Genomic DNA, 72,089 nt, shown 5'->3' on the forward strand with positions numbered 1-72,089 from the left:
AAACTTATTTCATATTTTATTTAGAAACAGGGTCTCACTAAGTTGCTGAGAACCTAACTAAGTGGCTGAGGCTGGCTTTGAACCTGTGTGATCCTCCTGTCTCAGCCTCCCAAGTACTGGGATTACAAGCATGCACCACCACTCCCAGCTCCAGTCATCCTTTTAAACCAGAGAAATCTGAAGAATGCAGTAGGTAGATTAGTAGTGGGAATATGAGAAAATTCTTACTTTATACTCAAATTCCTCCTTTAATAAGAGAGAGAACCAATAGTTGAGGAAGTTAGTGATTTGAGAGGGAAAACAATGAAATATTTCATTTAGAAATAACTAGAGAAAAGGAGTAGTAGGACTAATTAATGTGAAGAGCCCATTAAGGTGTCTATTCAATTTTTAAGTTGCTGCGGACAAAAGCAAAAATTAAAATGTATGAGCTCATCCATGGTCTGTGTTTTCCCAGGCAACTGCTAGAAGTCAGATTTGAGGATATTTGTATAGAAGTAATAGAAATGTCACTATTTATGAATATACAGAAACCTATCGGAGCATAATGGTGACAAAATGAAGTAATCCCTTGATTTAGGAATGGGAATGTATAGAGAAGTAAACTATTACATAGGTACTAGCCAAAGCTGAAGTATCTAATGATGAAATAAACTTATTCCTTCATTCCCAAAAAGAATTCTTGTCTTCCAAATCAACCTCTTTACAGATCTATTACAGCTTTAGCACCGACCTTCTCTTTCAAAACATGTGTCCTAATATCTTCCATTAGACCCCCTCCTCCCATCTCAAGTCTCACTGGTCCTGAATGATATTGTCCACATTTCCTGCTTGGCTTAAACATGGGCCATGGCACACCGCAGGCATCAGTAGCTTATTTTACAACACCTACAATCAGTACCATGAAAAATTGTAGAATAAAACAAAAAATAGCAAGACGTCATTATTTTGGTTACTTGAGGCCAGATAACTCTTATTCCTAGGTCCACTGCTCTATTTTCTTCCAGTTGGTATTTAAATCTCTTCTTTTGGTCTTTTACAAGCTTTGTTTTGGTAACCTTTTGCTCTGACTTTCACAAGTACTGTTTTGATAACCTTTTGCTCTTTTACAAGTATTGTTTTTAGATAGTATACAGACGTCAAGGAGCTTTGAAATCCCTCAGACTGTCTACCATGGTTGAAAAGACTTTTCTGGAAGAACTGAACATTTTGAGCAGCTGAGTTTAAAATTAAAACAGTAAGTAGACATTCACAAATTTTACTTTACCTGATATACTTTGTTGCTTTTATGCTGCATCTAAAGTAAAAATGCCAATATACTCTAATGCACCATTTCTAGCAAAAGTCCACAAGATAGAAATGTTTGTCCCATAAGCGCAGGAAAGGGGCAGATTTTCGCCTGGAACAATTTGCACTGGTGAATTTCTTCTAGTTAACAAAATCTGATAACGTCTAAGGTCACGCCATAAATGCAGAATGCAAAATTGTTCATTCTTTTTTTTTTTTTTTTTGATGGTACTGGGGTTCCTGGAAGCCCTTCTACCTCAAGGCTACACTTCCAGACCTATTTTTACATTTTTATTTAGAAACAGGGTCTCCTAAGCCAGTGCGCACGGCTGGCTTCGAACCTGCACGATCCTCCTGTCTCTGCCTCCCAAGGGCGGGGATTACAAGCGTGCGCCACCACGCCCGGCCTCAAAATTGTTCATTCTGATTTAAAAAAAAAAAAAGAGTCTAATTTAATCACTGCTTCAAACGCTGGTATTAAGTCATTTTAGAATGTCCTCGGTTCCACACGACAGTCTATTCTGCGGGATACCTATTTTCCTTGATACCCCAATCTCCTCTGAATAATGTTCAAAGAAATGGGTCTAGCGGGTTCGAGAAGGTTCAGCGGGAAAGGACGGCCCACCCGGCGCTCTCGTATTTGGACTGCTTAGGATTACGAGGGAAATAGTTTGAGTTTTTACCTCATATGCCACTAACTTTCCACAAAGATTTCCAGAAACCTGACTCACAGTCAGAAAACCATATCCCGTGGGCGGGTAGATTAAAAAGAAGAAAACACACAAACACACACACACACACACACAAAACCCATTACACCATCATTTCCGCCTTGCCCGGCCAGCAAACGTGCAAAGATGGAGAAACACACACACGCGGGTGGCGCCGACGTCCACAAAGTGCGCGTGCGCACGACGAAGCCCCGCCTCCTCACGCTTCCGCCAGTACGAGGCGCAAGCACCGGAAATGCGAGTCTGCAGCACCGCCCGGGCTTCCGCCCCGAGGAGCGACCGTCGCCGTTCGGTTCCGGCGCTAGTCCCGCCCCTACACCGGAACCGTCCTGAAGCCTTAATATCCGGGACCAGAGGCTGGCGCCGGCGCGCGTTTCCGGCTGCGGCCGCGAAGGGAAAGATCCGGTGACGCCTCTTCCCGTCTCTCCCGCGAACCAGGCTCTGGCTCTCGGTGCTGCAGCGCCATCTGGTGCCGAGTTTCCTGCCGCCGCGGAGGGGGCGCGCGCCCTTCTCTCCGAACCTTCCAGAGAAACCCGGACTCAGTTTTCTTTTCTCCCGCCCGAGCGAGAAGGGAGGGACCGAAGTCCCCGCCCCGCCGGGTTCCCGCGCGGAAGGGATTTCGCGGGGATCCTGAAACGGAAATTGCTGGTTCTAAAAGCGGTACACACCCTTAAACGGGAGGACCTCTGGCCTTTCTCTAGTTTCGAATGCAGGATAACCGTTTTCTCCTCTTGTTTTTTCTTTTCTCGTGTCTTGTCCCTGGGCCGGTCCTAGCCGTGCCCACGTCAGTCTGCAATCTGTCGGGACTGGGGTCCTCCATTTCTCGCATTGTGGGGAGGTGGCCCAGAATAAGGTGAATCGGCCTCTGCAGTCGCAGCTTCAATCCCTCCGCCGCCATCGCGGAGGCCGCGGAGCGGGCGAGGGGCCCCTTGAAAAGCCAAACGTTAGGGAATAATTTGCTTTAAAACATCAAGGAGATTGCAGCTGGTAGCCTCAGAAATGTTGTATGTAGATTTGTTTACCTGGTGTATTTTAGGTAAACAGGGGAAATAATTTTCTTGATGTTAGCAAAATCCCTTAATAATGAACTCTTGGGCTGGGCGAGTGATGCGCCCCGTGCTCGGGCACCTGGAGGCCCAGACGGGAGGACGCGGGTCACAGGGGCAGAGGGCGGCCTCGTACCCAGAGATGCCCAGCTTGGAAGTCACAAGGCTGGGAAGGAGTCAGGTAGAATGGCCATGGGTGCCAGATCCGGCACGCACGCGCACACACGCGCGCACACACACACACACACACACACACACACACACACACACACACACGCCGTGGGTGCCAGCCCCAGCTTGGCCTCACGCACACACAAACACACACACACTGGCCATAGGGTGTCAGCCCCAGCACTCAGGCATACATACATGCGCACACACGCACACCTTAGCCTGACAATGTTAGCTCTTGTTTTGAGTGTTTTGGAATGATGCTTTGAATATCGAAGTTTATAGTGGAAGTTAGTGAACTGTCCCTTAGAATCCAGGTATTATTCCATAATAACTTGTCATTGGACGTTACTTCTATAGCAGTGATTCTTAAAGTTGAGCATGAGTCAGAATTCTCCGAAAGGCTTCTTAAAAGACATATTGTTGGGCCTCAACTACAGTTTATAGCTGGGAGGGAAGATCTGGGGGGAGAGCTGGATAATTAAGTTCTTAGGTGATACTGATGTTGGTCCTAGGGCCACATGTGAAATAACAATGTTCAATATTGCTTTGTCAATAATGCCTTTTGCTATTGCAGGAGAGAGTACTGAGTTAAATTGCTGATACTAAAACTGGTCAAATAGTAGACCTTTTGACTCCATGGATGATAATAAACAGCCCTAGAAGCAGGAAAGTTCTTTATAAACAAATTTTCACACATTTAGGCAACCAGTTTATTCAGACACATACATATATATGTGCGTATGTGTATATTATACATATACATTTATAAATAGTCATGTGATAGAGGGTGCTGTAACACCAAGTATACTAAATATTTTAAGTATTGTTATGTAATTTTAATCCTTCAAATTAGTTATCAGTAAATAAATGAATAGAACTAAGGACAAAATAGTTTCAACAAGCATTTTACTTTTTGGAAGATGATAACTTTTTTTTCGATCTCTTTTTGCATGTGATGATATTATCTTGTTCACTGACTGATCTACTATACCCCAGCTATGTCATTCAAATATTTATATAGTGCTTTTATTTGTAAAAATGGTTCTGTCAAAATGTCCTTTCAGCAAGACATGTAAGTTAATTCTGCCACAGTCATACTAGCCTGCTGCATTTATTGACCCTGCACTCTGTACACTATCACTTTTATCCTTGCTTGTAAGAGGAATAAAAATACTATTAGAAGATTTGTTATGTTTATAGCTGCTGCTATTTTTTATTTTTTATTTTTGGTGGTACTGGGGTTCCTGGAAGCCCTTCTACCTCCGGGCTACACTCCCAGACCCGTTTTTACATTTTTTTTTTACATTTTTTTTTACATTTTTTACATTATTTGGAAACAGAGTCTCCTAAACCAGCGTGCATGGCTGGCTTCAAACCTGCGCGATCCTCCTGTCTCTGCCTCCCAAGCGCGGTGATTACAAGCGTGTGCCACCACGCCCAGCTAGCTGCTGATATTCTTAAAAGTGGTAAAAAGTTGGGAAGATTTGCTCTAGTGTAAGTGACTTTACAATTAAAATAACTGATATTTCCTTGGTTTACAAATTGAAATATTTAAAAGTCAATGAAGGAAACGGAAATAGTGCTGTTGCAGTGATTCAGTAAGGTTTTCGTTAATCAAAGACAATTTTAATAACTTCACTGAAGCGATTAAAGGTATGGATTCAGCTGAAGAAATAGAATATAAAAAGAGGCATGCTGCCAGGCGTGGTGGCATATGCTTGCAATCCCAGCATTTGGGAGGCTGAGACAGGAGGATCGGAGTTTGAAGATAGCCTCCGCTACTTAGTAAAGCCCTTTACAACTCAGTGAGACCCTGTTTCAAAATAAGGAATAAAAAGGCTAGGGGTAGGGTAGTTCGTAGCTCAGAGGTAGAATGCCCCTGGGTTCCATCCCCATTACTGAAAATAAAAATAAAAAAAGAGGTATGCTGCATTTTAATAGAAACTAAGTTTTTTTTTTTTTTTCATGGTATGAACTTCAGTTCCCAATAATGTAACATATTTTGGCATTTTACTTTTTTGTGTGGTATTGGGGATTGAACCTAGGGGCATTCTGCCTCTGAGCTATACCCACAGTTCTATTTTATTTTTTATTTTGAAACAGTCTTGCTAGGTTGATGAGTCTCATTAACTTGCTGAGGGTGTTCTCAAACCTGTGATCTTCCTGTCTCAGCCTCCCAAATTCTAGAATTACAGGTGTGTGCCATCTTGCCTGGTTAAGCATTTTATTTTATAAAATGAAATTTAAAATAGATGAATATAGATACATATACATATGTGTGTGTATATATATATATATAAACATAATTTGGACATAATGGTGAACAGAGAAAATTAGAAACATAGAATTTTTAAAAAGCGTATAATATAGCCAGGCATGGTGGCGTATGCTTGTAATCTCCATGCTTGGGAGACTGAGACAGGAGGATCGCACAGGTTCGAAGCCAGCCTCGCTGACTTAAGAGACCTTGTTTCCAAATAAAATATATAAAATAGGTCTGGGAGTGTAGCTCAGAGGTAGAAGGCCCCTGGGTTCCATCCCTAGTACTACAAAAACAAAAACAAAATGTATAATATATTTGATTATTTTGTTAAGTATAAAATAATTATGTTATTCATTAATTATAAAGCAATAAGTACATTACCATTGCCATACAAAGTCCAATCAGAAAAAGGCACTATCAAAATAGGTAAGATCCTAGACTCTGGATTCAGACCACTTGTGATTTAAAAAAGTATGGATTCACTTTGAGCTTTAAGGAATGAATCCATACTATTTAAAAATCTGAAAGTTTATTGCAAAATTGTCTTGGATTAATGGCAAGTGTAGATGTTTTTATAAAATTAGGTATTAATCACATTTGTTTTCTTTCTGTATATTTTAAACTAATCCACTAGATTAATTTTATCTCTGTGTCAGATGCTGAATTCCCACAATTGGTCTTGATTTAAATCAAGTTCAGGGACTTTGAGAGTCCTTCGGGAAAAGTGCAAGGCTCATTTTCTATATTTTGATATGAATGAACTCAATTTTATAAACTCCTTTCTACTCATAACAAAAGGCTTCGTAGTTGTAACCTGCTGAATGAATAATTCAGGCTTACTTAATTTAGTATTCATAGACTAAAATTATTGCATTACCACAAATAACAGAAGATTCTAACTTAGTACTTCATTAAGTTGCCTGGTGCAACTTACTTTTGGCAATTTTGCAAACTTTACATGCACACATGCAGCAATTGGGATTCCCATAATATCTAAGCAGTCTTTATTTGTGCCAGTTAAGCATGTTAACTTCTTAATTATTGCTACTTTTCCACTTACTATATTTTTAGGATTACATAAGCATTATCCATTGAATTCTATCTGTATAATTGCTGTGTATAATAATGTCACTGTTGTTTTTTGCTTTTCAATTTTTAACTTGCCAAGCATTAAAACTTGTACCTCAGGTTTTTGTCTTTTCTTTTTTCCTCCTACCTGAATGAGCCTGTCTTGAAGGAAAGACGAGGTGAGGGGGAGAGAGATGGGAGAAATAGGGAGAGGGAAGATCCTAAAACCATAGTATTTCCCTATCTAAGAGGCTGAGTGCCTTATTTTTGAGCAATTTTTGATTAGTCATTTAAATCGAGAAAAAAGTACATAATTCTATACTTCATTTTAAATGCACTGTAATAAATTCACTGATGGAGAGATTTGATATTAAGCATGTCCACTAATTAGTAATGCTAATTGCTATATTTTATGAGCATTATTAAATAACTTGTTGACTAAAAGTGATAAGTAATTTACAATATTTTTTACTATAGTTATTAACATTACTTATTCTGGTTAATTTTGTCAGTAAGCATCATATAAAGTTTATGTTATGCTGGTGTGGTGGTATACGCTTTTAATCCCAGTACTTAGAAGGCTGAGACAGGAGGATTGCAGATTTAAGTACAGCATCAGCAAGCAGTGAGACTCATCAACCTAGAGAGACTCTTTTTCAAAATAAAAATTAAAATAGGGCTGGGGATGTAGCTCAGAGGTCGAATGTCCCTGGGATCAACTACCAGTACTGGAAAAAAAAAAAAAAAGTTATGTTGTAATTTACTTTCAACCTAATTTTGGTGGCATATGATACAGTTAGAATAAATCTCCAATGTCAGGATAGCTTTCAGAAGTCATTTGTATTATTAATTACTGTTGGGTCCCATTTTTAGACTTTTTTTTTTTTTTACAGGTCTGGGGATGGAACCCAGGGGCATTCAACCTCTGAGCTACAGCCCCTGCCCTATTTTTATTCTTTATGTTTTGAAACAGGGTCTCATTAAGTTACGGAGGGCCACACTAAGTAGCTTGAGGCTGTCCGCGAACCATGATCCTCCAGTCTCAGCCTCCCATATGCTGGGATTACAAGCATGCACCACAACGCCTGGCTTAGATTTTTGTTTATCTTCCCTCTTATTTTCTAAAAACACAATACATAAATGGATATGTAATGAACAACTCTGGTAAGAGGTATTTTTCCAAAGAGAAATGAGAAATAAGTTGATTTAGCTATCACAGATGACTTAACTATTATAGATATCTTATTAGTATTCTTTTTGCTATAAATAATGGGCTTATTAATTTTTTTATATTAGTATAAGAACACTAGTATTTACATTTTGACTCTATTGGACCAATTTTTTAAATTCTTTTATTGGCAATATATCATCTTTTTGCCAGCTGCTGCAATTGAATGTAGCCTTTTTATTGCCTTTTTTTTGTACTTTAGATTGAACCCAGCAGCATTTTTGAGTCACAACCCAGCCCCCCCCCCCCCCTTTTTGAAACAGGGTCTCATTAAGTTTCTGAGGCTGGCCTCAAACCTGCAATCCTTTTGTCTCAGGCTCTCAAGTACTGGTATTACAGGCATGCACTATCATACCTGGCCTTCTTTTTCCCTTATGATGAAAAACTAATAATCTCAGAGACTTTAGGTGAATGAGTTTACATATTTACATAATAACCTTAGAGAAGAGAGGAAAGGGCCAAAAAATATGTGAAGATAGGATAACCAAAACTTTCCAGATTTTATGTAAAACTAATTTACATATCCAAGAAGCTCAATGAACTAAGAGTATTAGCTTAAAGAAATACATAATAAGACACATCATAGTCAAACTGTTAAAAATAAGACAAAGAGAACATCTTGAATGCAATAAGGAAAAATGACATATGCATTAGAACCACAAGAAGAGCTGACTTCTCATCAGAATTAGGAGCCATAAGGCAACAGGAACACATAAAAAAGAAAGATAAACTCTGCCAAACCAAAATTCTATACCTACTTAAACTTACCCCTCAGAAAATGAAAAGAGGTTTTTAGGTAAGCAAATACTAAAAAGTAAATAAATGTTACTAGCAAACCTACTTTATAAGAAATACTAAAAATCCTTTGGGATGTATTAAAATGACAATAGACAGTGACTTGAATCAACATGAAAGAAAAAACACTGGAAATGGTAATTACATAGGTAAATATAAAAAACTATAATTTGTTTTCTTAACTGATTATAATAATAGCATGAGATGGTAATTATGAAATGATATTGAACTCAACATATAAAGTTATAACAGGTTATATAACAAGAATGGAAGAGAAAACAAAACTAGATTGTAGCAAAGTTTTTATATTTTATTGTTATTAAGTTAGTATTATTGGAAGTAGATTGTAATAAAACCATTATTTTAATACTGAGAGCAACAGTAAGAAAAGAACATTTAAGAATTTTTAAAAAATGAACTCAAGGAACACTAGAAAATACCTATGTAACAGAAGGCTGTAAAAGAATAGTAGATAAAAAGGCGATATATTGGGAAAAAGTTCAAAAAAGCAGAAGTCTGATTATATGAATAACTATTGCATGTAAATAGATTAAATGCTCCACATAAAAGGCAGAGGTTATCAGATTAGAATTATAAAATTATGAAATCAACTATCTGCTGTCTGCAAATGATACATTTTAGATATGAAGACAGTCTGAAAGTTAAAAGGGTGACAATACATCATACAAACATCATTAGAGAACTGGAATGTATATACCAGTATCACACCCAATAAACAAGACAAAAATGTACTTTAGACAAATGAGTGGAATGTCATGATAAAAAAGTTACTCAGCAGGAAAATAGAACATTTACAAATATATGCATAACTAAATACAGTTTATCTCAAGTATATGGTACCATAAAATGACAATTGAAAAAAGAACTAGACAAATAACAATTGCTGGGGATTCAGTCATAATAAAACAACTAGATAGAAGATTGGCAAGGATTATCTTTTATATTACTCAACATTAGCTTTGTGCCTGTTATATGGAAGGTGCTCCATAAATGTTTTATGAACTACTTTTATTCTTACTGAAAATCAAACTGAGAAACTGAGCTACATCCCCAGCCCTTTTTATTTTTTATTTTGAAACAGGGTGTTGATAAGTTACTGCACACTGGCCTCAAACCTGGGATCTTTCTGTCTCAGTCTCCAAAAAGTACTGACACTACAAATGTGCACCACTGTACCCAGTTTGTAAAAATTATTTAACAACCGCCCCCACCAACTCCAGTTTTTTGGAGAAATTAAATTAAGCCAAAGTATAAAGTCCTTGCTAAGGACTTACCTCTAAGAGGCATAGAGGTATATTGATAGTTTCTTCAGAGGCTATAGAGAGTTTGGTAAGAATGAGATGGTGAAATGACCATGGCCTTTAAAAGAAATTTTAGGGTTGCAAGAGCTTCATTCCTTGAGTCAGGACATTCCTAAATGTGGATGACAGGAGCACAAGGCAATGACCCACCGAGTGATTTAAAATAATAAACATACACCTTTATAAGAATAAGGTAAAGCCAAATTAGCAAAAAAAAAAAAAAAGATTTTTGTAGTAAGGGTTGAAATAAATATTTATATAGAAAATTTAATTTTAAGACATAAAAAAGATTTTCCCAATTCTGCTAACATTTTTTTTACTCATAATCTTTCCATTATTTGCAGGTTCTGCAACTTTGTGTAAACTACATAACTTTCTCAGTTTCCTTATCTCTAAATTGGAGATGATGATAATGGTGCCTGCCTCACAAAGTTGTTAAAGGATCAAATCAGTCAATGTTTTAAAAACACCTAGAAAAGTGCCAGGAAAGTACTAGAAACAATAAATGTTTGATAAATAAAACAAAAACAAGTATCTTTACTGAAGCAAATGAAATTTTTCTTTTAAAATGTGGCCCCATGTGGTAAGATATTTTTCCCAGTTTGCTTTTAACTCTTTGTCCTTTTTTTTTTTTTTTTTTTTTTTTGTGGTACTGAGGTTCCTGGAAACCCTTCTACCTCTGGGCTATACTCCCAGACCTACTTTAAAAAAATTTTTTTTTTTTTAAATTTGGAAACAGGGTCTTCTAAGCCAGCAAGGCTGGCTTCGAACCTGCATGATCCTCCTGTCTCTGCCTCCCAAGTGCAAGGATTACAAGCGTGCGCCACCATGCCTGGTAACTATTTGTCCTTTTTTCTGAGATTTTTTTTTAAAAATTGTATGGTAGAGAAAAGGAAGGGGAAAAAGATGGGTATAAAGGAAGTGAAGGAAAGAAGAGAAATAAAAAAAAATTGCTAACTTTTCCTTAAGGAAAAAAAAAAATAGACTATTCTTGTTAAGATAATCTTAATATTGATTCTTTTCATTTTCTGGTTTCTACTATACTGCCTGTCCTCCCAGGCCATGGAAATCATGATAAATGCAATAAACAAGTGACTCATCTAATATTTAGCCTGACATAGGAATAAAGCAATTATAATAATACTCTGTCTACTAAAGTAAAGCTACTAATGATACCAAGCACAGACTTCATTCAATATTAGTTTCATTTTTAGCTGTCAGGAATCTTCAGGTTCGGTGTCATCCCTTTTTAACCAAGTCACTCATCTGGAAATTAGTACATATACTAATAATTGAAGAAAATACAATGTTGAATGTAACAATAGTTGACTTTTTAATTTAATGTTTCTAGGCATATGATAGACATGTTTATAGTATAATTTTTAACAGATCTGTCATTTAAATTCTCTTTCTCAGAAAAATACTCTTTTTAAGTGATTAGTGAAGTCTGTTGAGTTCTTGATTTGTTCCCTCTGTGTCTATGAACCAGAGAAGAGGTTTGGAAAATATTTTTGAAGACTACAAAATATTTTTGAAGACTTCAGTAAAGATTAATAGATTTTTAATAATTATTTACTAAGAATTTATTAAATATTTTCTAAATGACATTTACCACATTTATTTAGTGTTTCTTTGTAACATTATGTCTTGTTCTAATCCCAATACTTAGAAGGCTGAGGCAGGAGGATCATAGGTTCATGCCCAGCCTCTGCAACTTGTGAGGTCTTCAACAATTTAATGAGATTCTCTTTCAAAATAAAAATAAAATAGGGCTTGAGATGTAACTTGGAGGTAGAATGTCCCTGGGTTCAATCCCATAAATAAATAAATAAATAAATAAATAAATAAATAACATGAAATTAAGATATTTGGTGTTATAGACTAAGTGTTTATGTACTCTCAAAATTCATATGTTGAAGCCCCACAATGTGATGATGGTATGAGAAGTTGGAGTCTTTTATAAGTAGTTAGATTTAGATGTAATCATGAGGGTGGATCCTCCATAAGGAATAGTACCTTATAAGCCGTGAAGAGACACCAGAGCTCCCTCTCTGCCATGTGAGAACACAGCAAGAAGGCCTCAGACTGTAAGCAAGGGAGAAAGCCCTTATGGAGAGCTGAACCTGCCATAACTCGACCCAGGACTTCCTCAGCCTCCACAGAAGACAGGTAAAGGTCTGTGGTTTAAGCCCCCTAGTCTCTGGTACTTCGTTACAGCAGCCCAACACTAAAACATATGGATATCATTGTCGGTTTCTAAGAACTTAATTTGAAATAGGAAAGTGTAACTGATAATGTACATAATTCCTTACAGATAGCTTGTATTTTCTTCCTACCTGTCCACACAACTAACTACACCACACTATTGTTTTATAGCACTCATGAGCAGAATGTTAAATATTAGTGCAACATTCATTCTTAACTTTAAACATCTTTTCCCCTCTAATAGAACTTAGACTTGATTAAAGCATTTAAATTGTGAGGTTTTAGTATAAAATTTTTTAAAAGTCAACAGTCCTTACATAGACTGCTGTGAAGCATAATGTTTCAGGCAAATTTTATTTTAAAGGGAAGATATTTTAGCTGGGCATGGTGGTGCATGCCTGTAGTCCTAGTACTCAGGAGGCTGAGACAAGGGGATCACAGGTTTGAGACCAGCCTTAGCAACCTAGTGAGGCTCTCAGCAACCTAGTGAGACCCTATTTACAAATAAAAAAAATAAAATAGAGCTGGAGGTGTAGCTTGAAGATAAGACTCCTGGGTTCTACCCCCAGGACACCCCCCCACACACACACACACACAGGGAAAGGAACCTTTAAAAGAAAAAGGCCTGGTTGTATTTAGTTTTTCCTCCTTTTCACAGAATTAGGGTAGCAAACCACATAGTGCTACCTCAAATTTTCAAAGGTTATGTTTACATAATCCATTTTGCAAATCATGGGCACAGTTAAAGATCTTTTTCATGCATCATAGAAATTGTTGCCAAATGAATTTGAATACATCACTTGCAACAGCAGCCACAAGGAGGTCACCCCCTTTTGAGACTGTAACTGAAGAATTCATTTGTAAGCACACATGCTATTCACCATTTTAAAATTCTTAATCATTTCATTGCCCATTTTAATTTTAAAATATTTCAGAGTTGGTAACATTAGGTAAGTTCCAGTTTTTTGTAGTTTACTTTCACTAGACTGAATGGATTGGCCTTTCAGAGCCCTTTAAAGAAAGCCCCACATAATTAATATTAGGTTTGATTTGAGTTCTTTCTCTTTTTATTCTTCAATTTGTTGACAATAGCTCTGCAGACTTACAATTTGGGGATTGAAAGCATATTTTTCATGCCTTTGTTGTAGACATTAATAAGCTTTATGAAAGTATCTCAGAAGCCATTGTTGCCATCACTGCACTAAATATATATGTGTTTATGCCCATACATATGTATTTGAATCTTACCAGTACAACTACCCATGCCTGTCATCTCCATTACTTGGGAGGATGAGGCAGTAGAGTTGCAAGTTTAAGGCCTGGGCAAAATAAAATTTAAAAAGGGCTGGCAATGTAGCTCATCAGTAGAGTACCCCTGGGTTCAATTTCCAGTTAAACACACACACACCCCTCATTTTTTGGTGTTACCTCCTTAACACTTTCTAGTTTAATTTTTCTATAGTAGCACTTAAGCTTTTAAAGTTACTAATCCAAGTAATTTGGAAGAATGTTTCTTGTCTTTCTGATTTTGAATTTCTAAAAGCTAGATGTTAGCTATGCATGAAGATGTAATCCTGAGAACTGGAGATGCAATTCAGTGGTGGACACGTGTGCTTGATATTTGTGAGGCTGGGTTGATCCTTAGCATTCACTGTTCCTCCACCCTCCCCCTCTGCCAGAAAAAGAAAAAAGAAATCCTGGATGTTGTTGACTAAAGTTAAAAAAAAAAAAAGAAGCAAAGATGGTTTATAGAATCTATTTTAATGTTCGAAACATAGGTAAAGAACGTGGACATTTTGGAAGAAAGGTTCACATAGATAAAAATTATTTGCCTCAATTCTTTTCTACTATTCATTTTGCAACTGTTTGCAAATCAGAGATGTTTTCCTATGACAGACTCTGTAATCCCTGTGATCATTGTTAGAAATACTCTCATTATTTTCTAATTCCATTACTTAGAAATGTTTCTTTTCTTCTATTGCACTTCTTTTCTTTTTAAAAATGTTTTTGTGAGTCACTTTAGATGTGTATTATAAATTGGATTTTTAAAGATCTGTGCCAAGCTACCTTTCTGAAATTCATTACTGACTTCTGCCAGTGTATTGCATATAATACCATGAATAGCCATGAATAACTTCATACTGCTCTTCATTTTAAATCCTCCTAAATTAGTTGCTTTTCAGAGCTACTTGCTAATCCCTTACAATCCAAAGATTAAAAAAAATTATACTGTAATGCTTTTTGTACAGCACAGAGATAATTTACTACATTAGTCAAGCAGTTCCAAAGGTGTCATCATTTAGTAATAACCCCACCCTGGGGCCATTATTGTACCACATGAAATGACTAATGCGCTGTCATTTCTTTCTGCTTAAACCACAGCCACAGTTGAGAAGTAACACATTTTGTCCTTCAGATTTCTCAGTCAGCCTGAAAAACCAGGTCATCTTTTTCAACTTTAACAGCTCATTATCTCACCTCAAATTTTTCAAAATATTCATAACTGAGATAACATTTTCACTGCTATCACAGGATAATAGATGAGTTATATTCTTTAATGTTGTTTACTTTTGAACTTCATTTAAATACTCCCATTTCTTGTAAGATATAGATCCACTGTAAATGTTTGCTCTAATGTTTGCCAGTGGCAATTTTTTGAAGAGAATAAGATTCAAATTTAGAAAGTAAAAAAAAAAAAATTAGCTATTTTCTAACTTTTTTTTTTAAACTGGAAAATTTGTTATCCATAACTCTCTTTATGGTCACACCCTCAAGGGACTCTATACCCTTGATTATTCTCCAACTTGGCTGCTTACACTTCCTTGCCAAATGACCTTACTCAAATTTCTCTCTTTGCCTAGGAAAACGTTTCCATTCTCATGTGTGCAATGTCTATCCAACACTCCACAGATTCAATGACTCTTCCTCTTTGAAGACTTCACATTTTCTATAAACCTTAAGTCTCCTTTTTTTTTTAGAAATCATGTATTACTTTAAAAAATACTTTTAGCTGTGCATAGTTACTAATTAGGTACATTTCAAAAAGGTCCACCCCACGAATTCTGCAAGGTCTAGGCATCCTTGTTTCATCATCTTTTTATGCTCTGGAGTACTACATAAGTTATCAATATATGTTTATTGAATAAACAATAAGCTATGTAGTTAAAAACAATGCTAGTTTTACAGGTATAAGGTTTAATCTACCAAAATTGGATTTATGGGTATAAGGTTTAGACTACCTAAATTAAAAAAAACATGTTTCACAAATATTCTGTGTAATAGGGTAAAAATATCAGTTAATAATTCTAAGTAAAATTATATATATATATATATATATATATATATATATCATAAAGCATTTCCTATCATTATAGTTGAGAACTGAGAAGAAATGAAACAATCAAGGAACTGTTGTTATCAAGGGAAAACTAAGTTTAGCATAGCTGTTAGAGAATAAAACTGATTATGGTAAGATACTGCTAGAACTCTTCACTAATGGCTATTATTGTATCTTTTTAAAATAGAAGCTGTGTTGTCTTTGGTCAATTGAAAATGTTTAAAAAGATATATTTTCATAATATGGGTAAAATTTGGTGACTTTAAATAGAAGGCCACACTTTAAAACTGAAGGAAAGTAAATTTACCATGAATTTTGTGACTGTTGCAAACCACTGTAATCAAGGGCTTGTTCCTCGTGACGCGGGAATGGAGAAAATGGGACGTCTATTATCTGTAGGCTCATGCAGAAAATAGCATAATTATTGGCATTAACCTCAGCCATCAGCCAGGGATTTTATCCAAAACATTTTAGCTACTCTCTTTTTCCCTTCTCTGTGTAAAGGTGCAAGGCACTTTCTTATTTATCCAAGGTCCAAATTGATGTTTTCTTCTTTGGAAAGCTTTCCTAAGCCCAATTAATTACTTCCTCCCTTGTGCTTTTTTTTTTTTTTTTTTTTTTTTTTTTTCCCCATACTGGGGATGGAAGCCAAGGGCATTGTACCTCTGAGCTACGCCCCAAGCCCTATTTTTAAGGTCTTTTTTAAAATTTTTGAAGCAGAGTCTCACTGAGTTGTGAAGGGACTTCCTAAGTAGCTGAGGCTGTCCCCAACTACGATCCTCTGGTCTCAGACTCCTGAATACTGAGATTACAAGCATGCACCACCGTGTCTGGCTTCCTTTGTGCTTTTATTTTTTACTTATTTATTTTTGGTGGTACTGGGGTTCCTGGAAACCCTTCTACCTCAGGGCTACACTCCTAGACCTATTTTTATACTTTTTTAAAATTTGGAAACAGGGTCTCTTAAACGAGCGCAGCTGGCTTCAAACCTGCGCGATCCTCCTGTCTCTGCCTCCCAAGTGTGGGGATTACAACCCTGCGCCACCACACCCGGCTACTTTGTGCTTTTAAATCATTAGTATCTTTATCTGTTAAATAACTTATGACAATATTTATATCTTCTCAAATTTCTACCTGCTGGAGACTCAGAGATTTGTTTTCTGTACAAATCTACCCTAGCACAGTTTCTGGTACTACATAAAGATTTCTTCTTTTGTTAAAACCACAGAACTTCAGCTGGGCATGGTGGCACATGCTTGTAATACCACTACTTGGGAGGCTGAGACAGGAGGATTGCAGGTTCAAGGACAGCCTCAGCAGGTTGTGAGATTCTCATCAACCTAGTGAAAACATTTCCAAATAAAAATAAAATAGGACTGAGGGTGTAGCTCAGAGGTAGAATGACCTTGGGTTCATTCCCCAGTGCCTGCCACACACACACACACACACACACACACACACACACCTTTATTTGTGTGGGATCTGCATACAAGAGGCTTAAAAGATCACAAGACTAATGACATGGTGAATAGAGCCAGCTCCCCACCCTCTTGAAAACTTGTTAGTCAAAGCAACCTGAGAGAAATGAGAAATCTGTTAGGTCAGAGAAACCTAGGTTCCCAGCCAGGGGTATTTGATAGAATTAAGCAGTGGGGCCCACTGCTATCAAGTGCAATCTATTACTAGGCAGCCTTGCTGCATCTGAATCCCATCCTTCCATAATCTATTTCTTATTCCGTCTGGTTTGCAGCAGGTCTTCTATCACCATATTACTTAGGCTCTAGCACGTTCACTTCCCAGTTGTCTAATTTGATGGCTCAGTAATTTCTTATTCCTCCCCATTTTAAACAAGCCACAGAATGCCCTTCTAACATTCCTACGGGGCAATTTTTGTGCTTTGCTGCACACATCAGCTTTTCTACAAAATATTGAGGCGTCACCTGGTTATGGTTTAAATATATTGCTGAAGCAGAACACTTTGACCCTACTAGGTTACCCACACCCAGCCCTAGTGCTTTTTGCTCCAAGAAACAAATACAAAGGACTGACTTCTTATAGAATTCATAAAAATATTCAGATAGAGTAACACACATGATGATGACTAAATTTTAACTGGAGATCACTGTAGAAAATCATGACATCTTTGCAAAAACAAGAGTGAAAATTAGATCTTAGTAAAAATAGATAAAAAAACTAACAGAAAAAGGTGGAATCTGTTGTAGCTACAAGCAGAAGAATCTAAGGTTAGTATTTACAGCATAAAAAATGGAATATTATAGAATAGCCCCAACACAAATTTATAGTAGTAGAATTGTAGTTAATAAATTCTTATCTATAATCGATAAATCTTAATATAGAAAATTGTTTTGAAAATCAAGCTTTCGGTTATTTATACAGAAAAGAGTAATAGAGCATTTCATGGAATTAAAAAAGTGATGTAATAGTTAACGAAACACTCTAGAATATACTTTTTCACTAATTACTTATCTCTTTCAATGTACTTCTTATTGAACTATTTGTAAATATAAATATTGGAAAACACTCTTATGTCTAACCAGCTGTCTAACTAGCTGGGTGAAAAGGCTCCATGTTTCAGGCTGGAAGTTCCTTGTCTGTGAGTCAACAATACTTTGGGACTTCACTAGGTTATGTGTTACTACTAATAAAATGGCAAAATGTGTTTATGGGTCTGCTTTTCTTTACAAAATAAAGAAATTGTTTTTAAAGTACTGTTTCTTAGGGACGTTTTTGGTCTGTTGTTTCAATGAATAAGGTTTTTTTATTTATTTTTGGTAGTACTGGAGGTAGAACCCAGAGGCTTTCTATCTCTGGGCTATACTCCCAGACCTATTTTATATTTTTATTTGGAAACAGAGTCTCACAAAGTTGCTGAGAGCCTCACTAAGTAGCTGAGGCTGGCTTCGAACCTGCGTGATCCTCCCTCCTGTCTCAGCCTCCCAAGCGCTGGGATTACAAGCATGCGCCACCACGCCCGGCGATGAATAAAGTTTTAAAGGATGATAGTTGGAGAGAGGGGATAATTGGGAAACTAAATTTGCCTTTCTAATTAGGCGTTATTCCTGAGAAGTAGTTCCTCCTCATTCTGCAATATAAGCACTTCTGGGGAAACTCCTGAGGTTTTACTTTTGCACTTAGAGTAAATCAACATAAATACAAAGATCTGCTTGAAATTTTGGAGAGAAGAGCAAACAAGTACAGAAGGCCTGAGGATCTGAGGCCAATGTCAGGAATGCCAATGCTGATTGGAGTTATGGTTTGAAGTGTGTGTGTGTATGTGTATGTGTGTGTGAGTGTGTGTGTGTGTCTGTCTGTCTTTGTATTGCTGGGGATCCAACACAGCTGGTCCTTGTGCATGCTAGGCAAGTGCTCTACCACAGAGCTATATCCTTAGCCCTCATTTGCATCTTAAATATCACCCAAAAGTCCGTGTGCTAAAGGCTTGCTTCTGAACCTGTTATATTAATTGGAAATATTAAACCTTTTAAGGGGTATGGTCCACCTGAAGAAAGATTACTCTGGGCATGTCCGAAGGCTATCTCCTTAATACCCATTCCATTTCTCTCTCTGCTGCCCAGCAACCATAAGGGGAGGAGCTCTCTTCTACTGTGTGCTCTATGCCATGATATTCTTCTGCCTCACCAGAGGCCCGAAGGGATGAGGCCAACCAACTACAGACTCAAACCTCTGAGACCATGAGCTAAAAAAAAAAAAAAAAAAAAAGAGTTTCTGCTTATAAGTCAGTTATTTATTTCAGATACTTTCTGTCACTGTGATGAAAAACTAATTATCACAAATGGGGACCCTGAAAGGAGAGCAATGGCCAATATACCATCATGGCCAATGACTTTCAGAATGTTCTGTAGGACACTCAGCACTCTCCTGTGACATTTATTAATAAAATATTTATTTGTTAATAAAAATTATTTGTTAATAAAAAGAAGAGCTCTGAAACTTTTCTTAAGTATTCCTGTCTTAGGTATCCCAAACAAATCAGATAAATAGTATAGTACCAGAAGTAAACTATTAATTTAATTTCACTTTGGATTTGATCTAGTTTTATTGTCCTGGGGCTCCCTGTTTGTGCAGGGCTGCTATCTGCCACTAGGCACTAAATAATGGAGGGAGAATTAATGAACTAGTTTAATTGAATATGTCAGAAAATCCCAGGTTATGAATGGGGGGCTTAAAAAATAAACACACACTAAATAGTGTTTTAATAAGATCTCAGTATAACTTACAGAATTTACTTTTAAATATATTTTTATTCAAGAGAGATTTGTTAGCCAACATTTCAGAAAGGTTTTTTTATATATAGAAGATGTGTGTGTGTGTGTGTGTGTGTGTGTGTGTGTGTGTATTCAGAGTAGACTGAATAAGAAACACATTTGCAATTTATTTTTAAACAGAATCATTCCAATGGTATATTAAGCTAGTGAATTCATTTTTCCAATAGATCTACTTTATAGTTGTCCTAAAACTACTTATAACCACTAGTCTCTTAAATCAGCTTTGTAAGTATAGACAGTGTAGATAAGAACAATAACTTTTCTGTTGATACTCTAGGCATTGTCAATCTGACTACAAATAGAACAGTGACAAAGATGATTATCCCAGCACTGCACTGTCGATTTGAATGGTAATGCATTGACTGGTCTGACTTTTGAACTGTAATATATAGCATGGGTTATACTGATTACTTTTGTATTTTATTTTTGGCTATGACAAAATGACAACAGAGCAAATTATTAACTAAACTTTCAGACAGAAACATTAATTTTTCCTCTGATGAATAGTTTAAGATCTAGATAAAATTAAATGCGTAGAGTTATTTCTGTTAAAAATGACTATCCAAAGAAGGAATTAGAATGTGCCTATATTCTAAGCACAAATTTAATGAATGCTGTGCCTCATTTGAATTTTTTAAAGCTAAGCCTGTGTCAGGTTCTGTACATCATCAAGGTATCTATGAAAGACTATGGGGTAGGAAGTCAGACCCTTAAAATCTCGCTACTCATGATCAAGTGCATATGGAATTACTTGGGAACTTGGTTTTTCTCTCAGTTGGGTCTGAATACCCTTGATGCTTTGGATATGAATAATAAAGCTTTGGAACATGTGAAGACACCTACAAATGAGTTAAACTTTATTGCATTTAGGCTGGAATGGGAGCCACCATTCCATTTGTAAGGAGCTTGCAATCGCTCACCACCAGGCAGACTGCCATTCCTTCACTTCTTTTCTCTCCTAGTTTGTTTCCAAATGTTTACTGTAACCCTCTCAATGATGCAGAACTTTCCTTGAGTTTGCTCAAGGAAACTCAACAGAGTTTGCTCACTTTAGGGGGAAAGCTCCAAGATGAGGTTCCTTTAAATGTGTTCCCTGAACGGGCAAGTGGTGGGAAGCATCTCCTCCCTCTTCTCTTCACTCATCAAATCAGGCACCTGCCATCACTCAAAGTGAGGGGTGTAGTGAATTCTCCAACAACATCAATAGCTGTACGCTCTAGGTTGGAAACAATATTGTGCTGTATTTTTGTTCAGGATTTGTTTTGTACTTTGAAGTTCTGATTTGAAAGATGTATGAATTGAGGGCAGAAATACATTTTTATTCCTACTACAACTACTGTTGCTATAGTATTAAATGATAGATTCCTTATAAGATGCTTCTTTTCAGCATGACTTGGATGTCCTGAGACTGGGATGCACTACCCTGCACCTTGTTCTGAGTACCTCCAAAGAGGAATCTTTCAGTAGAAACTCTAACTCCCATGAATTGATAGGAATTCCCAATCTGGTGTCTGACAGCTCCCTCTTTTCACATTTACCAGTGAGTGAGCACTTAGCAAACTCATAAGGGGAAGACGTCTACTTCTCTCTGAAGAGCTAAGATTCCATTGCAATGAGTTTTAAAGAATGATAAGTACAAGTACCTATATTTGGAGATGACTTAGCACTTATAATTCACATTGCATCGTATCACAATTTCCTAGGTGAGGAACTCTGCACAAAGTGACCCAAGGTCTTTGAATTAATAGCACAAATGTAATTTATTTTATTTTGCTTTTGAGAGTGAAATAAATATTTATGTGTAGATACTTAAAAATTAAATGCAGTAGTTGCTCAGTGCAACGCTATTTTTGCAAACTTTATATTAGTTTCATAACTCAAATGCCCAATTCTAAGAGTCAGAGGGCTGGAAGGGACCTGGACCATGCTTCTTTCTCTCCTGAGCCAGCAAGGCCACCCTTATGTCCCATTGTTATCTGCAGTTATTCTGTGGTTGAGTTCACCACATATCCAACAGAAACCTGGACAGACTCCAATGCAGGAGAGTGGGTTCAATACCTTTCTCTTATTTCCAGATGGGGAGGATATTATGGTGGGATTCAGAAATAAGATGTGACCTGCTCCCTACTAGGTGCCTCCCAGCCACAGAAATAATGGCTCTCGCATTTTACAATGAGTAACTTCTATGAGTGGGAGGATTTCTAGCCTTCTCCTCCCCTTTCTCCTCCTCCTCCTCTTCCTCCTCCTCCACCTCCTCCTCCTCCTCCTCCTCCTCCTCCTCCTCCTCTTCCTCCTCCTCCACCTCCTCCTCCTCCACCACCACCATCACCGAGTGTTAGGGGTGGAACCCAGGGTCTCTCATGTGCTAAGCACAAGCTCTACCACCAAGCTACACCCTACTCCCAAGTGAAAGAATATTTAAGGATTCTGGATGCATGCCTCTTCTAGTAATTAAGAATGTGCCAGCTTCTGAGAGCAGAGAAGGTACTGAAAAAACTCTACTGCCAAAATTTGTTGAGAAAGAAAATAATAGAGGAAACACCAGACCAGTGTTCCGAGAACCTTATGTTAGCAGCCTGCTAGGGAACAACAAAGCTGGTAAATATTAATTAAAGTGAACAGCAAAAGCAGAGATAAAAGAATTGTGTATCTACTTAAGTAAGCAAGCACATGCAAGATTTCTTCTTTTCTTGCTTCTAACTAATAGCCTAACCTCTATTATCAATTGTCCCTAGTCTCTCTTTTGGGTGGCAAATTTTCTTACAAATGTACAACATACTTTTTTGATTGACTTGGATTGAAAATTATTTTCCTCAACATCTTTTATAATATTTTCTAAACTTACCCTTTATTGTATTAGATGACCCAGGATATACATATCATTTCTATGTTATTACAATAATTAAGAAATCCATGGCTCTGTGGTCTCTAATCAAAATATGTCCCCAGTTGAAAATGCCTTCCTTTAGTTCCTACAGTGAAAGGTGATTCTGAAGGTGATTCCTGCCCTAATTATAGAAAGAGTCTAGATAATTTACTTGTAAAATAAATTACTGAGACAAATTCTCAGTTCACAAACTAGAAACATTAAAAGTATAAAGTATAATCAATATCTGCATATATAAAATGGTTATTTTTAGAATTCACATGAAAATTAGAAGTCTATAGAATATGCACTCTAAATGTTTGATATCATACATGCTAACCTATCTATTTGCAGATCTTAAACAAAAATCTTTGAGCCCAACATACCACTCTATTGATGCTTTATGTACACAATAAGGCCTAAAAAGAGATCTCTAGTCAATTATATCAAATATTAAAAATCTTTATTTTGAGAGTTGCAAAAAATTCCTTGAGATATATTTGTCTTTATTTTTCATGTTTCCCTTATATGTTTCCCTAAGGATTTTTATTTCTATTCCTTTATAATAAAAATCATATGGACATGCCAGTAGTGGTGGCACATGCCTGTAATCTCCATACTTGGGAAGCTGAAATAGGACTATTGCAGGTTTGAGAACATTCTTAGCAAGTAGTGAGTTTATCACCAACCTAGTGAGACCCCGTTTCCAAATAAAAAGAAAATAGGGCTGAAGGTGTAGCTTGAAGATAGAATACCCCTGCATTCAATCCCTACACACACACACACACACACACACACACACACACACACGTACATGTACACATACACACACAGACTCATATGGACAAATTATCAACTCAAGTTAGCAAATTCAGTCTTTCTTCCAAATATAATACCAAATTAATGTTCCGAAACTATAATTGTCTCATGGTCAGAATGTCTTGCAGAGACAAATCAGAAAGAAACTCTGAAGTTAAGTTTGAACCTAGAATGATATAACATTTATTACATAGCTTCAAAAATGTAGAATGTTTATATGAGAAAAGATGAAGGAATTCTGAGTTTTGAACCAATATGAAACAAATTCAGCATGAGATGATTATATTAATTCCATAATTAAACAAAATATAGTTAAATTTTCATTAATTGGTTCATGTTTATTAGTTTTGCTTTCCCATCTAGTTTGTAAAACCACTAAAGGGAGGAACTCTATATTATAAAAGGTAATCAGGTAAAGAGACACATTTTTATGTGTGGTATATGAAAATGCATTAAATATTATAATCATGTACCCTAAATTTAATCTTAAATAAAACAATAAAATAACACATATGAGCTAATCCTACTTAAGAAAAGCAATTTTCTTTCACTAAAACAGGTTGCTATCAATTTTGTCTTGAGCTTTTTATGGGAAAATATCAAGTCATTTATCCCATTCGCAACTCAGTGAGACCCTCTTTCAAAAAAAAAAAAAAGACTAAAAAATAGGGCTGGGGGTATAGCTCGGAGATAAAATGCCCTTGGGTTCTATCCTCAGTACTACAAAAATAAAAAATTCAAATAAAATAAAATAAAATACATAATAATATTCTTAAAGCCTCCAGAAGAGCAGAGATCCGGATGGATTAGACACAGAGCATAAATTACACGCTAAAAATCTAGCTGCACTTATGTATGCAAAAGGTTTGGTTTTCCTGAAAAGCCATTGCCTATCTGTGATACCAATCAGACCATATGATGGAGGTAGATAGTAAAGTTTTGTAAGACATATTTTGAAGTAAATTGATGTTCCAGCAAGCAAAAACAACAATCTGTGAATTATATCCCATAAGAATGTAAAATATTATACCTGAAATAGATTGTTCCTTCATTAGAAGGAAACTAGATTGAGGAAGTACTTATATCTATGGTACTCTCTGGCTGGGCTTTCCCTTTCCTCTTTTGCTAATGGTCCAGGACTCTGATTTCAGACTTTTCCCCCCTAACGCATATTGCATATAGTGTTGGTAAACCTGAAAAATACATATATATATATATATATATATATATATATATATATATCATATATAGAATATAAGAGGTTTATGCAGGGAAGTGGAGGTACAGTTTAAGAGAAGGCCGTGATAGAGGGTCATGTTCCAGAGAAAGGCTCTGGAATAGTCTGTTTATGGAAGTGGAAAATAGCCTTTTATATCTATTTTATAACATATTAGAAAAATAGCACAGAAAACTATAATTTTAGAGTAATCAGAAAAAAGTTAAAAGTAAAAAATAAGGCTTGTCCTTAAATGTTAAATAATAATATAGATGCATAGGAATGTGACAAGAACCAGAGAAGTCTAGGAGGTGGTAGAAGAGAATGTGTAGAAGATGCATGGGAACACCCGAATGTGTCTTGCTTCACTTGGGTGTGCTTCAGAAAGCCATAATAAGTGCAAAACACCCTAAAAACAAGTGCTTCTCCTGTGACAAATGTTATTCTTTCTAATGTCATTGTTTGTTATATTGATGTGACATATAATAATTGGCAAACTTTTTGGTCCATGAGTAAACATAATAGGTAAAATCAAATATCCTCCCAGAGAAGGGACTTTGGCTATTTTAACATCTAGTTATTTATCAGATTACAAGATGCTTGTTTTCTAAAAAAAAACAAAAACTTCTGTTTTTTAGTGCTAGTATGGTTTGAAATTGAAGCTTGAAATGATAAATTTAAAGTGAAGAAATCATTACATTTTTATAAGTTAAAAAGCAATATCCATTATTTTAATGAATTTCACAGTTCATGCATGATAGAGCACTTTTACATTTATGGCATCTACTATCACTAGGCTCCTCTTTTGTGAAAAAATAAAATGTTTATGAGTTAAAAAAAATGGAACTGTTACATTTTATGACTTATTTGAGGAAGTATGTTTATTCACTGAGTAATAATGTCTTATGAGTGTTAGATATAATAATTTGCCAGCCTTTTATTCCCCATGACCAAGCACATAGTTGGCCAACCCATCGTGCCCTGGAGCAAGACAATTTACACATGTTCCTTTATCTCCTGGTCAGTTGTACCAGTATTGAACCCAAAATAGGGAAACGAAAACAAGACATCTTTCCCACATTGACTGAATTCTACATTTTAAGGAATAGTGAAAAAAAAATGGACAAAAGACCCTTCACTACTTTCCTTTCTCACATACAGTTTCTTCTAATTGGCATGCCCTCTCCCTCCTTTTCAGCCACACCCGTCTAAAGCTCATGATGACTGACAGCTCTGCTTCCAACTGTATTTTAGTTTTATCCCAGCCTGTAGCCTGGTGGGAGGTTTATATAGAGAGGGAAATTATTAATTCTTTGTTTAATTTTAATGATTTAATAAACTAGTAGATTAATGAAACTAGATCACTTAAGGAAACTTTCATAGTCTGAATGAATCCCTTCCAAATTCAGGTATTGCCAATGTGATAGAATTAAGAGGGTGTGTCTTTAAGAGGTGATTTGGCCCTGCAGGTTTTCCCTCTCTTATTGATAGGATTTGGGCCCTTATAAAAGGGGCACCCTGTAGTTAGGCCTTTCACCTTCTGACACAGGAGGAGAAAGAAAGAAGGTACTCACCAGAACAAATGCCAGCAACTTTGTTTTACATTTCCAAGCTCCAAAACTGTGAGAAAGTAAACTTCTGCTCTTTATAAATTACAATTTTAGATATTTTGTTGTATCACCACAAATTGACTAAGCCAGAAATACACTCTTTCTATTATCAACTCAGTACTTAGCTCAAATATTTTAAAATTCATGTTGTTTTCTCGATGGTAGATAGTTGTAATCAATTAGTCTGCCTCCATTTGACTAGTTCTCTCATGAAGAAAAATGAAAATCAGTCTTCCACACACCCATATCAACCATTTACTTGCCAAATCTTCTTTTTAACAGTAATAACATTTGAGAGGCTAAAGATAAGATAAAAATATATAGTGTGAAAGATTTAGATTGCATATAATGTAATAGGGTTTAAAGTAACAAACCTTGATATAGTTTGATGGAATTCTGGAGAATTTTCTTCTCTGGAAGCCACTTGCAGAAGCATTCTTAGATATTTTAATATCTTAATGCTGCAATTGCTGATTTGAAGACACCAGCTGTCTAATGGCATCTGGATGTACTGATCTTTAAAACACTCCCTTCAAGTTTTCTTATTCAATAAACCTAAAACCCAACATTGCTCAGGATTTTACATTTCACAAAAGCCTTTTTGAATAAATTTTATCATTTAGTCTTTACCACAATCCTGATTGGTATGCATAATTATTTTCATTTCTTTGCTACAAGACTGATTCTTGATTAAGTGATTTGCATAAGGTGCTACAGACTTATGCTGCATAGACCATGAAGGTGACAATTTCGACTCTACAGAAAAATAAACTCACTGTAAGACAAGCTTTCATTTTTAAAGGTGTTTTCCTTAGTTATAACTATTATACTACAAATTATAAATTACTTCCCACAATTGCAGTTAAAAAATCAAGAGACTCATCAAGTATTTAAAAGAGAAGATATTTGCATTTTCTTGTATGTAAATTTTACCTGAACAATAAGGGAATGGAATTATTAATATCCAATCATGGTATAAAGCAAAATTTACTAAAAATCAGAGTTATTGCTGATAAAATGAGTTTCAGAACAAAAATCCCAGAAACAGACACATTGATAATAGTAAACTGCTCCTTGATAAAGAGTGAAATAAAATTAGTGGAGAGAAAATAGTCACTTCAACAAATTGTTCTGGAATAGCTGGACAGCTACATGCCAAGAAAGGAAGAAAATTAATCTAGACACAAACTTTCCACCTTTCAAAAGAACTAGCTCAAAAAGAACTGTAAACTTTAGTTGAAAAAACAAAACTTTAAACCTCCTAGAAGATAACAGTGGAGGCAATCTAGAGTTTAATGATGATTTTTTTCTGGATACAAAGCCCAAAGCACAATTCAAGAAAGAAAAAAATGAAATGTAATTAATTTTTCTGCAAATTGAAAATTTGTTTTAAATATAAGGTCTATTAATTAAGATATTTTAAAATAATGTACAAACTAATTTTTTTAAAGTCTCCACATTTACAAAGAGTTTGAGGGAAGTAGATAAATTGTAAGTAAGAGAGAAAGGAAGAAAATCAACATGATATAAGGCCAACTCAGCTAGCTCATTTTCCCCCTCTGTTATAAGCAAGATAGATAGTCTTATTATGCTATGACTATTCAGAATTAGAAACACACACACACACACACACATATATAGGCATTTCTAAATCTCTCCTAGGGAAATTTAAAAAAATATATTTAAACTGTAAGAATTAGGAGAATTCTTTTGAAAAAACAACCATCTAACTCATAAACCAATTCTAATATAAATTTAGAATATTCTTATAAAATTGTAGTTTAAATGCCCTTAAAGACATTATATTTATATTCTGCTGTTGAATTTAGTACTTGCTAACCCAGTTTAATTAGAATTTTATTTATTAAATACATCATAAACACAGTAAGAAAATTTTCTGCCCAATTAATTTTTAAATTAGCCTTTTCCTTATTCCCATTTTCCTCATAATTTAGCTTTGATAATAGAAGGATGATTGTCAGGATATTTCAGTATGCATTATTTGTCATTTTTTTCTTAGAGTTCTGGTCCTGAAATACAATAGTTAGAGAGGAAAATTTCTTCAGACAGTATTTCAAGGCTCTTCCCACCATAACCCTATAGTAGATCTATAAACTCTAAATAAAAACAATTGAAGATTTCAAATCAATGTATTTGTTAGGGTGGCATGAGCTTCCAATGGACCCAAGATCACCATTAAGCCCAGAAACCACATTATATAGATACATTTATTCTACTGCTTAGGTACCACTGCAGTAAATTTTTAGCAATTCTTATTTCCAAACCACATGCCAATGTGCCCAAACTGAAACCCTGTCCATAGTCTTTGAACTCCACCAGGACCAATACAGATCATCACAATGACTGTTAGAAAATGGAGTTTACCAAAGTGGTCAGTGAGACACTAGAAGGAATAGGGACCTTTGGAGTTTGGTAACTTGGTAAATCCCTAATTGCTTAAAGACAACATTTAAAATTCAAATAATGATGACAAATATACTCAACATTAATAATCATCAGGAAAGTGCAAATTAAAACCACAATGAGATTGCATTTCACACCTATTAAGATGGCTATTATAAATAAAACAGCAAGTATTAGCAAATATGTGGAGAAGTGGCACCCTGAGGTACTGCTTGTGGGAATGTAAAATAGCATAATTATTATGGAATAGTATTGGTTTCTCAGAAAGTTATAGATTGAACTGTCATATGATATAGTCATTCCATTTCTGGGTCTGTATCCTAAGGAATTGAAAGCAGGGATACAAATACATCTGTGCATCCATGTTCAAAACATTATATATAAGAACTTAAAAATGAAAATAACTCAAATGGAAAGAAGTTTTGGCACAGGCACATGCTATAACATAGATTAATTTTTTTTTTTTTTTTTTTTTTTTTTTTTACAGTGCTGGAGATTGAATTGAGGGCCTCTTGCAAGTGAGGCAAGCAAGCACTTTACCACCGAGCTATATCCCCAGTCCACAAAATGAAGACACTCTACTAAGTGAAATAAGCCAGGCATAAAAGTAAAGAACCATGTAATATCAAATGATATGATTCCCTTTATATTAGGTATCTAGAATAGTCAAATTTATAGAGTCAGGGAGTAGAGTGGCAGTTTCCTGGGAGTGCGAGAAGGGAAAATGTGGAATACTGTTTGATGCATAAGCTGCTTCCATTTGGGCAAATGAAAATTTCTGGAGATGGATGGTGATGAGAGTTGCCTACCACTACACATTTATTTAAGAGCCAGGTGTGGTGGTGCACGCTAGTAATCCCAGTACTTGGGAGGCTGAGACAGGAGGATTGCAGGTTCGTAGCCAGCCTCAGCTATTTAGTGAGGCCCTCCAAAACTTAGTGAGACCCTGTTTCCAAATAAAGAATTAAAAAATTGGGCTGAGGGTGTAGCTCGGAGGTAGAATGCTCCTGGGTTTAATTTTCAGCACCACACACACAAAAATGATTTGATACTACTAAGTTGTACACTCCAAAATGGTTAAAATTGCAAACAATATTTTATCACAATAAAAAATGGAATAAAATTTTAAAAATCAATAAAAATACCACTGGAAATGTCCAAAGAGATTTACATATTCAAGCTTTCGACTTAAGCTGGGCATGGTTGGTACATGCCTGTAATCCCAATACTTAGGAGGCTGAGACAGGAGAATCTCAGGTGCAAGGCCAGCCTCAGCAACTTAGTGAGGATCTCAGCAACTTAGTAAGACTTTGTTTCCAAATAAGAAATAAAAAAGGGCTGGGGCTGTAGCTCAGAGATAGAATGCCCTTGGGTTCCATCCCTAGAAACACAGAGAGAGAGAGAGAGAGAGAGAGAGAGAGAGAGAGAGAGAGAGAGAGAGAGAGAGAGAGAGAGAGAGAATCTTAAAGCTTCCTGTTTTGTCAACCCAGAACCTGAAACCACAGAGACTGAATTTCAGAATTAAGCAAACAAGTCTTTAATATGGCAGAGGTGAAACCAGTAATCTATGATCCTGAGGCTCACAAACCAGGCTCTTGCTATTATCCCATAATTAACTCCCTTTCCTTTTTAGCCCAATTTCACTCAGCCACTTTCATTCTTGGCTTTCCTGAAAAGCTCCAGGATGCCCCAAAAGTCTGGATAACTCTAGCCTCTTTCTGGTGATAGCTGACATTTGTTGGAGAATGGGTGATAATCTTCTAACCAAAATATTAATGGATTTCTGGTTCTCACTACTGTGTTCTTTACCACTCAATTATATTCTCAGACATGCTCACATAATTTGGTAGCTGGAATAGGTGTCTTGACCCAACACGCCAATTTAGTGAAGGGCCAGATGCTAAATTAGCACAAGGCTCTGTGACCTGTTCATTCCTTGTTAAACCAGATGTCCACGGTGGTGCAAGACATTTTGATGAGGGGGGGCACATAGGGCTAAGACCTGATATGTGGATTCCAGTACCGGTGCTCTTCCCCATAGGACGACCCCCTCTCCTACTACCTGGAGTGAAACTGCTCTGACATTAGCTCTCACTTGAGACTCCTGTCAAATACGGAATACCGACATATTTTCAGACATTTTTCTCAGAGTTAAAATCTAGCATATAGTTCTTATCTGATTATTACTCATCATAATGGAATTTTGTAAAATCTTCCTGTCTAGGAACCAGGCATCATGGAAGTTTCTTTATTCATATGCCTTTAATCTTAAGTCCTGCAATATGGATAAAATTAGTTTCATTTTAAAGATTAAAAATGGGTTTATAAAATATCTTATAGACAACCACTCTTATACCCTTTGCTTCTAATCTCTTACACATCCCACTCAGGGTCGGCTTTCAAACATTCCTTCATTTCCAGATCCTCATTCAAAGCCAAAGTCTGGCACTTCTCAAACTTTGATGTGCATGGGAATCATCTACCTTTCTAAAATGTAGATTCTATTCATTAAGCCTGAGGTGGAGCTTGAGATACTGCATTTATAAGTTTCCCAGATGCTGCTCAGGTAGCTAACACCCAGACTGTAAGGTAAGAAGCAAGACACTCTAGTTGTGCTTCTCAGTATGACATCCTCTAGCAAAACGTGGCTAAGAAGGACTTGAAACAAACTACCTGAATTGAGATGTGCTCCAAGCACAAAATACACACTGGATCTTGAAGACTTGGTCTAAAAAGGAAGAGTCTCAAATATTTCATAATCTTTATGTAGATTATATATTGAAATAATGTTTTAAATATAAGGGATTAAATAAAATATATTGTTAAAATCAAACTCACCTATATATTTTTTACTTTATACTAATGACTAGAAATTCCAAATTTGCTCATGTAGTTCTCATTATTTTCTTTGGAAGTGAAAATTTCAAATAAAACTTGAAGAATTTTTTTTTCAAAAAAATTTACATTTATTCTGCTCTAGAAAATCCTTCGGAATCTTCTTCACCCCTTTATTGTCTAGCACTACTTTGCCTTGTGTTGCTAAAAGTCACATATGGAGAATTTGCTCTTTATGCAGGGAGCTCCTGAAATTCAAAGCTTATACTTTATTTCTTATTGTATAAGATGATGTCTTTTCCCTTCATTATGTATTTTCTGCACCTGTAGAAAACTATCTGCCTTTTAATAAATTCTCATTAATGATCATTGAATAAATATTGAACCCTAAACATCTGCGATCCCCTTGCATACCTCAAGGTGCTTATCACAATGCATTTTATATTTTAGTTTTTTGGTGGTACTGGGGTTCCTGGAAGCCCTTCTACCTCCGGGCTACACTCCCAGACCTATTTTATATTTTTGAAACAGGGTCTCTTAAACCAGCGCTGCTGGCTTCGAACCTGCGCTATCCTCCTGTCTCCGCCTCCCAAGCGCGGGGATTACAAGCGTGCGCCACCACGCCTGGCCACAATGCATTTTTAATAGGTGGTTCTAGCCTGCTGTTGTGGCACACTCTGCTGATCCTAGTACTTGGGAGGCTGAGACAGGAGGATTGCATGTTTGCAGCTAGCCTCAACTACTTAGTGAGGCTGTCTGCAACTTGGTGAAACCTTGTTTCAAAATGAAGAATAAAAAATAGGGCTGGGGGTGTAGCTCAGAGGTAGAATGCTCATGGGTTCAATCCTCTCTCTCTCTCTCTCTCTCTCTCTCTCTCTCTCTCTCTCTCTCTCTCACACACACACACACACACACACACACACACACACACACGAAATAAAAATAAGTAAATAAAATAAAAATAAAAAGTCGGTAGTCCTAGATTAAGGTCCGGGTTGTTCCTAGCCAGTCTCAGTGAATTGCTCAGTGTTCACAGATGGCCTGATCTGCTGTCCTTGCTAAGGGGATTCTCAATAATTGTGATATAAACCTAATCGAAACATAATTAGGAGGGCAAACTACTGTAAAAAAAAAAAAAAAGTCATCATCTAATGCATTCCAAAAAAGAGATTTGGGGATTATCTGCACCAGTGGTTTCCTCCTTTAGAATAATTAAGAGTTGATTGAAAGAGAATTGCTTAAAAGTAAAGGTGACTGCTTCTCTTTCAGTACCATTGTTGTGATTGAAATGAGGAACTTGAGAAGGCCCTTGGCTAGCAAGTAAGAGAACACATAACAAATGTCATGTCAAACAGGATTTAAGAAGTGTTTATTCAGCCTCAACTTAGGTTTGAGGATCACCATCTCAGTATTAAATGCACCCCAGCACAGCTTCATTCATTTATTCATTCATTCATTTTATTCATTCATTCATTTTATTCATTCTTTCATTCACTTACTCACACGCTCACTCTCTTACTCACTCCCGTTCGTTTTAACTCACGGGCTCATACCTTCAACAAACAATTTCCCAAGCACCTAAATTGGCCATGTGCTGGTAACCCCAGGATTCATAAGGCAGCCCAACACAAGAGACAAACACATAGAATGTCTTAAATAAACAGGTTTTTCAGATTATTCTCTTTCTCTGGTCATCTCTTGGTTGTATCTGGTGGTTTGCTTTGCTTTCCTGACCAATTCTTCATCCAGCAGCATCAATATAAAAAGAATTCAAAGGGGTTTTAGACACACTAGAGTTGTACTGAGGACTGAAATTTTTTTTCTGCCCTCCAATTTAAATATGTTTCTGAGCAAGCTGAGGTGAGCCACTGCGGAACAGCTAGGCGGGATTTCTCTGCGCAGAGAGCATCTAAAGCTCCCAGTGGCCGAGCTCAGCACACGCTGCAGGGATTCAGAGTAGAAATCAAAATCAAGAAGAAAAACGCCAGCCCCAGAGCCGAGGGCGTAGCAGTGGCGCCATATTGCCACCGGCGGCAGCAGCAGCGAATTCAGCGAGGCCAGTACAGCTACATCTGCGTACTCAAGAACAGTGAGTCAAATTGCGGGCCACAGAGGAGAAATCCCAGTACTGTACTCCCTGGAACTTGACCCAGTGGGGGAGGGGTGGTGGCAGAGATATCACACCATAGGAGAACTTGCAACCTGGCACCACCCATAGTCTAAAGCAGCCTGTATCGACTCTCTGGGTCGGAGACTCTGTGATACAACCCAGTAAAGGAGTAGTGGGGTCTGAGATACTACTGACTCGAAATCCAGAACACCTTAAAGGAAGTCATAGTGACCCAAGGGAAGAACCCAGAGAAGGCACAAACATCCAAAATCATGGGAAAGAGGAATAATACTGGAGCAATTAATGCCCACAACCCCACAACATCAGAACCCGATAAAACAGAAAATCAGAGATTTCTAGAAGATCAAATCAGGAAAATAACTGTAGAAATAATAGAGGTGCTTCGAAAAGAACTCAGAGAGAGCCAAAAAGAGATAAAGGATGCAATTAATGAAGTAAAGGCCTCAATTCAAAGCACAAACAACCGATTAGAACACATGGAGAACAGAATCTCGCTCTTAGAAGATGAGCAATCCAAAAATGAACTCATAGTTTCTAATCTAGAAAAAAATATCCGACAGCAGGAATCTGATATTGAAGAAATATGGGCCCATTTTAGGAGAGCTAACCTAAGAATAATTGGAATAGAGGAGGGAAAAGAAAGTGAAACCAAAGGGATCAACAATATCTTCAAGGAAGTAATAGCAGAAAATTTTCCAAACATAGAGCAAGAGGTTGATACAAAGGTCCAGGAAATTTATAGAACTCCCTTTAGACAGGATCGGAGAAGAGGATCTCCACGCCACATAATTGTCAATATGACCAATGTGGAAGCCAAGCAGAGAATCTTAAAGGCAACAAAAGCAAAGGGCCAAGTGACTTTCAGAGGCAAACCAATTAGAATCACTCCAGACTTCCCAAACCAAGTTATGAGAGCCAGAAGGGCTTGGAGTAACATATTCCCAATTCTGAAAGAAAACAACTTCCAGCCAAAAATTTCCTACCCAGCAAAACTTTCTATCAAATTAGATGGAGAAATAAGAAGCTTCCATGACAAACAGAAACTGAAGGAATTTATGTCTTCAAAACCAGCACTAGAGAAAATACTCAAAGAGATTAACTACAAAGAAGAAATAGGTAACACACTCCAGAACTAGAGAAACAAGATTTTCCATCCAACAGACAACTAAGATTGGTTATCTGTGGAGATTCATTATTTATGTTAGTCTTTTACCTATCTCTAAAGGGTATTGTTTGCCTTTATTGTTGTTAATTTTTAGGATTTCTAGTTGGAATATTAATATACCTTCAGATATAGCAATTGGAAATATTTTATCCCATTCTATTAGTAACTGTTAACTCTGTTTACATTGTCTTTGGATATACAATATTTTTTTTTTTTAGGGAGTTTGTATACTCCTCTGTTGCCTGTGCCATTGAAATCATAACCAAGAAATCACTGCCAATTTCAATGTTGTGAGGTTTAATGACCCAGATTTTCTCCTAAAAGTTTATAGTCTTAAGATTTATATTTAGGTCTATTATCTATTTTGAGTTAATATTTGTATATGGGATTAGGTAAGGGTCCAATTTTATTCTTTTCCATGTAATTATTATTTTTTAACAATATTTAGTTAAAAGATTATTATTTCCACCACCAAATGTTCGTGGAAACCTTGTCAAAAATAACTTGACAATATAGGGAAGAATTTAGCTCTAGGCTTTTATTTAACTCCAATGGTTTATATATCTGCCTTTAGAATAGTACTACACTGTTTCAATTATTGTAGCTTTATATGGTTTGAAATCAGAAAATATATATCTTCTAGCTTTGTTCTTTTTCAAGATCTTTTTGGGTACCTAGAGTCCATATTCCATATTAGGATAGATTTTTTTCTGAAAAATAAATATATAAATATATGATAGTTTCACCTAAAAAATAGAAAAAAATATTCTCTGGTAAGAAAGAAAGCAAAAAGAAATATTGAAATATTATCTTTAAGTTATCAAAAGCTTGGTATCAGAGAAATGAAACTGTTATGTGAGATTATCATTTTTAATTTTAGATAAATTGCCATAATACTAGATGTCAACTACTAAGCCAAGCATGGGAGGGAGGGATAGGGAGAGAATGGGGTGGGGACTGGGTGGGGGCTGACTGGGAAAAGTGTGCATGTAAGTCTACAAAAGTATGTATCCTACTATGATGTATGAATACAGTGCACCAATTAAAAAAAATACCAAAAAAAAGAAATAAATAAAATAAAATGGATTATACTTTAAAAAAATATATAAATTTTATGAAATCTTCAAAAAAATTAAATATGTTTCTGCTATTTGTGTAACAAAACAATATTATGGACAAGTCGCTTAAAATTTAATATGGGGTTGGGGTATAGCTCAGTAGTAGAGAACTTGTTTAGCAAACACACAAGGCCTTGGTTTTGATCACCAGCTTTGAAAAATACTAACATACACAATTTTTGTGTTCTAATAAAGTTTACGCTTTTGTGCTTACTTTATTTTGAGGAAATGCTTGGCTCCTGACAGTAACATCCTCCTTGAAAGACTTCCCTGAACATTTTGTTGCTTTAGAAATAAAGAACTGAAAATAATTCTTTAAAAAATAAAGCATTGGGGATATACTTTATTTATTAATGGGTCCATTTATCCCTACTAGAATACAAGTTCCTAGGAATTTTCAGCCTTCATTTCAACACATTCTGCTCAATAAAGTTTTCTAAATTGAAATGATATCTACAACTGTATAAGCCAGACATGCCAGAGAGAAAAGCATTCTTTATTTCTAAGTTTCATTTCATCACTGTCATCAGAACGAGTTTAACATTCTTTATTTTTCAAGGAAGAAATAATCTATTTGATATCCCAATGTAATCATATCCTCTGAGAAAAATTGTTCTGTTCATTTTTCAGAAGCAATACATGGCTGTGTGTTTGAGGAGCTTCCTGTTGCCAGGCTCTGCACGTGACGGTCATTAATCTAGTGATGACATTGGAACAGGACAAAATTAATCTATTGCCCTGAGATATATGAAGATTAAGAAAACATAAAAATCTATTATTTGGACAGCATTAAGCTATGATCCACTTAAGAGACTAATGCAATAGTCATGTTCATTCATTAATTTAAAATGTTTAGTTTGCATTTTATATTAATTGTGTATTTTATATTCATATTATGCATATCCTCTTATAGGCTGTATGCCTATGGTGCCTATATTGTTAATTAAAGATCTATCAGCAGCCTGATTTTTAGCAACATGGTTTTGAACCATAGGGAGCTAAAATCTGGCACATAATTTGTCATATCTGTTTGAGTTTTTTTCCTCCCCCCAAGTTTAATAAACATTAATTCATTTTGGTTAAAAAAGCAAAAAGCCAAATAGTTTGTTGATTTCCATTAGCTTTGAGAATAGTGGATAAATTTTTGAATTTTGCCTTAAAACATTAATTTCTGGTTATATATGCATATGAATTAAATCCTCTTTAGTATTCAAAAATTATTTTTAATTCGCATCCGTTTTGAAGCCTCCTTCTCTTCCTCCTCTTCTTCCTTCTCCTTCTCCTCCTCCTCCTTCACCTTAATTTACCAGAAAATTCCAAAAGTTATTTCAGAACTGAGGTCTGGAGGGACCAGAGTCATAGGTAATCAAAAGAGGACAATATATTGCTTAGGAGGCTAGGAATGGGTTAAAAATTTACAGCATCACTCCATTGCCAAGGATCAGTTGTTTATAGGAGAGTGGTAGACTCCAGAAGTCAGAGGTACACTTGGGAATCCAAAAAAATTCAGCAATAAGGAACTAGAATGTACTTTGGAGGACTTTTAAAGGGTCATTTTATTTTAAAAGAGAGCAACTAAGAGATTAAATAACTGCTAAAGATTATAGGGCTTAACAAGTAGCTCTTGGTTCCTTTCCAGGATTCACTCAGAAATTGAGGTTCCTTATTGTTGGCATAGTTTTCTTGGGTGGGGAAATTTTTAATGTAATTTAAAAAATGCTTATTGAGTCTGTCCTGTAGAGCAGGGCTGATGCAACCCTGGAGCCCAAGCCCTCCTGCAGAGCTTTGCCATGTGCAGGCTGGTGTGGGATGGAATGCAGGCAGGAGAGCTGGGCTGAGGATGTCGAGATCCAAAGCTCCATGGGGAGAGGTTGGAGGGCTACCAAGATGCGTGCATGGTGAAGGGAAACCTGATAGAAGATGGAAGGAATTCCAGAGATGCTCAACAGCTGCAAAAGGTCATTACAACAGGGCTGAAGATCTGATCTGTGTCTCTATCGGTCAAAGCTGACATTGTTCAGTTAAATTATGGGATGGAAGAGGTTTATCTTCTTTAAACTCTCAGGACCTAACTTGAGGTTTTCTACCCAAAACCTCCCAACTCCCTCCTTTGGAATTACCAGACCCACTAGTGTTCCAATATCTGGATTGGATATCTATGTCAAGATTCATCTGCTGGGATATCTCATTCTTTTAGAAATGAGATTGGTCTCCATTTACTTCACCCAGGGCTGGCAGTTTTTTGGTGGCAGTTGCCCGAGTTCTTCATTAGCACCTGCTTCTACTTCCTGTGATGTTGTTCCACCTAGCCATGAAGACACCCGCTACATTCTGAGCCTTACAGAGAGATCATGGGCTTTGGATTAAGCCCCTAGAGGTCCAGTTCAAACTGCAGGCTCTGCCAAGGCTCTTTCTATCATGATTAATCATTTCATTCCTGATCATATCACAAGATTCCACAAAAGCTCTAGAAGAATAATTTGCTGAAACTGGGAACTTTGGAGGTTATTTATTTATTTTAAAATTTAAATTTAAATTAAAAATTTAAATAAAATTTAAAATTTAAATAAAATTTAAATTTAAAGGTTACTTTAAAATTATTCTCTAAAAATTATATATGTATATATATATATATATATATATATATATATTTACTATTTCAAGCGTACAGTTCAGTGGCATTAAGTGCATTCACATTGTGCATCACCACTATCCTTGTCCAAATGTTTATCTTCGTGAACTGAAACTCTACTCATTAAATACTACCCATTAAACTTCCACTCCCCAACCCTTTCATCCTCTAGAAATCACCATCTATTTTCCATCTCTATAGATCTGACTACTCTAGGTACCTCATATGAGTGGGATAATATAACATTTTTTCTTTGTGACTGGCTCATTTTACTTAGCATAATGTATTCAAGGTTCATCTAAGCCTTAGCATGTTTAAAAGTAATTGCTTTCCATTTAGAGAATGAATAATATCTCATAATATGCACATGCTTTTTATTCATTCTTCTGTTGATGGACACTTGGGTTTCTTTTAATTTTTGACAATTATAATAATAAATGTAATTATTATGGCTGTATAAAAATCTGTTCTGTTCATGTCTCTGCTTTTAGTTATTTGGGGTATATACCTACTGGTAGAATTTTGGATCATACAGTAATTTTATTCTTGATTTTTTGAAGAAACCCCATACTTTTTCAGGATTGACATTGAACAATAGCATCTTGCTATTTATTTATTTATTATTATTTATTTATTTATTTATTAGTGGTACTGAGGATGGAACCCAGGGGGCATTCTACCTCCTAGCTACACCCCCAGCCCTATTTTCTTTATTCTTTATTTTCAAACCGGGTCTCACTGAGTTGCAAAGAGCCTCACTAAGTAGCTGAGGCTGTCTGCGAACAGCAATCCTTTGGTTTCAGCCTCAGCCCATTCTTACTTTATATATGTATTTCAGAGATAATGCTTAAATAAATTTGAATGCATTTTCACTTTGAGGGATATTATATCATCTATGAAAGCAAGCTCAAGAGTGCTGATGTTTGGCCAAAGAAAAGTATCGTAGAGTTACTTAAGTTGTTTTAAAACAACAACAAAAAAAATCCAGTAAGACCTGAATATGTAGTTCATCCAGAGAATATGTGAACTGTAGAAATTCACTAATGACTTTCATGTTGTCTCACTGTCATGATATGATATTTTAGATAAGGTTATTATGAATTGAAAATAAAATGGACCACTAGGTTTAAATGGTTGGTTAAAAGAGGTAATTTAAATTACAATGAGAGTAGAGTTTGAAATCCTGTAAGGTTATAAAGGAAATTGTTGATATATAAAAAGTTACCCTTATTCAGTTATACCTCGGTTTTTCTAAAAACATAGTGAAAATCTTCAATCAAAAATAAATGAGATGTGCATATATAGATGAAATCCACTTTAAACAAATGACTTATTGTGTACCCTAACGAACAGAATCACTCGAGGGACCTCCATACAAAGTTACAGTTTATTGCAGAATAATAAACCAGGCATTTGGAAAATTTACATTAACATGGCATGGTTTTTAGCAATTATGAAATACAGATTTTTAAATCTCAGTGATTTAATCAATCCCTAAAATACTTTTCTATAATTTGCAAGACAGCTTTGCTAAAACCAACAAACACAACTTTTAATGGGTTTCTACAAATTCTACAAATGCTGAAATTTATCATTAGAAGAATGGTGATTCCTTTATTCAAGTGATATTTATTATTAGATATATTTATCTCTGGAATTTGTAGCTAAGTTTGAAATCAGATGTTCTTCCAGATATTAACAAACTAAAGTCCAAGATATATCAGTGAATTACTACAGAATGTGTGAATTGATAGTTTATACTAAACTATGATTTATTAAGCTGATGGTTATTGTTGTAATTAAGATTGCTTGCAAAAAGCTGGGTGTGGTGGGGCATGCTTGTAATCCCTACACTTGGGAGGCTGAGACAGGAAGATCGCACAGGTTCAAAGACGGCCTCAACTACTTAGTGAGGTTCTCAGCAACTTAGTGAGACCCTGTTTCCAAATAAAATATAAAATAGGGCTGGGAGTATAACCCGGAGGTAGAAAACCTCTGGGCTCTACACCCAGTACCACAAAAAAAAAAAAAAAAAAAAAAAAAAGATTGCTTGCAAATGGAAACAGCATGTATTTAACATAGAAAACGAGAAAGTTCTACTTTTTGTAATTTTTTTTTGCTTCAAAGGCTAATTTTTGGTGTTATAATTTTCTTTGTAGACAAAAAGTCCCAAGTAAAAGAGTCAAATTGCCAAATTATATTGATATCTATTTAGAACTATCTTATTCTTCTATTATATAGTAATTTAGGTAATGAATCCACAATGCATATAGGATCATAGGGATACCTACACATACATTTTTTTTTACCACTACTGTAATGTGTTCCTATATTCTTGGTTAAGAGAATTATCAAGTCTATTCCCATTTAGTCATACAACCTTTATTTTACTATACCATGGCTACAGTAGTAGGTATTGATGAAGTATAGATAAGTAATTCCATCTTTTCCCTTAAGAAGCTCAAAATCTAGTTAGGCAGAAGTAAGACGAATGTTGATGGTTTTAGTTGGTGGATTTGGGCTACGACATGCCTTACTGTCAGAAAAATCAATGAGTATCTGAGTAATTAAATTTGTTCTACAAATTTTTCTCAGGAGCCTGACTATTAATCATGTTGTCTTTGTCACCTGACTCCAGCCTCCAGGGCATCCTGACACGGCCATCAAGAGGCTTATGAGCTCTTCTTCCCTGACTGACATCAATGTCGTCCTCTTTTGCTAAGCCAGTAGTCACAATGCTTTTTGACTTCTACTCCCAGAGACTGGAACCCCTAGGCATATGACCTATGCATATGGCCTCCTTTGAACTTCGTCCTCTTTAGAACTCTTGCATTATGAGAGAACAGTCTGGTTTGATGGTTGTGAAAGTTCCCTAAGAATATTCTATTTGAGAATAGAGGTAAGGACAAAATTCTGAATCCAACTGTCCTTAATGTCTCTGAATAAGGATCTCTTGATTTGCAGAACTGAGGATGGAACCCAGGGGCATTCAACTTCTGAGCTATACCCCCTGCCCTATTTTTTATTCTTTATTTTGAAACAGGGTCTCACTGAGTTGCAAAGTGCCCACTAAGTAGTAGCTGAGGCTGTCCACGAACCTTGATCCTCCTGTCTCAACCTCCCAAGTGCTGGGATTATAAGCATGCACCACCACTCTAGCTTAATGTCCATCTTTTTTATATGAACACAACTAATATTTTCTCAATCTTATGAAAAGTATGAATAAAGACATCTCCAGAAAAACTGATTTTTAAAATTTATCTGTAACATAATAAAGTTTTTTTTTTTAAATTCACTTCTTGGTTCCTAAATTATACCACTCCTAAATTTCTAGACAGAAATTCTAAAGAATTCTGTATGTAAAAGAGTTGGATGCTTTTATTTCCTTGATAACGAAGTACAGACATATTTCTGGTTTACTATGATGTAAAACACTTTCTGAGGTTGATATCTTCAAAGAAAGAATTTTAATGTAAAAGTATCATTTAGCAGCTGGGTGTGGTGGCACACACTTGTAATCCCAGTACTTGGAATGCTGAGACAGGAGGATTGCAGGTTCATGGCCAGCCTCAGCAACTTCTGAGGTCCTCCACAACTTAGTGAGACCCTGTTTCAAAATAAAGTATATAATAAGGCTGAAGGTGTAGCTCAGAGGTAGAATGCCTTTTGGTTCAATCCCCAGTACCACCACCACCACCACACAAAAATCATTTAGTAGTTTCTTCTTCCAACTTCTTTTAAGAAACAGCTCTATCCTTATTGTGTTGTGCTTGTGCTTGATTTTATTTTGAACATCCTGACCCACAGGTTATTTCTGCCCTCATTAGTTTATTTGAAAAATAATAATTACGGAAACATTGCAAACCAGCCTTAAAACCTTTCATATAATCCATGAAATCCTTTTGTACTAATTATATGTATAATCCTGCAGTGAGGTCCTTCCTCCTATAGAACTCAGAGGCTTCTAAAGATGAACATTTCAGATTATTTTCTTAGCTTGAAAGCAAATGAGCAGTTTGAGGATACTAGTAATGCCCTTAAAAGACACATACACAAAGATTCCTACTCTATTTTTCTTTTATTGACACTACTCTATTTTCATTAGTTACTCAATAACAGTGTCTATTGATTTCCTCATTAATGAATAGAATCTTCATTCCCAGGCGCTTAGGTGAGGTGAATTGGCTCTCTTCTCCTCATTAAGCTTTTGGAAGGCACCATGGACAGATAAGCCCAAATTATAATGCCTGCCAACACTAACCACTTTCCACAGAAGGCCTTTTAAGGAGGAATTTAGGTCAAAAGCAACAAAGTTTAAATAAACAGTTCATAGTCACTACTGAAAGCACTGTATATCAGCTATTACTTTAATTAAAATCATTACTTTTTTTAAAAAAAAATCTGGTATCTTCTGGCTCTTCCATTTAATAGGTATGTGATCTTAGATGGGCCAGTTAACCTCTGAATAAGTTTTCTGATCTATAAAATTGGGATATGATATTCATTTAGGCAAAAGAATAAAGATACCCAAGGGTATTCCAAAATGTGTCTCTGAATATCTTTCTTTATGTCCTATGGAATGAAAGGTGGTAGCATTGACATTATTTCCTTTCTCTTCTCACGCCTTTTCTATTTCAATTAAAACTTGAACAAAGGAAAATGTTGGTAGCACCTTTCACTTTCATAACAATGCAAATTTCTTTCTTTCTTTTTTTCTTCTTTTTTTGGTGGGTGATTGACCTGTACAGCTCAGATGATGGAAACGTTTAGGTATAGAGACACAAAATTGTTATTCCACATATAATTGTTTCTATTGTTGCTTCATAATAGAAAATAATGGTTTAGGTTTAATTAACCATTTTCCCTCCTCATGTTTCAAAGAATTTTTTTTCCTCCTTTGGCCAGCAGACCTTAGTTTCTGTTGCTAGGAAACCTGGAAGGCACTTTCAGTCCTCATGGAAACCATGTTTAATGCAATCACTTTGCCTGATTCATTATTGGTTATTTGGCTTGATGCCAATTCAAAGAAGGCTCACTTCAACCCCTTGCAAGGTAAATCTAGTAGTGGCAAATGGTGCTAGGCCTGCGGGCTTTGTGGAAGAGCCTCAGGGAGAGGGTGGCAGGCAGAGGGCACTATCTCTCTGCCCCGCAGGCAGGACAGTTCCACTTGGATCTGCTTTAACTTTAGGACCCCTTAGAAGAAATTGTTTTGTGGTGGCAGAAGAGAGGTGAATGGGTTAAAAAAAAAAAAAAACTGAAAGGTCTTGATCTACTCTAAGAATAAATTAAAAAAAAAAAAGGTTGAATCTGAGAAATAACTTGCCAAGTGTCAGGCAGCTTCTAAATTCCAAGTCTGGGGATTCCATGTGGTCTTCTGATTCTGACCTTGTTCGGATATCCCGCACTTCCTGTTGCCTCTCACCCTACCTTCCTTGTGCTTCCTTTTGGCGTGTTCTGGGCTCCACAGCCTCATTCTGCCCATGATCTGTGAAGCTGAGCAGCTCCTGGAGAGACTCAGCCTTAGCTGCTGTGTACACGTTTCTAGTGCTAAAATCTCTGACACCTAGAAGTTGGTTTTCCAAATTCTGTTCAGAGAGTATTTATTTCTTTACATAGGCATATGAAAAAAATTAAATTGATTTCTTCTGTGGCCATAAGTATTTGGGAAGAACTTGTCCCTAAGATGGGGAGATTTTGGCTCAGCAATATTATAGGCCACCTAATCTGAAAATCCTCTTGCAACAAGTACCTAGAAATGTTTTAAATGCATAGCACAGCCCAGAAGATTGAAAGAGAAAGCTGCAGAGAAAAGAAAACCAGACTACTTAGAAAGGACCTGATGCTTTTGCTACTTGGGGGAGGGAGTACAGTTAACTAGCCCTATAGTTTGATGCCTGAATCAGTTTATGGGCAAGGGTTGAGACTTGGACATGTTCAAGATGGAGGGATGGAACTAAATCTGCTCTTAGCTCCCAGCACACACAAACCTAAGACTTGTAAGGGCTGTATAATCTACAAAAGGACAAACCAAAATGTTCTGCCCACAAGCACAGAGTGTGAACAAGAGGTTTCTCTTGTTATGTCAAGGCTGCAAGTAGAATCATAAAAATTCTATTTTGTTAACTGGGTGTGGTGGTGCTTTTAATCCCAGTACTTGGGAGGCAGAGACAGGAGGATCAAAGGTTTGAGACCAGCCTCAGCAACTTAGAGACTCAGCAACCTAGTGAGACCCTGTTTCAAAATAAAAACTAAGACAGGGCTCAGCATGTAGCTCAGAGATAGAATGTTCCTGGGTGTGATCCTAGTGCCACCAAAAAAAAAAAAAAAAATTCATGAACATGAGCCCATGGATTTAGGGTATATATACTTGCTAAATATGATATAAGTCTAATGATAAATCTGAAGGAGTGCCTTTGGAGATGAAACGAACTTAAATTTTTTTTTAATCCTTAAAATCTCACTGCACCTGTTTTCTTTTAGACTTAGACCTATATGTTCTGTGATCTCACACTACAAATATTAGAAAGGAGAAGAAACATTCTCTAATACCATAATAGAAGGAGTTAGGAGAAAAAGCAATAGCATATTCAGGGTTCCTAAAGCTCCAGATAATATAATATTCTAGTAGATTATAAAATAAATATTTTTAAAAGGTTAAAGATTTTTAAAAACAGAAATTAGTAATGAGAAATTCTTAAAATTAGATAGATTAAAATAGGGAGATCACCCCAGTATCAAAAACTTACAAATGGGCAAATTAAAAATAATTTTGAGAAAAAAATTATTAAATTAACAGATTTAACAACAAAGTCAGAACTGAAGCGAGAACATGTGAATGGAAAATAAATCTGAAGATAGTGTATTATGCAGAATCTACTAAGAAACAATGTTAAGATACATGGAGGCTAGAACAAAAATTCAGCAATATGTATCTAAAAGAAACCAGTCCTGATTTTGAGAGAAGGGAAGCATTCAAAGGAAAAATAGTTTAAAAGTTTCAAAAATGGCCAGGTGTGGTGGCGCAGGCTTGTAATCCTCCTGCTTGGGAGGCGGAGACAAGAGGATCATTCAAAGCCCCGCTGGCTTAAGAGACCCTGTTTCCAAATTAAAAAAAAATAAAAAATACAAAATAGGTCTGGGAGTGTAGCCTGGAGGTAGAAGGGCTTCCAGGAACCCCAGCACCACCAAAAAACAAAAAACAAACACAAAAAAGTTTCAAAAAATGTTGGAAACTCATAAATTCTCATACTCACATAATACAATGTATGTCAACTATGATAAAATAAACACCTAGACACAGGACAATGAAATTATAGACTACCGAAGACAAAGAAATTTCAGAACAAATCAGAAAGAAATAGAATAAAAATTTCCCAATAACAGAGTTTGCCACAGCCATCATAGAGGTCAGAAAAGAATAAAATAAATTAAGAATGCTAAATGTTACTATCTGAAAACAAGAATTCTATAACTAAGCAGTAGCGTACAAACAAGGTTGAAAATGTTCAAACAAAAATATAAAGTTAATATCTTAATCTTTGCTCAATAAATACCAAACATGTACTATACCCTCAGACCTATTTTATTTTCATTTTGAAGCAGGGTCTCGCTACGTTGCCCAGAGTCTCACTAAGTTGCTGAGGTTGCCTTTGATCCTGAGATCCTCCTTTCTCAGCCTCCCAAGTATTAGGATTAGAGATGTGCTCCACCACACCTGGCTTAAATTTGTACTTTACAAAGAAGAAAATTTGGAATGTCCAAAATGGTGACAATGAAGTAGGCTGATGAAGTACCCACAGTTTGGAATCAAAGAAACGAGAAAAGAGCCGAGAAGAGATTTCAGTGACCGAGGGAACGGGCTCACTCACAGTCCTGGAGTAACCACCAACCAAGAACCTCCATCTCTCAGGTTCTCCTTCAGAATCAAGAGAGAAATGAGCCGGGCATGGTGGCGCACGTTTGTAATTCCTGTGCTTGGGAGGCTGAGACAGGAAGAGCACAGGTTCACGGCCAGCCTCAGCTACTTAGTGAGGCCCTCTGCAATTAGTGAGACCCTGTTTCAAAATAAGGATGAAAAAATACGGCTGGGGGTGTAGCTCAGAGGTAGAATGCCCCTGGGTTCCATCCTCAGTTCTGCAAAACAGCAAGCAAGCAAAGAAATAAACAAAGAAACACCACAAAACAATCAAGTGAGAAATGAAGACCTTTCAAGATAAATATAAACTCAGAAAATATTGAAAAAAAATCTACACACAGAAAAAGTTAACGATAAACTTCAGGGATCATGAAAGGATGAAGCTCACTAGAAAAGTAATTAAGTGAATGGGAATTAGGACTAGATTAAACATTATGAATAAGTCAAAATGGCAAGACATAGTAAACACATCTCAGTAATAACAGTATAAATGTTCTCAACTCTTCAAATATGCACCGAAAAGTGACAGCCTTTTTAACAAATAAAATGGTGCTGGGAAAACTGGATATCCACATGTAGAGGAATGAAAGCAGATCCCTATCTAAAACCCTGCACAAAGGTCAACTTAAAGTGGAGCAAATATCTAGGAATTAGACCATTAACTTTAGAATTGCTAGAAGAAAATACCGGATACATGGGAAATAACATCACGAACTAATAAATGGGTTGGCATCAAATTACAAGGCTTCTGCACAGCTTAGGAAACATTTAAGAGTATGAGGAGAGCACCTACACAATGGGGGACTATATTTGCCAGCTATTCAGAAATATATAAGAATATATATTCTTATACATCTAGAAATATATACGAACCCCTAAACCTCTCCCTAAATAACCCAATTAATAAGCAATAAGTGGGTGAATGAACTAAGCAGACATTTCTCAAAAGCAGAAATACAAGTACAATAGAATATATATATATTTATCTTAAACATAATATTTATACATAGTTATAATTCTTATAACTGTATAAATTATAAAATATCTAAATATGTAATATTTAGATATTTATATATATTTATATAAATACATAATATTTATACATATTTATAATATTTATATTTAAACAAATCTATATTTATATATATGTTTAACATATATAAATAAATATATATGTTAAACATATATATAAATATGTATGTTTAACATCTTTAGCAGTAAGGGAAATGTAAACCAAAACTACATTGAAATTCTATCTTATGCCAGTAAGCATGGCAATCATCAAGAATACAAAGTAATAAAAGCTGGCAAGAATGTGTAGGACAGAGATATTTATACACTGTTGCTTGGGTTATAAATTAATACATCCACTATGGAAATCAGTGTGGAAGTTTCTCAAAGACTATGAATGGCACCCCCATGTGACCCAAATATACCACTCCTCAGGATCTATCCAAAAGAACTGTAGTCAGCAGACTAGAGCAGTACACGCATACCCTTGTTCACAGCAGCACAATTCACAGTAGTAAAGATATGGAACCAACCTAAGTTTCCTCCAAGAAATGAATAAGAAAATCATGTTTATATATGCACACAATGGAATTTTACTCAGCCATAAAAAATAAAATTATGCCATTTTAAGAATAATGGATAGAACTAGAAGATATCATATTAAGTGAAATAAGAGGAATCAGTAAGTCAAAGATTATGTTTAAGTCAAAGATTATGTTTTCTCTTATATGTGGAAGCTAGAGAGAAAGAAGAAAAAATGTCATGAAAATAGAGTAGAGAAAGAGGACAAAGGGAAGGGAGGAGAAGAGGGGAAAAGCAGTTCTGTGGAATGAATTTGACCAATTTTTTTGTGCATTTATGACTACATGACAATAAGTTCCATTATTGTATATAATGACAATAAACCAATTAAAATTTTTTAAAATCTGAATTGGAAAAAATAAAATTAAATTCAAAATTTACACCATTTAAGAAAAATGGTAAAAAAGTTTAACAAGTAAAATATTAGTGAACACCTGAGTAAACTGACTTTAACATCAACATAATGAAACCACACTAACAATAATGACTGGCTTACATATTGCAACACTAAATAAAATGTATATCCAAAACAAGAATTAGTAATATATGCAAAAGTGAAGGGAAAATTGAAGATAAGTTTTCTTTTTCTTTTTCTTTTTAGTCCTGGAGATTTAACCCAGGAATATTCTACCTCTGAACTACCTCACACCCCTATTTTTTATTCTTTTTAAATTTTTTTTTGGGGGGTAGTACTGCAGTTCCTGGAAGCCCTTCTACCTCCGGGCTACACTCCCAGACCTATTTTATATTTTTTTATTTGGAAACAGGGTCTCTTAAGCCAGCAAGGCTGGCTCCGAACCAGTGCAATCCTCTTGTCTTCACCTCCCAAGCGCATGGATTACAAGCGTGTGCCACCATGCCTGGCTTATTCTTTATTTTGAAACAGGGCCTCACTGAGTTGCAAAGTGTCTCACTAAGTAGTAGCTGAGGCTGTCCGCAAACCGCCATCTCCCTGGCTCATCCTCCCAAATGCTGAGATTACAAGCGTGTGCCACCATGCCCAGTTTAAAGTTTTTTTGAAAATATTTAAAATCCTTGTTTTGTTTAAGAAGAAGACAGATAGCTTAACTTTATTAAGTTGTGACTATGTGCTTAAATTTTAATTCTGGGCTAAGATAGTAGAAACATGAATTTAATTTATAATTTAAATGAAAGGAAATAAAGTTCTAAAGATACTATTATAAAGACTCTAAAGAATATTAGTTAATTATCCTACAGAATCATGAAGCAAAGAAAATACATGGAAAGTAGAAAAAGCATGAACTAAAATTGTAAAAATAAATGTCAATATAGCTATATTCACAGTAATTAAAAACAGACTATACTCACCAATTAACAAGATGTTGAATCTGGATCTTAATATATTTTTCCATATTACTTACACTTAGCTCACTTAGAACATTGTCAAGTAGGTTGAAAGTAGAGGATAGAAAACCAATGAATTGAAGAGGGGAAGAGGGAGAATTAATGAAATAAACACTTCTGTTGCCATTATGTACATATGTGAGAATACCAAGGCCAATCTCAATATCCTGCATGGGGAAAGGTGAGTGGGGAGGGAGCCGGGGAAAAGCCCGCGAAGTGCGGTGTGCATGTATGTTACTATCACTATAAATTATATCAGAAGACTATAATGCACCAATAAAAATATTTTAAAAACCAATGAAGTGAAAATTTTATCAGATGTAGTTATTTTAAGTGAAAAAGCATTATTAGAGATGTAAATGACCAATGCATAATACTTAAAGGGTTAAGTTACTAAGAGTATATATCAATTAAAAATTTAAATCCCCTATAATATAACTTCCTTATATACAAAGCAGAAATTAACAGAATTGTAGGGAGAAATGAATAATACACTATCATAATGGAAGATTTACCATAATTAATAGATAAATAAGACAGAAGAATTTATAAATGTATATGAGACTTGAACAGCATAATAATATAAATCTAATAGAAATATGTAGAATGTTGTACCCAACAGTTAGAGAATATTCATTCTATTCAAACACAAATAGGTCAAAACTGCCAATATACTAAGCCATAAAAAAATTTGGCATAAGCCGGGCGTGGTGGCGCACGCTTGTAATCCCCAAGCTTGGGAGGCAGAGACAGTAGGATCGCTCAGGTTCGAAGCCAGCAGCGCTGTTTCAGAAATATAAAATAGGTCTGGGAGTGTAGCCCGGAGGTAGAAAAGCTTCCAGGAACCCCAGTACCACCAAAAAAAAAAAAAAAAAAAAATTGGGCACATAACAAAAAAAATTATATAGAGTGTATTCTTTGACCTCAACAATCCCAAATTAAAAAACAAAAGCAAAGTTAACTCAAAATTTCAAATGTATCAGAGCATTTAAAAAATTTATAATTCAAAAATAAATACTGGTGGTGCCAGATAAAGGAATGAAAATGCCCAAGTCCCATTCCCTGGGACCTGTGAATATGTTGTTATATGGTAATTGGGAATTAAGGTAGCAGATGGAATTAATGTTGCTAAAATAGGAAGAGTAAGGCTATCTAAGTGAGGCCAATGTAATCAAACCTGTCCTTAAAAGTCTATGAGAATTCCAGTACTTAGAAAGCTGATAGGCGGATGGAAGGTTAGAGGACAGCCTCAGCAACCTAGTGAGATGCTGTTTCAAACCAAAAACTAAAAAAGGCTAGGGATGTAGCTTGGAGGTAGAATGCCCCTGGGTTCAATTCCCAGTACCCTAGTCAGTACAAAACCAAAATCGTCTCAAAACTAACAAAAAATGTCTATGAGAGAGGCCTAGAAGGAGGCCCAAATAATGCAGTAGCCTTTAGAAAGCGAAGAAGACAAAAGACTTGGGTTCTTCCCTAGAGCCCCCTAAAAAGAGTACAGCCTGTCTGTGCCTTGACCTTAGCTCAATTACACCAATGCTGGGCTTCTGATCTAACAACCATAAGATATTTTGGCCAACAAGAGCCAAGAAAATCCAGAAGAAAGAACATGACACCTAGTATCATGGATTGCCCTTCAATAAATAGTGGGGGACAGCTGATTATCCACATGGAAAACAAAAACTAAATCCCTATTTTTGTATGCAAATTTACATTCTCAGATGGCTTAAAGACTGAAATTTAAAAAATCTTAGTGTAAAACATGAAGGAACCTTCAGAATATGGCACTAAAGAAGGATTCCTTCTTTAAAAAATCACAAAATAGAAAAAAGAATAATAAATTAAACTACATTAAAAAGTAAGTTAACCCGTGCTAGGAATAAATTTTACTCTTAAAAAATAAGACACCATAAACAAAGTGAAAAGGAAAGTCAGAGATTGAGGAAAACCTCAAATTTGTCAAGAATTTGTAGCACAATAGAAATGTGGGCAGAATATAAAAACAGGAAATTCAAAAAGCAAGAAGCCCAAATGAACAGTATTGTCTGAAAATATGATCACCTTCACTAGTATTCTAGAATCTGCAAAGGAAAATGGTAGGTGCCACTTGAAACCATCGGATCAGCAAAAGATAACCAAACTGCTGACGCCTAGTTTTGGTGAAAATGTCAGACACAGCCAGTGAGCTCATAAGTTAGCTTCCTTGGAGAGCATTTTGCCAATGCTGTATGGACTTAACACTGAACCATGGCTCAGAATTCTGCTTCCAACTTATTGAATGAATAAGTTCTGGATGAGCCCTGGCACATAGGCGTTATGTGCCAGGATACTTGCACAGAAAGGTCGATCGCATCCTTTGTGACAAGAAAAATAATAGGAGAAATGCTCGACCCTAAATAGGAGACTGGATTTCTAAAAGAATTAATTTTATTAAAAGGAATTTTAAATGATCTTCAAGCTAGATTTACCAGTATTCACATGGACAGATTTGTTTTTTTATTTTTTAATACTTTTATTGGCACATTATAGCCCCACATCATTATGCAGTTCATAATGATAATGAAGTACATGCTCGCAGCATTTGGTGAGCGTTCAGGTGGAATGCAGAAAGTACACTGTAAAAATAAATCCTCCTGGGCCTGTGCCGAGTTCCGATATCATGACAGGAGACTTGGCGACAGCTGACCATTATCAGGCAATGGGCAAAAGCCACTTAGCCTTCAACAGTGACATCCAGAGGTCCACCGGTGGCCACTGGAAAGAGTCATTAGGAGCTCACCCCAGGGGGTATTCACAGGACCACAGGATGGGCTAGGAAGATCCTCGTATTTGTTTATTTTATTTGTTTTTGCTTTTATCCTCCTGTAGGTCAAGATAGAAGCAGGGACAAAGGGTGTCCATCCTGGACCACTACACAAGTGCTCCAGCTGGCTGAAGGTGACCAGCTGTCCTTCTGCTCTGGGCATTGTGGGCTCCATCCACCTTCTCTTTTGACAGCACTGGAGGGAGTCTTTCAGGCTGACCTGTGACCCCGTGAATGAAAGGACACCAGGGTGGTAAAAAAAAAAAAAAAAGACTTAAAGCCAGATATTAGGGCATGCAGAAAGTTATCAGAGAAAAAGCATTTTTTTAAACTGCACCCATTGACCTTCTGTGGGCTGTTAGGTAAAACAGCAGCATCCTCAGAACTCTCAGAGGGAAGGCTTTGTAACCCCAGGGGGAAAGACACTGCTTCTAAATATAATTGACGTGGCTTTCCTGCCTTCATTCGGAGTATCCATTTTCCACCACATAATCTTCCTATTGTCCACACTGATTCCTGTTTGGTTTGGCAGTGTCGGCAGCTGGCAGGCTTCCACCCCGCTAGCTAGGTGATCCTTCCTCCACTGTCCTGGGCTTACTGAAAGAACACCAAGCCCCCCCCCCCACACACACGCCCGCCAAACACGACACAAATTGTGAAACTCGTTTCTGGTTACCAGGAAAATGTAAAGAAATCCCAGTGAAGCAAAAAGGTCGATCACATTCTTTCCAGCATTGGAACACAAAAGGTATTCTTAGCACCTTAGATTTATGAAAGTTCTCTAACTTTGCTAGATTTCAAACCTCCTGTTCTTTGCACTGCATTATTTGAATACTCTCTAAATACCCTTGGTTGCTTTAATAGCAGGTTCCCATTGTGCAAGACAACCGTGGGTCTAGAGACCTTGTTGAATCTGAGAGGCAGAAGTTCCGTTTCTGGCACATAAACTTGAATTAGGACTATTATAAGAGTGCCAATAAAGTCCACGTTTTGACAGCTAGAAAAGCAGGTCATTTATTCAGAAAGACTTTGAACCTATGCCCAGAGCCAAATGTAATCCTTTATAAAGCCCAGCAGGCTTGAAACGAAAACTTCTAAACAGACCCAATCAGTGTCCTGCCTTTTTGAGTGCAGGAAAATTTGGCTGTGGAGGGAGGGCTAGAAAATCTGGGCCGTGAAGGCTGACTTCCTTTAGGGGGTTCCTGCCATGATATTTTCTAAGTTGTGCTAAGGGAAGGTTTATATTGTTCACTGAAAATATTATCTTCTTATGAAAACTCCCCAAACCTGGGAAAAAGAAAATATAAAAGGAATTAAGAGAAAATGGGAGAAAACTTTAAAACCCATAGATATCAAGATATCAAATTTACTAAAAAAATAAACACAGGTCCTGTGCAAAGGGATAAATACTATCAAGATACAGTCCTTACCCTTAAAAACGGGAGTGAGGGTGGCATACTAAATGATAATAAAGAAGAGAGATGCCGGATTATGTACACGCTTTGTAGTGGTACCTCACACGCTGCTAGAGGGCAGCGTTTGCAAGCCCATTGCCCTAGGCGGGTTGCTCTGCCCTCCTCAGTGACCTGGCATCTGTTCTACTCTGCGGCCCACAGGACTCCATCAATGACTTACAGAAGAATGGATTCTAGGGCTTTTCTCCTCTGTGACCAGTAGGCAAACTTCTTCCATTTCTTGAGACCAACTCTTGCATAGATATCTAAAAGGGCACTATTATGAGTTGAATAATAGCAGGGCGTGGTGGTGCATACTTGTAATCCCAGTACTTGGGAGGCTGAGATAAGAGGATTGCTGGTTTGCAGACAGCTGCAGCTACTTAGTGAGGCCCTCTGCAACTTAGTGAGACCTTGTTTCAAGATAAAGAATAGAAAATAGGACTGGGGGTGTAGCTTGGAGGTAAAATGCCCTGGAGTTTCACCCTGGGCTCAATAATGTAATTCTTTCCACTATTGATAGCCCTCTCTTTCTGTGAGTTGCCTTCCAGGGCCTTCTCCGGTCCAAAGAGTGCCTTGGTAAGAAATAGAAAATTCTATTTTCCTTAAAAAATTGACTTTACTCTGGTAGAAAACTGCAAAACAAATAACCCAATCAAGAAATGGGCAACTGAACTGAATAGACACTTCATAAAAGAAGAGATATAAATGGCCAATAGATACATAAAAAGATGTTCTACATCATTAGCCATCAGGGAATGCAAGTCAAAACTACCTTGAGATTCGATCTAACCCCAATCAGAGTGGCAAGCATAAAAAAATCAAATGACAACAAATGCTGGTGAGGATAAGGGGAAAAAGGAACTCTTTTACACTGTTGGTGGGAGTGCAAACTAGTTTAGCCACTTTGGAGATTCATTAGAAAACTGGGAATAGATCTACCATATGATCTGGCTATACCACTCCTGGGTATTTGTCCAAAGGGGTTGAAATCAGAGAACTACAGTAACATAGGCATACCCATGTTCATAGCAGCACAATTTATAATAGCCAAAATATGGAACTAACCTAGGTCTCCATAAACAGATGAATGGATTGCAAAATTATGAGAAATACAATGGAATTCTATTCAGCTATAAAAAAAGAACAAAATCATGTTATTCACAAGAAGATGGGAAGGCCTGTAGAACATTATGTTAAGTGAGATCAGCCAAGCACAGAAAGGGAAGGGACATATGTTTTCTCTAATATGCCCTAACTAGGGAGTATTAGGGATACCACAGGGACTTCAGATAATGGAGGGGAAACCTCAGCAAAGCTAGAATGGAAGGATAGGAAATGAAAAAGGCTGAAGTTGATTAATGGAGGAGCTACATCTGAATATGTGTAAAAGTATGGATATAGCATGGTCAACCTGGACACTCATTGTTGGGAGGGGGAGAAGGGGAATGGGGCTGGGGGAGGGTACCAAACACAGTATGAATATATACCATTTTCAATATGTTACACATATAAATAAAATAAAATAAAGAAAATTCCAAGTAAAGTATACATGAGTTTAAAGTGAATGATGCCTTCCTATATGTGCTTTTTTTTAATGCACAACCTGACCATCAAGACATGGTGACTCAGTACTCAAGATAGAAAAGAACTCAAGATAGGAACGATTCAGCTTCTTCTGAAACACCTGCTCCTTGCATCATGTAAGCATTGCTGCAGAAAACAGATAATCTTTAAAGCCTTGTCCATGAACCATCACTTCAGAGTACTTTTGCTCTTTCCTTCCTATCTAACTCCCTTATAGGAATACACCCATCCATCCTGGCCATCAGACAAACCTGTACATGTCTTTTTCTTTTTTCTTTTCTTCTTCTTCTTCTTTTTTTTTTTTGGTACTGGGAATTAAACCAAGACATTCTACCTCCAGCCTGATTGTATTTTTTGTTTTGAAACAGGGTCTTGCTAGTTTCTGAGAGTCATGCTATGTTGCTAAGACTGTCCTCCAATTTGCAATCCTCCTGTCTCAGTATCCCAAGTACTGGGATTGCAGACATGTGCCACCATGCCTGACTTACACCTGTACATGTCTGAATCTAAATGTCTCATCAAATTCTTTCTCAAAGTGCTTCTGGGCCCCATAAAAATTTAGGATGCAAACATCTCTTAATGTGTTGCATAAATTGTCAGCAGGCCATAATCTACTGGGGACAGGATTTCTCAGTCTTAAATAAGATCCAGGATTGTCTTAACTTCATAGCTGCCCTGTTAAAGGCTCATGTGGACCCAACCCCAAGCAATATGCTATGCAAATAGCAACACATAATAAGTAGCTTACTGTCTCTTCAATTATTTTTCACTCTCCATATAAGAAAGCCTTCTGAGCAACTTTGAAGTTCAAGTTGAGGTTACAAGTTTGAGTCACAATGGGTCTGCTAGAATTTGGCTGTTTAATGTCCTTCAAAGTCCATACTTAAAAGTCTTGGTCCTCAGAGTGGTGGTGTTCAGAGAGATGCCATGAACTTTTAAGAGCTGGGGCCTTGAGGAAGCTCCTTAGGTCATTGAGAATGTGCCTTGAGGAAGAGAGTGTGGGGTCCAGTCTTTAGGATTCTCTGCTTCCTGGCTGGTGACATTGGAGTTTGTTCCCACGTCTGCTCCCACCATAATGGGCCACCCCAGCCAGTGGCCCAAAGTGACGAGGCCACCTGATCTGGGACTTGAACCTACAATTTGTGAGCCAAAAAAACCCTTCCTCCTTAGAAGTTAATTGTTTCTGGTATTTAATTATGGGCATGTAGAACTGATATAGAGTTCTTTTTTTCTCAGAATTATACTAAAATAAATGGGCTCTCCTAGACACTGGCTTGCACTGGGGCTGTGGGTTAGGTGCCATGATAAATGAAATGACCCTTGTCCTCAGGCAACACATAGTTTTTAAAAAGTCAATTTTTTTGTATCCTTAGATTTCATATTCATGTATTCAACCACCCGCATGTCAAAACTATTTGGAGAAAAAAATCGCATCTATAATAAACATGTATAGCCTTTCTTCTTGTCATTATTCCCTAATTGATATAGTATAACAATGATTTATATGGGATTCACATTGTATGAGCTATTATAATTACTATAGAGATTATTCGGAGCACTTAGAAGGATGTGTGTAGGTTATATGCAAATACTACACTATTTCATATAAATCTTGAGCGTTCACAGATTTTGATGTCACTATTTGGTGTTATACAAATAACAGTTGAAGTGGGGCTTGAAATTGACCACTGTGTTCTAAATCTTATCTCTCCACGAGCACAGGCTGAAGCTAGAGTCCAAAAACGAGAGTGATAGGATGTTTTGCACATTAAGAGCGTAAACTAAGAGTTGCGGGCTTAGAAGGAAGGGGAGGAGATCCCTCTGAGGGCACAGTTATACTTGAATCAGCAAGTACTGCGGTGTCAGCCCAGCTGTGCACTAGAACGGGGAACTTGGAAGCGTGGTGGATGTCAAGGTCTGGAGGCTGTCGAGCTGCTAGAGAGTGAGATGGAGGGCCTCACAGCCCAGGCTGCACGCACAGTGAGTGTAGTGGGAATGGGATCCCCTGCGGTGTGACATGCTCAGATCTGTGCTTCTGGAGGAACAATGTTGATTTAGCAAGAGAGTAAAGAAGGAATAGAACATCAGAAGGAATAGAAAAGGAAGCACAACTTCCTGATACTCCCTGGGCCAAGACAGGGGGAAGGGATTTAAACAAGGGCAGCACCAGTGAGACAGGAAGATAAGGGGAAGGGAGAGGTTATAAGAAACACATTTTCTCCCTTTTTAGGATGCTCAGAAGGTGATTTTTAAAGGTGAATACATTTAACAGTTGTATTATTTTTTAGCGGTAGGATCCTATTTTTCATGTATCCCTTTGTGTAAATATGCCAATTATTTAAAAATAAACATTAACACAAAGCACCTTTGAACAAATCTTGGGCATCTGGGGATTCTTCTTTTTGACCTGGACCCTCAGGCACCTAATTCTGCTTGAAAAATCAAAGCTTCTGTGGGATTCAAAAGCTGCTTAAATGTACCTATTTTATGGATACATTGTATCTGCTTTATTTTTTTCCCCTGGGAAATAGGAACTAAATCATTTCATACTATTGATGACTGATCTCACCCAAATATTGTTTCATGAATGTTCAGAATTTCAGGACTCAGATTCCTGGTCCCATTGAGACAAATATCAGCCAGGCAATTGGTCACTGGGCATTCTGTGAACATCGATACCATGGCCACAGGCTGCAGACACAGCAGCAACTGACAAGACCTCCAAGCTTAAGGAATTTATGTACTAGGGATGGAGACAGGCAAAAAATACATGTGAGCAAATAATATTCGATAGAATCTTGTGCTATGAAAAAATAAAATGGGACCATGTGATTGAGAGCCAAGGAGGCCAGGCAAGTTGAGAAGGTAGTATTTGAAGACCAAGAAGGAGAAAGTCCCAAGTAGCTCTTGGAGATGTACATTCTAAACAGCAGGACCAGCAAACACCATACCCATGGGTCTGGTTCAAGCAATGTGTTTCAGGGCCAAAGATAAATGCATGGCATTAAGAGGGTGGAGAGTGAATGGGAGAGTAGCAGATGGGTTCTGGTTTGGCAGAACCCATGGTGCCTTGTGGCTGGGCCAACCAGTAGGATTTTATTCTGAATATTTTTGGAAGCTATCAGAGGAGCAAACAGGTCTGGCTTACAATTTAGGGCTTGCCTAGGCTGCTCCATGCCTTTCTGGATGGATTTTTTTTAAATGGAAACAATGGATTTTTAAGGAACAGACTGGAAGGAGAGAATCTGGTTAGGTAAAAGAAGATCCTGAGTGATCAACAGTCTAAGGATCAGTGAGAATAGACCTAGTGATGTTATTTGGAGGCAGAATCAACAGACAAAGCCAGTCAACTCTAACTATTGGATTAACATAGGATGCTATGGAAAAAGAGTAACCTACAAGAACCCCTACATTTTTGTTTTGAGCAATTTGTTAGATGATGGTGCCATTCACAAGATATGAGGCATGTGTTAGTCAGCTTTTTATCACTATGATCAAAATACCTGATAAGAACAACTTGGAGGAGGAAATTTTATTGTGGTTCATAGTTTCAGAGATTCAGACCATGGCTGGCTGGCTCCAAGGCAGAATATCTTGATGGCCAGACATGGCAGAGGACAGCTGCTCATGGCAGAAAGAGAAAGGAAGAGACCAGACACAGGTGTAGCCCAAGGCTACATACCCCAGTGCCCTGATTCCTCCAGCTGATCCTTACCTGCCTACAGTTACCACCAAGTAGTCCAAAGTATTAATGTCTAGTGGATTAATCCACCTAGGAGGTTTAACAGCCCTCACAATCCAATTAGTTCACTTATGAATGTTGCAGCATTACCTATCATATGGATTTCCGGGGGAGCTTTCCATGCTCAAATCCTAAGAATTCAGGGATGAGGGCTGATTCTTTGTAGGCCAGTGGTTATGGGTCATGGCTCTGCTTTGGCTCCTAAGTATCAGAGATACAAGAAGGGATGGTAAAGGGCATTTGACAGATGGTTCTCAGAGGAAAAATGGGCCCAAAATATAGGTTGTTTTTTTTTTTAAACTCAGAAAATCAATAAGTAGTATCTTTGAGTGCTTACTGTGTGCTTGGCACCAATGTTAGAAAAATAGTTTCCATTGTCAGAAAAAAAATGCCTCTTTAATTATAACTAGTTCCCAATATAATTTGGAGTTAAGGCAAAGTCTGTCTACACCTTCAGGCTGGATGGCAAGATGGAACACCCACCTGTTTCTGAGAAGAAACTTTCCAGGTTAACCACCTGGCATCCTCTGCAGAGCACCAGATCCTTGGCACAACTCTATCTTTAAAACAACAACACAATTGAGCTCCTGTGAAGCATGGTGCCATCTAAGTCCACAGTGTTAGAGATACCATCTTGACATCTAGGTCCTGTTCCAATCACACCACACTGCACCCAAACAAAAAGGCCTTTCACTGAGGTTCATGTTTAACCTCAGATGGAAATAGCTATGTGGGAAAATAAATTACTCAAGAGTTGTAAGTACTATTCAGGCCAAATGATACTTAATGGGTATCTATATTATCTTCAAGTGTTTAATTTCTTTGAAACAATTATTGATGCTGTCAGTCCTTAAATAAATCAGGAAAAGGTTATCATTATTTGTGTTTCTTATGTTGCATTACATATATATATATTTTTTTTGGTGGTCTGGGGTTCCTGGAAGCCCTTCTACCTCCGGGCTACACTCCCAGACCTATTTTTACATTTTTATTTGGAAAGAGGGTCTCCTAAGCCAGCGCGCATGGCTGGCTTCGAACCTGTGTGATCCTCCTGTCTCTGCCTCCCAAGGGCGGGGATTACAAGTGTGCACCACCACGCCCAGTGCATTGCATTATTTAATATTGGCTGACACTGTAGAGGAAGCCACGCCAAGCATATTAAAGACACATTTCTTGACAGAGTTAGATCTGCTTTAAAATAATAATGAAAGGCTTGTAATCCCGCATTCTAGAGGCTGAGATAGGAGGATCATGATTAGTGGACAACCTCAACTACTTAATGAGCCCCTTTGCAACTCAGTGAGTCCCTGTTTCAAAACAAAGAATAAAAAATAGGGCTGGAGGTGTAGCTTGGAGGTAGGATGCTCCTGGGTTTCATCTCCAGTACTGCAAAAAATAATAATAATGAAAGGAAACCAGGAAGAAAGGAAGAGAAAGAGAGAAGAGAGAGAGAGAGAGAGAGAGAGAGAGAGAGAGAGAGAGAGAGAGAGAGAGAGAGAGAGGTAATGAGAGAATGAGAGGGAGATAATGAATTAAAGACAAAAATATAAAAGGAACAAAAGAAAGGAAGAGAGAAAGAAAGAAAGTAAAGTGAGAAGGAAGGGAGGGGGAGAGAAAGGAAAGGAATCAAAAAGAAAGATAAAAAGACTCTCCCTAACTCCTTCTCCCTAACTACCTCACCCTACAGTGGGATCTATAGGGACAGTAGGTGTTTTTCATAGCCATTCCCAAAAGGATATTAGATAATAAAAGCCTCCTACTCTTTCCTCTATATATTTATTATACTTGTAATGACAATTTCCAAAATCTATACTGGGAGAATTTTGAGAAATTTTCATCTATTCATCTGCCTATCGATCTATTAATTCACCAAAGAGGAAATATTTTCAGCAGTAGTGAAGATAAGCCATAGGGAAAGACTATGATAATCTAGGTATGCACCATTATAGGCTTCATTTTCTCAGCAAATATTTACATCATACCTACTATGAGCCATACACAGTTAGGCACTGAAGATATTCTTGTGAAGAAGAGAGATATGGAATTTGCTCTTAAATTTGTTGATGCTTTAGTAACTAAATAGTTACCTGGATATTAATAAGAAGCAAAATATGTAGCTACAGGAATATTCTTTGACAAAATGCTATTTAGGAAATGAGAATAGATAACAAGAGAACCTAACATGGAGCTTGGAGAGGACAGGTCAGGAGAGCTTTCTAGGAGAAAATGATGTTTCAGCTGAGAGCTGAATGATAAGTAAGTGTGAACCAGGCAGAGGTGATTGGGTAAGGAGTAAGAGTGAGGATCCATCAGGAACAGTAGATCTAGATGTGTAAATAGGCATGTCCATCAATAAGTGCATGCACAGGATGTTATAAACTCCATTAGCATGGTTCAAAATGAACCCACAGGCACTGGGTCCCTTTATTCTTAGTTTACCCAAATCTTACTGGATTTTTGTTTTGGTTTCATTTTGTTTTTGTTTATAAATTTAAACAAAAACTTGGTTAAGTCCAAATTTTATTACTCATTTGTGTGACCTCATAACATTACGTTGTTGAGGATTAAAATACTAGTGTCTGGAACATTGCTTGGTAGGTTCATTCATAGGTTTGGTCTCTTCTCTTTGTATATAAGCAATCCAGGTACACTCAGTGCTTATAAACTACATAGCAGAGAACACTAACAGATAAAGGAGCATTTGACTTAGCATTGCACTGTCAGAAGATTTTCAAAAAGTGTGAATGATTCAGGAAATTAAGGGGCTGGTGGTGCTGTGTGATTTTCTAAGTCAGAAGGAATAATTCAAGATTTTTGAATAGAAAGAAAGAATAGTCACAGAGAATGTATTGGTGCAAAACAGTTAGAGGAAGGTCTAGAGGCACTGAGAATATTTAAGGCAATTTATCTAGGCATGAATTAGTGTAAGAGTGACAAGAAAAGATTATGAGTTAAAAGTCGATGGCATCTAGTAAGTAGACATCTGTGAGGGCTAAGAGAAAGGACAGAATTATCTGTAAACATGGAACCTAAGTGGGACCCTTAATATCAGAGACACCAAAGGGCTGCTTCTGTTAGAGTCTCCCCCTTACCCTAATAAAGCCAAAGTAGAATTCAGTTTCAGAAATCATATTTTAAAGAGATGTGGAATTTGGGGTGGAAATTCCCCATAAACTGGTAAAATGAAGAGCTAAAATTTGGCTGGGAGAGTTGGTCTATCCAAAGATAAGTTTGGCAGTCATCCACATGAGGTGGGTGAACTGTGGAGATCTCTGAAATTGGAGCTTTGTGGCCAATATTGAGGGAACAGGAGATATAAGAGAATACCACTAGGACAGAAAGTAATTTAGGACTTAAGAGACCACCTAGAGATGAAATATTATGAAAATTATGTGGAATTAAAAATGATATTGAATTGTTTCAAGAATGTCAAATACTTCATGAAAATTGAGAATTGTGGAACTTTAAAGTGCATGCCTGTAATCTCAGGCAGGTAAAGACAGGAGGATCACAGGTTTAAGGCAAGCCTCAGCAATTTAGCAAAACTCTCAATGTCTTAGCATTCTTATTGTTATAATCCAAAAGAACTGACCATACAACTTAGAGGAAGAAAGATTTATTTGCTCACAGTTTCCTTGGAGATTTTTGGGTTCAAAACATGTGAGCCTGGGGACCATGGATCCAAGAACATAGTGGGAGGGAGTAGAGAGAGGAAAAACACATGGGCTCTGCTCCCCAAAACACAGAAGGTGGAAGGGGGGAGAGAGTCAGTCAGTCCAGCAATGGGAGGAGGAATCATATATAATCCCCAAGAATCAGTGGGAACTGTAAAGTAAAACAAATGTGTGTGTGTATTCACATATATATTCAAATATGTCATTCAAATATATATTTTAAAATATAACAGAAAACTTCACAATTATAAAAGATTAGTTGATTAGGAAGGTAAAATAATTCTAAATATACATTCATTTAATAAAAGAGACTCATTTTGGCCACATTAGCTTTCCTATGCATATAATTTAAGATAGATTTCTCTGCCGGGCATGGTGGCGCACGCTTTTATCCCCGCGCTTGGGAGGCAGAGACAGGAGGATCGTGCAGGTTCGAAGCCAGCCGCATGCGCTGGCTTAGGAGACCCTGTTTCCAAATAAAAATGTAAAAATAGATCTGGGAGTGTAGCCTGGAGATAGAAGGGCATCCAGAAACCCCAGTACCACCAAAAATAATAATAAAAAAGATAGATTTCTCAAGTTTAATGAAAAACATTAACTCATAGATTAAAAAATTCAATAAAGTGCAAGGAAAATAAACACAAAGTAAATTACAATTAGACACATGGAAGTCAAATATAAAATTGGTAAGTACTTAACAGGAGATAAAACATATTAATAACATCAGCAGTAATAGAATATTGCTTCATATTTAAAAATAATTAAAATACTATAAGAATTTTTTCCAATGAATTTGATAACTTAGATAAAATTGACAAATTAATTGAAAATCTCATTTTACCAAAACAGATGCAAAAAATTATGACTATATATATATTAAAAGAACTAATTTAGAATTCAAAACCTTTCAACTAAGAAAACTATAGGTTCAGATGGTTTCAGTGGCAATTTTTATTAAATATTTAAGGAAACAAGTGATTATTTACAAACTTTGTTAGAAAGTTAATGGGAAAGGTAATACTTCATAACTCATTTTATAATGCCAGAATGACATTGTTACCTGATAAAAGACATTACTAATAAAGATCAACAATCCTCATGAGCATAGGTATAAAATTAAAATCATTAACAAAGTAAATCATTATATTATTAAAGAAAAGGGATGATATATTGACCAAGTAGATTTTATATCAGCCACACAATCACTGCGATCAATTTACCATATTAAGTGTGAAATGAACCTACCATCTGATCCAGCAATACCACTTCTGGATATCTGTCCAAAAGAATAGAAACCTAATGACCAGACTACAGTATGCATATCTAAGTTTATAGCTGCACAGTTCACAATTGCCAAACTATGGTACCAGCCAAGTAATCCCAGCATTTGGGGGGCTGAGATAGGAGGATCGTGGTTTGAGGACAGCCTCAGCTACTTAGTGAGGCTCTTTACAATTCAGTGAGACCCTGTTTCAAAATAAAAAATAAAAAATAGGGCTAGGGGTATAGCTCAGAGATAGACTGCTTTTGGGTTCTATCCCTAGTACCGAAAAAAAAAAAAAAAAGAAAAAGAACAAAATTACATCATTTACAGGGAAATGGATGGAACTGGAGAATTATGCTAAGTGAGATTAGTCAGTCACAAAAAGTAAAAAAAAATCAGATGCTCTCTCTAACATGCAGAAGCTAAGGAGAAAATGGGTCATAGGAGAGACTCTAGAAGGAGAAATCTTAAAGGAGCAAATGAGGGAAGCTAACTGAGGGTGATGGGAGAAGGGAAGAGGGTAATTCCCTAATGTACATTCACAAACATATCAATCACTAAGCCAAACATGAGGAGGGAGGGGGAGGGAATGGGAACTGGGGGAGGGCTAAATGAGCGATGTGTGTATGTATGCCTCTTCCATCTTTTACCCCATTAAGATGTATGATTACAATATACCAATATATATATGTATATATATATTTTTACATATATGTATATATATAACAGTGTGGAGATGGAAACCATATAATCATATCAATATTTATGAAACAAGAGCATCAAAAGCATCCAATATCTTTTTATTTGTTTGTTTTTGGTTTGTGGTAGTGGGTGGAGATTGAATTTAGAGACATTCTACCTTAATGCTACATTCTCAACCCTTTTTTTATTTTTTATTTTGAAACAAAATCTCACTAAGTTGCTGAGGGTGTCACTAAGTTACTGGGGCTTTCCATGAAGCTCCAATCCTCCTGTCTCAGCCTCCCAGGTACTGAGATTACAGGCATGCATGACCACACCCAGCTCTTCTTTTACAATAAAAAATCAGCAAACTAAAATAGAAATGTAGTTCCTCAACCTAATAAAGGTTTTTTTTTTATAAAAAACAAATAGCTAACATTTTGCTTAATGTTAAGATATTGAGCATTTCACCCCTAAAATTTTGGGGAGCAAGGCCGTCGATGTTCATGTTACTATTCAGTAAAGTAGTAGAGATCACAGACATTGCAATAAGAAAGGAAAAGAAATAAGAAGTGTAAACATAGAAAACTTAGATCCAAAACTGTCATTATTCATAGGTAACAAATCTATGAAAATGTTGCTGGAACCAACAAGTAAATTTAGTGAGGTTTCAGGATATAAGAGCAATATGCAAAAATCAACTTTATATATTCTATAGTGAAAACACCTTGGAAATTAAATATAAAATGGGGTTTTAATGTCATTTCTAACATGTCACACCATCTACAAACAAATGGAAGCTTCAACATAAAAATAAGAACTATAAATCTTTTAGGAAAAAAATAAAGTATTTTTCAACCATGAAGTAGATAAAATTTACTTTAAAAAGATATAAAAAGCCCTAAATGTGAAACATTGATAATTTGGACCTCATTAAAGGAAAAAAATTAAAATGTTTGCTCTTGAAAAGATTTTGCTGGTAAAATGAAAATGAAAGCCACAGACTGGGAGAAAATATTTGTTTATATACACACATAAATCTATTTAATTATCTAATTATCTATTTAATAAAAAGAACCAAGTGATTTAGAAATAGACAAAAGATTTGAAGATACAGTTCACAGTAGAAGCTATAGGGATTGTCATTAAACTCATGAAAAATGTCCAATACCATTCATTTTAGGAGAATACAATTAAATACAATAAGATAGAATTTCATATCAACTGGAATGGCTAAGGCTGAGAAAAGACTGATAACACAGTACTCCAAATGTTGGAAAGTATGTAGAAAATTTGAGCTTTCCTACATTGTTAGTAAAAGTGAAATATATTACATCCATTTTGGAAAAGCTTAGCAAGTTTTTATGAATTTACACATATACCATATCTTTCAGCAGACCCACTCCTAGAAATGATAATGTATGCTATAAAAAACCTAATTCGATGATAAATGTTTGGGAAGATAGATAAGTTTACCCCGATTTGAATATTATGCAATATATAATAACATACATTATAATATTGTACATTAATATTATACAGATATCAACACATCACATGATAGCCCATACATTTATATGATTTTTATCAATTAAAGTTTTCAAAATATTGCAAAAATGACTTTGGCAAGAATGTTCATATTGCCTTATTCATAATGCTTCTGACTTAGAAAAAACAAGTAACACAGACTAGAAACAGCTCAAACGTCCCTTCACAGGGAATAGATAAACAGATGTGGTATATTCTTACAACAGAGTACTACTCAACATTAAAAACAGAGCACTGTGAACATTTCTATCTCTATAGTCCAGGATCTCCTTGAAGTCAGCAATAGTCGTACCCATCTCTAAATTCCCAACATCGTTCCTAGCACAGGACTTTCAGTTCCACACAATCCGTATTTGTGAAAGGAAAACAGTACACTTAGATGTAACAGCCTTTATCCCTTTTGGGTCTCCTAAGACTGGTATAATAGTTGCTTGGTAAATTTCTATTAACAAATAAGTGAGTCTCATTATTTGGATGTAAGTAACTGGAAGGTTGGATAAAGTTTCTATCTCAATAGTTTGCCTAGAATAGTTCTGGACCATTCAGTTCAATCCAAGGCAACTTGCCCGAGGCCATCCACCTAATCAGGTGTTGAGATCCTGGTGACTGAAGAGTCATCCTTTCTCCCTTTCTGCAGCTGCCTGCTCTCATGATGTGCTTAGTTGGATAAGTGCCCCAAAGTGCTATTTCCTTCCACACAAGAGCGAGTGCAGGTGGTCAGAATTCCTGGGAGGAGGGTGTCCATCCTCCTGCATTTCTAGGGTTTGTTGGCAGTGGTGGGGGACTCGGTGGGAGATGTTATCCTGGGCAGCAGCGGCTGTTCTGTTTCTTCCTAGATTCGACCTATCCCTTTCTTCTGAGGCACAGAGTAGAGCTCATCCTCTGAGAACCAAGTAGGAGCAAGCCCAGGCGTGGGAGTGAGCAAAGGAGGAATGGGGGATGAGCTATTTTAGCTGCTTCATGCTTGAGAGAGCAATAAGAAATCATCTTTACAGAGATGGGGACATTGGTAGTAACCAAGCCCATCCTTAACTACAAGCATAATATTAGCAGCACTCTAAGAAAATAGTCTAAACCTGGACCTCTGGTCTTAACAGAACATTGATAATAGTGTCTATGGATGCATTTAGATACATTGTTAATGCTCTTGTTATAAGATGACTTCATTTACTTTAGGGTGCCAGAAGAATTCTTAAATATAAATTCTTCGCATGGAATGGGAGAGATTTTTTAAATAGTCATTTACATTTTTTTACATAATCATTTAAAAAACTCATTTAAAGTTGCTCTCTCCTAATTTGGTATTACAGTTTGTTTCTTATAGAATATAAATATGAAACTTTCAGATGCAAGGCTCTGGCTTTGTCTAAGAATAGATTGTGATTGTTTCAAAAATAGACGTGATCACTCCCAAGATAGAGAAGGAAGAGAAAGAGACAGATGGAAGACTTGTATAAGAATGGAAGTCTGTCTAATCCTTTTAACTCCCACCCCCACACCAGACTAAATAGATCTTCTTTCAGACTCCAAGCCTCCTTCCCATCTCCCAATCAAATATTCTATTATTTCTAGCTGACCTTGAGCTACACACAAATATGATTATAGAAAAGACAATAAGGCACAAATGACCAATGGACAAAATTAATCTCCAGTATTTGAGAAAACACTTGGAGAAAGCTAAAGGAAGACAGAGCTGCTATGACTTGCATCTTGACAGAGGAATTATTACAGTGCCTCTCCCACTTTAGAATATGTAGTGAAGCATTTTCTATGAGCAGGATCATATCATCTTTCTTTACTCTATGAAGCCAACATAAGAAACATGTTATCCATTTCTTTTCTTCATCTTTGCAAATGTCTATATGCCATGAGACTGTCATCATACTTAAAGAAAGAATAGTTTAATCGAACATATAGCCCAACCTGAGAATGGCAAATCTGGGATGTAGAGGCTTACCTGTGTTGGAGTCCATGTTAAGTCTATACTTTTGATTGTGTGTTTGCTATTGTCATTAAGAGGCTGGCCTTCCCTTCACTCAAAAAAGTAAAAATAAAAAGGATATCAGAAACATATTCACTCATTACACATTGAATAAAATAATTATAAAATTAGCCATGATTGAAGGGTATGGAATAAACCTGCTGCAATATTCATCAATATTTTTCCTTTTTCTATTTTCACCTTTTATTGTACCACCTTTTTTATAAATACTTACTGACATTTCATTGTATTTTTCTGCTTAAAATTTAGTCAGTGATAATTTGCTATTTTGATTTCCAAGTGGCAAAATTATTGTTTTAATTACCATTAGGATATTTTTTCATTTTTATCATTTTTTCATTAACAAATATTATTTAAGTGGCTACTATATATAAAGCATGTGCTAGAAATTGTGAGGTGTTTGTCTTCAAAATACAGGCAGGGTCCATTTATACACTGGTAGATATACATCTATGCTATTGCATATGTGTTATATGGCTTCCATCTGCAGTACCACAAAGGACTAAAGTAAAAAACCCGAGAAGAAAGGGCACCTGATTAATTTTTTTAAACTACACCGGCCATCTAAACCCCCATGCAACATGGAGACATTAGACAAAAGTCACCACCACCCCAGGTCAGAACTACTTTATAGGGGATACAGATCTGAATCTGACAGAGTCCAGATCAATCTCCTAGTTGCTTCTGATGCTAGGGAAACCTGCATAACTCTGCCTGACTGCCAATCTTAAGTTTCTTTCTCTGTAAACTGGGAGTGGATATGTTGAATCTCTGTAGGCAAAGTATATCCTCTGCCCCTCAGAAGGGAAAATTGTAATTCTAGGATGGTAGTGGACACAAGATTTTATTTGCTCTGTGCTGAAAAACATAATGGCGGTTACAAAAATATGATTATTGTGAGCCCCTTTCAACAAGAGAGTCGCCAGCAGCTACTTAACCTTGTTGAGATTAAGACTGTCTTTGGAGGCAGGAGCCTAGGTTTAAGTTGTCCCAGTGGACAATTCTATTTCTGCCAAGCCGTGGGTTGCCAGCAAGGTCCCCAGTCAACTCCTTTTCCAAGGCAGACTACCAGAATCCCATTGGTCAAACACCAGCATTGAGCAGTCTTTCTGTCTAAAATGTCTAAAACTGTTGACTTCACTTCACTGATAAGTTAACAGCAACATCAGCTCATTTGTAAATCAACAGGTATGTGACACTTTGGAAATTACTGGTAACTAGTGTTCTGGAAGAGATGTGCATGTATCTGTTTAAACTCATAGCAAAATTTTCAAGAGCTTTTCTTCTTTTACATGTCTTATTTAAAAGTGCTAATAATTCTTCCAGTTAGAAGAGATTTTTTTTTAAAAAAAATATTCCAGCTTGTTTGTTAGTGATTTCCAGAAAAGCCAAATTTGTGGTTTGGTCTTAATCAAAAAATGGTTAAAAAATGGTTCATGATCATTTTTATTGGCCTTTCATTTTATCCATGTCTGGAAACTAACAGGTATGTGTTCTAAGAAATTACTATGATTTCTGGGTTAAATCTTTTAAAATTAGATAAATGAGATAAGTGAAGATTATGGGTGACACTGTATGGCACTGTTTGAGATACGCATATACTTTGGAATTCTTTGACAAAAAGATATTCTCTGATATCTTTAGGTGGGTAAGAATATAAAGCAAACAGAGAAAATGATACCGCTGAATTTTAAGATCATTTATTGAGCTCTCAAGAGCCAAGGAATTACTGGGCAGAAAATCAATATTGTCTCATTGCCTGTCTCCCTGGCCTCATTCTATCAGAAACACTATCGCGTGTTGTAAATCTTTAATTTCCTTTTAATGTGGCAGCAATCTTTTCAGAAAGCTTGCAAAATCTTTTAGATAAGTAATTCAGGCCATATCACTGGGTTTATGAATATAAAAGAAATAAGATACATGTCAGAGGCAAATGAAAGCCTTTTATTGAATCTGATATAACTTGCATAGTATGTTCCCACCGTCCTTGTTATTGTTTCACTTTATGTAATTTTCGTATATTTGCAAAAGCCTTCAAGCATGCTTTTATTATCTGTTTCTCACAGCTACCCCATGGGGTAAGTTTGAGTAGCTTGCTTTAAAGGCAAGGTGCCAAAGGAATAGAAAATTGAAGTGAGTTTCCCCAGAATGACCCAGCAGAGCAGCAGCTGATCCAGATTACACATTCCAGGTCCCTTTGTCCCTGGCTCATTAGCCACCAAAATTCCAGCTCCTCTCATTTTTTTTTTTTTTTTTGCCTCCTCAGACACTCCTAACCCTCTCCTTATTTTAATGAGGCCCCTGAGACGTTTTTCTTTTGGTCAGCATGAGGCCCCTTCCGTATCACTCTCCCACTTTCCTACTGCTCCTCCATTTTCCTTCCCTTCAGCAAAGATTGCTTTTAACCTAGGGAAAAGATAATTGGCTGATACTTATTCCAAGCTTGCCTGCTGCTATGCTGCATTCTGATTTTCCCTTCTGAGGGGCAGAGGATGTACTTTGCCTACAGAGACTTAACATATCCACTCTCCAAGATGTGATATTATGTTTGGAACCATATTTCAACATGCCCCTAGTGACCTATATCCACTTGCTTGCATATATATATATATATATATATATATATATATATATATATATATATTATATACTATGTAGCATATGTAGTAGTCTTCTATATATACTACATAGTATATATAGTTGTCTTCTAGTCTTCTCCAAAGGTAAGATGTGGGGAAACTTAAATAAAATATAGACAAAACATTTTGGAAAGAGCCAACTCTATGGAATTCCGTCTTGTTCTTTGGAGACCTGGATATGCTCCATCTCCGTACACCTTCAGTCCTGAGAGTCTCTGAGTTCCACTTCCTGATCTTTCTTCACCTCCTCCCATCACCTCATTGGCTGTCATATGGTAGATATGAGAAGGGAATTTCTTCCCAAATACCTCTCCCATCCTTGTTTTACTGTTGTAGTTACCAAGGCAAAAACATTCAGATCTTCTTAAGCAATAATTAACTCAGTTGGCTTTCACTATAAATCCCTTTGTGATACAAGCCTGAATTTTGGGGAAAAAAAAGTTTCAATCTTTATAAATTAGATCCCAAATTCCTGTCATCCCAGCATGTAATATATCCTGGCAAAAATGATCAGGACTTTTTCCGGTCCAGGGAACTGTTCAGTTAAGTCATGCTATTTTATGAGCTTAAAGCAAGACTTACTTGGCAAGTTCTTTCTTTTGCAATGGTGCTTGGCTAGCATAAGTGCTGAGGATTTATAAGACTAAATGTACTTTTAGTGATCTTCCAAAATATGTCAGCCTCCTTTTAAGATGATTCCAGGTGACACTCTTCTATCCAAAAACACACACCAAGTCCCCCAAACAGTCCGATATTTTGCTAAATTAAAACCATAATTATCTGAGGTATTCATACAGCCAGGTAGACATTTAAAAAGAGCAGAATTTCAGCTTTCTTCTCTAAAAACACTTAGAATATCCTTTTTGTATTCTTATGTTGATAAGTACTGTATGAAATGTGATTTCATTTTGTTTATTGAGGAAGTGCTAGCATTCCATGTTATCGTGCTGGTCCCACTCCTTACTGTGGGAGACCTGTGGATACAGCTATGAGCTTTGGGCTGGGAATCGCTGAAAGTAGGAAATAGCCCTGAATATTTGTATGTGCTTGTCATCAAATTCTTCTGATGGTTCTATATGTTGTCATTTGATGAATTATAGCTTTCGACTTTTAGAGTAAAATGACAAGATATTACAAGCTGCCATCTTCTACTCTATTTATTTAAATGCCAATCTAAGTATGAACACGTTCTCGATCAAAATACCATACCCAGAGCTCAAGTAAAATGTTTCATAATGTCCAGTAA

Source organism: Muscardinus avellanarius, assembly GCF_963383645.1.
Source record: "Muscardinus avellanarius genome assembly, chromosome: 2".
NCBI classification, from domain to species: Eukaryota; Metazoa; Chordata; class Mammalia; order Rodentia; family Gliridae; genus Muscardinus; species Muscardinus avellanarius.